The following is a 70,335-nucleotide window of genomic DNA, read 5'->3' on the forward strand; positions in this document are numbered from 1 at the left end:
AGGTTTGCATCTGGTCTGGCCTCTCACCCCGCTCTTGTGTCTGATTCTCTGATCTGTCCTTTAAGTAAGTGTCCCTCCAGCCGGCCGTCCTCCGCTCCCACCCGCCCAGAACTGTTGCGTAGAAACATTGGGATCGTCCGTCTGATTGGAAGGATTAATAAAGAGTTAGATTTCCACCTTTCCCCTGTATGTTGTCCTAAGGAGGATAAATGGGATATGAGACCCGGACCCCAGACACAGCATTCAGAATTGGGGACAGAAGAATAGAGTGATTCTCAGACCCTATTTGCGCGCTCAGGCCAACCCTTCTCAGGCTCCCGGGCTCAGGCAGCTCGCACGCAGCCCAGAGCCAACGGTGCGAGCGCGCACCGCTGTCTCCCCCCAGCGGCCGCGCGTGTGTCGCCGCAGGAACCCGGCGGCGGGGGTGGCACGGCGCAGTCAAGCCCGCGGCTCCGCCCCGCGCACCCCCCCCCCTCCCGGCCGGCAGTGCCGCCCCCTCCGCGCCGCGCTCGGCTCAGACGGAGCAGCCGCCTCTGCAATGTCAGCAGCCGCAGCGGCGGCGGCGACGAGAGCGGCAGTGGCCCGGGCCCCGCGGTAGCCGCCAGCGCCGCACGGCCCGGCAAGCGCACGGCGCGACTCCGCGGCCACCTCGCTGCCTCCGGGGCGCCGCGGGCCGCTCTGCGCACCTTGGTGCTGCTCTCGGACTCCGGGCCAGGCGGTCTGCGGCCGCGCACAAAGGACCACGGACACCGGGGTCCGGGGACTGCGCCCTGGGACCGGCCAGGGACATCAGCGGCGCCGCGTCTCCACGCCTCCCCTACCCGGGCGGCCGGGAGCCCTCGCCGGAGCAGACCCGTCATATGACAGCGGCGACACAGCGGCCAGAGAGCGCCGGTGCTATCAGCTCCGCTGCGCCACGGCCACCGACTCCTGGGGTGGCCCTCGCCGCGCCCCGCTGAGCGGTCGCCTGCCTCCGCCCCAAGCCCCGCGCCTCCCAGCTATCGGGCTCCGGGATCAGGAGCCCCGGAGAGACCCCCGCCAGAACCGAGCCTAAGATGGCCACGCTGCTCCGTAAAATCGGGCTCATTCGCCTGCACAACCGGGACACGGAGGACCCTAAGCACCACCACAACCACCGTGGCGGAGGCGGCGGCCAACAGAGCGCGTCGCTGCGCGGCAAAGGCGGCGGCAAGAGCGGCGGCCACAAGCTGCAACAGCAGCAGCAGCAGCAGCAGCAGCACCCCGGGGGCGCGGGCGACGCTAGCCCGGGGCCCGGCAAGGGCAAGAGCAAGCGCGCGGCGGAGCTGGCCGCCCGCGACAAGCAGCCGCAGCCGGCCGCAGGGGCGGCGGGGGCGGCGGGCGCCGGGGGGCCCCGGGAGCGGGCGGCGGGCGCCAGGGCGGGGCCGGGCCCCGCGGTGGCCGCGGCGGCGGCGGGCTGTAGCCTGGTGCCCGCGGCTCGCCAGCAGCACTGCACACAGGTGCGCAGCCGGCGGCTCATGAAGGAGCTGCAGGACATCGCGCGCCTCAGCGACCGCTTCATCTCGGTGGAGCTGGTGAACGAGAGCCTCTTCGACTGGAACGTGAAGCTGCACCAGGTGGACAAGGACTCGGTGCTGTGGCAGGACATGAAGGAGACCAACACGGAGTTCATCCTGCTCAACCTCACCTTCCCCGATAACTTCCCCTTCTCGCCGCCCTTCATGCGGGTGCTCAGCCCACGACTGGAGAACGGCTACGTGCTGGACGGCGGCGCCATCTGCATGGAGCTGCTCACGCCGCGCGGCTGGTCCAGCGCCTACACCGTGGAGGCTGTCATGCGCCAGTTCGCTGCCAGCCTGGTCAAGGGCCAGGTAAGGCTGCGGAGCCAGGGGCCGGGGGTTGGGGTGGGTGGGAGTTCGAGGGTAGGCCAGAGATGGGAAGTGATGTCTGACCCCTCTAGGGGCAAGTGAGCTCTGATCCAGCTCATTGCCTGGGGACACTTCGTCCCACGGCCTCTGCTTCTTTTCCCTAAGGGATTTCTTCCCGTCTGTTTTTGCGTCCCAGCCCTCTGGTCTCCAGCGCTGGTCCTACTAGAACCGCTGGGCTGTTTGGCTTGTCGGTTCCCTTGCTTTCTGCTTTCTGCTCACGGTCTTGTTCCAGGATCCTCCCTGTTTTTCGCTACTTCTTCTCTGCTGGCTACACTTCACTCTCTCTTCCTCTTTCCCCGGCGATGGTCCTTCCCCCCTCCTCCTTCCTTTCCCACAAATCCCTTTCCCGTTTTCCACCGTGAGTTTCCCATACTCTCCTGACCTTCTCCGTTTCTCCTCCTCTCCACTGCCTGTTTAACTGGTCTCTGGTCAGCATGATTACCGCGAAGGTACGAACTTTTCCTGAAGCTTAGGATGTAACTATCCAGCCCAGCACATCATACACAGGCACATGCGCGCGCACGCCCACGCGCGCGAGGGGGCGCGCACGCGCGCGCGCACACACACACACACAAACAAGTACACATATACACGCACATACATAAAAGCACACATATACACACACTCGCACACACGTGCATACACACACACACACACACACACACACACACACACACACACACACGTTTCTTCAAATCTCCCAGGTGGACTTTATAAAGACCAGGCCAGCTGCCTCCTGTGAAGCTCTGTCTCCTTCTCCTCCCTCCCAGCAGCCACCCTTGTAAAGGCACAGGTCCTCCTGGAAGGCTCTCTCCAGGCAGAAGTGTGATTGAGTCTTTCCTAGTGTTAGCAGGCCGGACTCCATTCAGGGAAAGCTGCCCTGACCATCTCAGCCTGGTACTTGGCCCTTGGAGAACGCCTCTGGAGTACAGGCTGGGCCTTGGTCTCTTTCAGACCCTGTTTCTTCTCTTTCTTTACCTGTGCCCCCCCCCCATGGGTTTCAACGCTAAAGATTCGACCAAGCACAGAAAGGAATGCTAAGCAGGTCACCTGAGCCTTCTCACCTATGGCATCACGGGGCTACTTTACAGAGAGACAGCCCCCAAACGGATAGGACATCAGTGCGTTTTCCAAGATACGCCTCCCACCCCGCTGCAGAGAAGGGCATGGTGGTTTGTTTTCTCAGGGTCTATGTTCTTGGCCACATTCAAATCGATGGTGGGCATTTCCCAACATTGTTTTGTCAAATCACATTTCTATCTGGCATGGACATCTTCAATATTTACAGAGAATTCTTATTTTCTTTAAAAGCCCCCAATGACCTCCATGTGGTCTTTGCACAGCCAGCTCATCAGGAACGATCATTTCTTCCCCAGTGCCTGTGGCGGCCCCTTTCACTGCAGGTACACGCACTAACCAAACACACTAATCAAATGGAGCTTTTTCTGCCCTTTTCCCTCAAGGCTGAATGCCTGAGATTTAAAAAAAAAAGAAAAAAAAAGGCATCCCAGTGCCAGCAAAAAGGTCACTGCATCCTGAGCCATCCTACCAGTCCACCTTTTCCTGGAGTCCCATTTCCGGTAGGCTGAGCACAAGGGCTCCAGAGCAAGGCTGTAACAGAGTAGGTCAAGGCTTTGACAACGAGTTATCCCACAGTGAGACACTGGCTGGAATACAGTGTGCATGTGGCTGAGTGCATGCACTGGGAGACGGGGGAGCTAGCTCTGTTTCCCAGTGAGGCTTATAGGAATGCAATGGGAAGATGGTCCTCAGAATGCCATGGTCATTTGCTTCTCAGTCACTTCTTGAGGAAGATGATTTGGAGGGTCAGAGAAGAGGAATGTAATTTGCCCCACAGACTCGAATCTGTGGCATGATGGACTCGGGAGGTATTTAAGGCCCCAGCCTGCATTCTGAGACTCGAGGAAATAATGATTTTGAATGAGGAAGTGGGATTGGTAAACAGAAATGTCTTGATAAATAGTTTTACAATTTTCACTTAGTGCTGGGAACAACAGCTCCCTTGGTGTCCTTCTCCGTCTACGTCTTGGAGTTTGTGTTCCATTTCTTTATAAAAGAAACTGAGAGTCACTGCAGTTGAGAGCATTACTCATGGAAAACAGAGTTAACAGCACTTTCTTCCTGAATTTGATAAGCAATTAGACCCTGTTCCTTCCACCTAGCAGGTTGCATTGGATCATCTGATGAGACACGGTACTTTTTAAATGATGGTCAAGACTTGGTACTTTTTTAAACGGCTGTTTACTTCCTCTGTATTTCCTATCCCCTGGTTTCAACATTCCCAGTTTTCCAAAAGAGGGTGATATGTGGTACACATGAAATATTCAAGTGCCATGAAAGAGTTGAAGAGATGAGCAGTCATTAAAGTTTCAAGGGCCTGGGTACGGCAGGGCAGCGGCAGCAGCATCTCTGGTAACCGAAGGGCTGTGATGCCTTCATCCCTTTGCAGATCCATGACCAAGGGCTGTTCACTGCACATGTGCTAGCTACCAAACTATTTCCACAGTTAGAGGTAATGTACTTTGAACCCATCCAAGCACCTGATAAGCTATTCAAAGGAAGTAGGACTACTACTCACCTATAATCACTTAAGGTGCTGTTACACTCTAGTGGCGGTCCGGTCCCTGTCTGTTTGCATTTCTCTTTTAGGGTTTGTTTTTTTTTTTTTCTTCTTAAGCTGCAGTTAGAAAAACCTTGTTTGTCTTTTTCATAGAGGAAAACACTCACTTAAACTTCTGAATTGAGTCTTCAGAAAAACCTTCCAGGGTCTTCAGAAAAACCTCAAGACAGCTTTAAGAGTTTAAGGTGTAACATTCAAAAGTATCTGGTTAATAGGGTTGTTCACAAAGTTGGAAGCTCAGGTTTGTCCTCTGTGTGAAGAATTCAGGAACTTCATGAGACTTTGCCTGGGCTGAATGTATATCTTGTGTTTCCAAAGTGGCTTTCACATTGCATTGTGGATTATTCTGAATTAAATAGACACATTTGTCTCTTATGTGCTACATTCTGTGTATAAAGAGACATAAGCCTCTTACTTGTTTATGACTAAATCAAGGGATTCTAAATAGGGACATTTTTTTTTGTTGTTTTTAAGATGATACTGGAACTCAAGGCAATCCTCTTTTATCAACCTCCTAAACGTTGGGGTGACAGGTGTGACCTTTCACACTCACCAAGAGAGGTTTGGGGTAATGCATAGTTCTCTACAGTTGGGTGAACAATTTCTGGGCCTTTGAAATAATCCAGTGCAAATGATAAAAGCTTTTAGCGTAGCATTTGCCTCCTCGGTCACGCACAGAGCCCTAAGAACACAATGCGTAGCTCCACTGTGATGCCATTGGCATTGAAAAGCTTTCAGAGTTTTGTCCTGAAGCTGAAGGAAGCTGCAATGCCAGCATAGAGCTCACACTAGCAGGCTTCACAAGCAGTGAAACTCCATGTTCTGAGATTGCTGAGAACAGAACCTGCAAGCCTAGGCCGTCTGGCTCTAAGACTAAAAGGAGAGCCTGGTCACAGAGTGCCTCCAAGCTCAGGAGCATCTATCTCCAAGGGCACATTTGAAGGCTGCATGAGTGCCAGACAGCCCTCCCACTGCTGCAGATAACAGGCACTTGATTATGCCCTAACTCAGGGTTCTCTTCAGACGCTTGCACACCTCCTGAGTGTCCCCATTTTAATTAATTTGCTCTGTCGTCAGAGAACCAGATGGCCCCTGAATGACAGTTCCTCTCCCTTCTCCTGTCCCTTCAGAACTGAGTATCTGCATTACAAACGGCAGTGACAGCAGCAGCTAACATTTCCTGTTTTCAATGCCACAGTCTGGCCAAGCTGAGCACAGCAGCCACTAAACTTTCCCCAGGGTGGATTCCTCCCATGACTACCATACAGGTGTGGAAACCACAGCTGTTTGAAGTCAGGATGACTTAACTCTCCACTCTCATCATAACGTCTCATGAGAGGCCAGACTCCCGAGTCAAAGGTGTGAGAAAGGACAGCAATTCATGCTGGGCTACCTGGGTACCTTTGCTGCTTCCAGGTGGCCATCCATTAATTGCCACCTACCTGGTCATCGCTGTCACCCACGGAGAAGCAGCGGTAGCCAGCTACCTGCAAAAGGTTCTCAGGTCCTCAGGACCAAATCATCCTTGAGTCTTAGTGTTTGGATAAAAGCTGGTCAGCAACTGAAAGAGTGCCACACTTCTGAGATTTTATTGATGAGGGAACCCAGCAGGAATCGCCGCGTGTCTGAGTGGCGCCAGAGTGAGGGCTGTGCAGCCCAGCGGACTCAACTGCAGTCCAGGAAGGTGGTACAGCCCAGGAGTCACTTCAGAGCTTGCGGTCTGCAGCCACACCTGTGCAACCTTCTTAAAAATATGTGTGATATTTTATTAACTTTTTGAGAATTTTATACATGCACACAATATATTTGGATCACATTCACCCCTCACTTCTCTCCCTAACTCCTTCCAGATCCACACCCTGTGTTGATATTTTGTGTATGCTCTAACAAATAAAGCTCACCTGAAGATCAGAGGACAGATCCAGCCACTGATTAGCCATAGAGGTCAGGCAGTGGTGGCACACACCTTTAATCCCAGCACTTGGGATCTCATGCCTTTGCTCCCAGTACTCTGGAGGCACACACGCCTTTAATCCCAGCACTAGGGAGGTGGAGACAGGAAGTGATATGGCTGGGCAGAGAAAGGAGTATAAGGCAGGAGGAGAAAGGAGCTCAGTCTTTCAGGCTGAGGATTCGGTAGAGGTAAGGAGTCTTTCTAGTGGCTGGCTGCTCTGCTTCTCTGATCTTTCAGCAAGCTTTATTTGTTAGATCATACATGAAATATCACCACACACACTCCCATCTCTCCCGACTTGGTATGACCCGCTGTCTGATTTATGTCACTCATACTCAGGGACGTGGGCCCATCAGTGGTTCCTGGGTGACTTACCAGAGACTCTCCCTCCCGCAGAAGCCATCAGCAGCCAATAGCTTCTCAGCTAGATGTGGGAGCTCACGAAAAACCCACCCCCACCCCCGTTGCCGGACTGTTTACTGGCTAGATCTGATACAGGTCTTGCAAAGACAACCAAAGCTGCTGTGAGTTTATGAGATCAGGAACCCTGTCATGTTGAAAAGACACTGCTTTGATCCAGTCTTCCCTGACCTCTGGCTCTTCACACAGACACACACACACACACACACACACACACACACACACACACACACACACAGAGAGAGAGAGAGAGAGAGAGAGAGAGAGAGAGAGAGAGAGAGAGAGAGAGGGAGGGAGGGAGGGAGGGAAGGAGGGAGGGAGGGAGGGAGACCCTCTTGATGATCTCTGAGGGTGGGGACCTCCTACCTTGTTGGTAGAAAGGGGACACAGATGTCCCAGTCATAGCTGAGCCCTCGACAGTTACTTACTCTCTACCTTTTGACCAGTTGTGAGTTTCCATTCAGTCCAACCTTTTGACATTGTAATACCATGTGGTTATCTGCAATACTCACACTCAAGAATGGCGCAATCAATCAAGTGACAGCTGTCCTGGAACATGTGTGGCCTGTGGCCTTCAGGTTGGGCGTGTGGCCCTATGGCAGAGAGTATAGGTTCAGGTGCACGTACAGTCAGAAGTAAAGGGGAGATTACTCTGCTTTAGACATCCCTTCCTTGGACCTCACTCCAGAGCCTCGGACCAAGCAACAGCATTCATTTGTGACTGCACAAATACACACGGTCACGAAGAGTGACACAGACCATCGCCGGTGAGCTCCTCAAACCTATGGCTTCTGACCTGCTGTAACAGACACTGTGTGTCCAGAGCTTTGTTAATTCGCAAGAGCTGTCTCCTGGAGGTCCCGTGGCCTGGTGGCTCCCGTGACAGACCTTCGTTCTCCCACAGCTCTGAAAGCTAGACATCAAAAATCAAGGTGCAATAGATCGAGCCCGCTTCTCCTGAGGCCTCTGTCCTTGACTTGTAGATGGCATCTTCCCCCTTGGTCCCCTTCACGTCATTCTTTCTCCATGTGTGCCTCTGTCTGGCTTCTTATGATAATGTCGTCCTAGTGATTTGGGCCTATCTTGAGGACCTCATCTTAACCTGATAACCTCTAAAAGACCCTATCTGTAGATAAGGTCATGTTCCTAGGTTCTGAGGGCTGTGGGTTCAACGTTTATACTGGGATGAGGGAGACATACCCATAACCAACTCATATAGAGATTTACTAACTAGTTCAACATATTGGTTCCAAAGAGCCTGCTACTGGCTGGTAAAACATGAGTGAAGCCATGCTGTGAAGGCACAGGATGGTGAATCTTGCCTGTAGTGCCAAGCCAAGAAATGCCAGTGCACTCCAAGGGAAGCCAGGGATCCTACACCCCGAATAGTGTCAACTAGGGTTGGGGTAGCAGGTATGTCTGATTCACCCCAAGAGACAAGGCTTTTATTAAGAGTCACAGTGTCATTTTGTCCTATGCTGCATGGAAGGGGCAGAGATAATTACCAATGATGATGACTCTGCAGCTAGAAGTATCGATACGCCTGACTATTTGGAGAAAAAAATAGCTCCTTGTTCTCCTATCAAGTAGGGCAGGCAGGAGGACACCGACAGGACTCTGCATCCTAAAAATAGCCCCACACCAGCCCCAGTGCTCCGTTGAGAGCTCCCGCCCCCAGTACCTAGCCCAGTTAATAATAGGAGCTACTGACTCTCCCGCCTTGCGAGTCCAGGAAATCGGAGTTGGCTAGAGCAGGATGCCCGTGTGTGCTTGCTTACCTTTGTGATTTAACTGATGGGGGAGATTGCTCTGCTTGAAGAGACGACAAGCAGTTACTACTGTGTGGTGGGATACTAAGCTGAAATTCTGACAGTAGCACAGCCCTAAGACTCCAGCGTCTCCTCTGCATCTCTTCTTTATACCCAGGAATGATTCTTCTGGATCCAAGTTTAGAGGTAGAACAGCCACCCTAGTACCCCAACCATGTTGGGAACAGATAAGGAACCAGCCATAGTGGCGCTCATGTGAAAATAATAAAGTAATTAATAATGATAATAATAATAATAAATAATAGAATAAATAAGCCACTTATACGGGTCCTCTGTGCCACATTTCAACTATCCCCATTGTGGATTTTGCTGCTTGGTTAATAAGGAAAGAGAGGGGAGGTAATCACATGGCTGTCCTTTCCTCTCTGCCAGTGGTTCTCACATGTAGGGATACATTATGTACCTGACGATTTAACTCTCCCAGTACTAAGGCCCAGCCCTCAGAGCTTGACATCATGGTCTAGCTTCAGACCCTGTCAGAGGCTGCAGATAAAGCCTCTGTGTGGCCACTGTGAAAGCAAGTCTTTCCTTCCCTCTGACCATTTGCACAGCCCAAGGAGGAGAAGGCTGGAGAGAGACAGTGGTCAGGTCAATCCACTCAGCATCCCCAGGTCCAGCTGGGCAGAGCTGGAGCCAGGGAGGGGGACACCATCTGCGCATAAATCCACTAGTTAGAGCATTCTCAGGGGTGAGCACACGGAGGCCTGGGGCTTCCAGGTTCTATGGCTGGAGAAGCCTGTGGAGGACCTGCCTCGGAGAGCCCACCATCAGTTAGAATAGTGCACAGCCCATTTGTGGCAGCGTTTGCTTTTTTTTTTTTTTTTTTTTTTTTTGGTAATTTTTTTGAGGACATGCATATTCATAGAATGTCCACAGCCCTGGCAATGGACCACGGCCTGGATGTGTACCAGGGACTTGCATGTGAAGAGTCTCCAGTTGCTCTAAGTGACGTTCTCAAAGATAGCATCCAGCTTAAGGAAGCCAAGCCTTGACGGGGAGCTTGCCTGTTCTTCCGGTGTGTTTTGTTGCTAAAAGACAGAGAGATGGATATTTCCAACAACCAACCAAGAGCTCACTGCAACAGCAGCGGGACTTCCAGCAGGGGCCATGCGTTCCCGCCTGCTGGTGGGTGCGGTGGCTCAGACGACCTGCTCCTTCCTCATTACCAGCTGGCGAGTGGCTGAGGCTTCATTGATGAACTATTTCCTCCTTGCCCCCCACATCGGTCGGTCAGCATTCACTTGCTGAGGGTCTCTCGTGATTTGTCATCACATCAGTCTTAACACTCCTGTGCTATCTTTTCTCTACTCTGTGCATTGTCCTAGGCCCTCCTCGTGGCTTGTTAATCCCATGAGACTCAGAGGAAATCCTGTGAGCAGGGCCACCGAGGATACCAGACTGGGGAAGCCAGATGGGGAAGCAGATGTGGGACCATCCAGAAGGAAAGGCTGGCAAGTGAGGATGGGTGTGGCTGTGAGAGCAGGGAAGGAGCTAGTGAGGTGTGCCCTTCCCCCAAGCAGCAAGGCCGCTGTATTCAGAAGACACAGTCACGGAGGGATCCTCATGTGTGCTCCCCCAGCCTCCAGTCTCCCTATAGCTTCCACCCTCCCCCACCACTTGCATGGCGTCTCGAAAACGCAGACCTCTTTTGTTGTTCAGACTATGCATTATGAACCTTCTAGAACACAGCCGTAGTCCGCCAGTACTGCTCACCACAGTGGCAATCTTTCATTCTCCATGGCCCCCACTGGGGGGTCCCACCAGCCCTTCCTGCTGGAATGCCTTATGACCTTATTCACTAGAAAGAGCCCCTGTCCACCCTTCAGAACTCTGCCAACATGCCCCGGCTCCTCCGGTTACAGCAGTGGCTTTCTCCCCTTAACCCATCTGCACCGATAGCAAAACACTCCTGTCCTGCATGTCCCACTAGGTGCTATGGGTGGACAATTGTAAAAACGTTCCTGTCCTGCGTGTCCCACTAGGTGCTATGGGTGGACAATTGTAAAAAACGTTCCTGTCCTGCGTGTCCCACTAGGTGCTATGTGTTGACAGTTGTATTTTTTTTCCTCTTCACGGTGTCCATCTGTTTGAGCAGATGTCCCACACCCTTCACTTCCCCCTTTCTGCAGTATAACCTAAAAATTCGAATATGCATCAGGTGTTTCTGCTGTCAGTGAAGGAGGATTGTGGGTAGGCAAAAAGAAACTCAGCGTGGGCAATCCTGGGCCTTTGCCGTTCTGAGGGTCCGGAGGCTTACAGCCCCAATCCCTGAGAGTTGAGGGCCTATTGCTCCAAGCTTTAGAACCCAGAGACTCAGTGGCTCTCACCTCTCAAATTAGAGGCTCTCACGCTTTAACTCCCCGTTTCCTGGGACTGGCAGCCATCATGAGCCCCAGCCTCCAGCAGCAGTGAGCGGTGACAGCAGACAGTGGCAAGCAGCAGCTGAGGGAGCTTCCTGGTATCCTAGCACAGTGTGGACCTCAGATGCTGGGACCCTCGGTGCTATGGTGACAAGTGTCACAGCTTCGAGATCCCGGGTGTCAGGACGCTCAGTCCTTGACAGTGAGTAGTACTGCAGCTCAAAGGCCTCAGGTGCCTGAGACCTTTGGTCCTTGGACAGCTTCACGGAATTCTTCCAGAAGCCAGGTCTCATCTTCACCTCTCCGCAGGCCTCTGCTCTTTCTGCTGCCCATATTCCCGCCCCCAGAAAAATCACTCAGATGTGTCCGCTGTTTCCTCACGACCACCACTGCTGTGGCCAGTCGGCTGCCCCCTTTCCTTTCTTCCAGTTACCAGCTCAGCCCACCGAAGTAACCATAAAGACCAAATGTAGGCCAGGGGAGGCTGCTGATAAACGCCTTTCCTTGTCCAGACGTTGCAACAACCTGCCGATGATCACGGTCCTGGATGCAAATGAAAGATGACTTTACACCAGTCACTCTGGTCTCTCATGAAAATCAGTGACCATTTGTACCAGCGACCAGCCTCCTGCTGGGCCATGGGGGACGCGCTTCACCTCTCACCCAAGCAAAAATAGACCGGCAGGCTCATCTAGGGCTCCCCACGGCTTGTGATAACAAGAGGTCTGGTGCAAGCTGTTTGGAAACAGTCTCTGGCAGCAAGCAGCTGTGATTGCTATGCAGCTTCCTCAAGGCATCGTGGAGTGTTCAAAGCAGCCACTGCTGGTATGAGGAGAGTCCAGCTGGCTGTTTGGCTGATAATCCTTGACTTCGGGCATCTGCATCTGGGGCACAGCTGTCAGTTGGGGAGTGAAACTGTCCCTGCAGTTTAGTTTATTTAAAGGATAAATAAATATTAGGAGGAGTGCTTACAGTAACGGCTTCTCATTAACGTAACGGTGTTTTGAGAGTGTTTAACGGTGCTCTGACAATGCCTAGTGCCTGCACAATTACCCCAGGGAGAGTGGGGTCCCTCTAATTGGTCCCCCTTCCTGTGAGCCAGCTGCTTACACATGGTTCCATGGATCATTTCATTAAATCCTGGCAGCAGCCTGTGAGGTGATGCTGTTTTGATTTTCACTTCACAGAGGAGGAAACAGAGCACGTTTGGGGGAGGACTCATGTGCCAGAAGCAAAGAGAGAGAAAGGAACAGGGCTGAGGCACCATCAGATGCTCCAGGACCAGAGCCATTCATTCCAGCATCTACCTAGTGAGCGGCCACCACCCAAGTGCCATACAATGCCCATCTGTTCACCATGGGTGACTGTCGATGGCATAATGGCCTCCACACCCAGAGTGCCCACATGGCCTCAGCTCTCAGGACTGAACCAGGGGAGGGTCCATGTGTCCATCAAATTTAGGCCATGGCTCTGAAGTATCAGCAAAGCCCAAACTCCACAGAAGCTTGTTGAGTCCATTGTGAGAACCATAAGCATGCTTTAGTTCTTTGAAACTGTAAGAGAAAGATAATTATCACCATTTTATTTCTTCTCTATACAAAAGAGAAAGGAATTTTAAAGATTCTGAAAATAACTCAAGAATGAAGTGCTTTTTAGAGATAATTATCACATTGGCAAAATCAGTAAGATTGAAGAAATTACTACTTTAAATATAATTTCTGTAAAATAAATACCAATTCCCCGTCACAATATTTGGCAAGCATTTTCCTTTACCCCCAGAAAAATTGTTAGATTTTTTGATGAGGGAAATAAGGAAATGCTATCTCTATATTGATAAGATCACACCTCAAGTTAAAATGTGCTCCGCCCATCAGGAATTGCAGAGAAAATCTCCAGATAAATGCCATTAAGGGTATTTTCCGTTTTTAAGCTTGAAAATAAGACTTCTCCAAAATCCAGAATATGGAGTTAGAGATTTTCCTTTATCATGGCAGTGGTAAATAACAGCTTTGGGGGTGGTGTTTGGACCTGGTGGGAGCACGGCTGTTAAAACTGTGCTGCCACACTTCCCACGGCCACACTTCCCACGGCCACTGTGACTCCTGAGAGTCAGGAGCAGGGCGATGTGACTTCACCAGAAAAGTTAGCTGGGATTGGATGTGATCGTATCAAAACCATAGCGATTGCCGCCAGCATCCATCTGTGCAGGGACCCTTGGAGGTTAATGGCACACCGGATGCAATGTGCCTTCCTGGCCAGGGGACGTAGAGATACTATAGAGGAAACTTACCAAGAATGGAGTTTGCTACAAATGTAATGAATTGTAGGTGGCTGGGCATTACAAGACTCTGTATGAGACACAGCTTTTTAAGAGTCATCAGAATATCTCTTCATAACACTACATTCTATTTCCCCTTCCTTGGAAGATGCGCAGAATAGTATATGAATCATCGTTTTGTTATCGTTGGTTTTTTGTTTTTGTTTTGTGGGGGGGCATGCATTAGACACGAAGGCACACCCCATCTCCTTACAGGGGGAGAGACAGAGGACCAATCTCAGGTTTCATCCTCCACTGTCCAAACAAAACAAAACAAAATCAATCTCTCTTCACCATCTAGAACACACAAAAGAGTCACCAAATAGGCTAGACTGTCTGGCAAATGAGGCCCAGGGTACTGCCTGTCTCTTGCTGGGGTCCAAGGCTCCAACTCAGGTGCTCAGGGTCGTAAGGCAAGGGTGGAACCCAGCTCCTCTACCTTCTCAGCCTCTCATGGTCGGAAGTCCTTCCCGAGGTTCATGCCTGCAGGTGTCTGAGGACTTGTCATAGAGTGAGTGTCTGCCACCCCTTCTTTTTGTCTTTGTTCCCTTCTTTCCAGGTTGTTCTGAAGAAGAGGGAGGGCAAAGGGAAGGTTTCTCACCTACAGTAGCAAGGCCGTGTTCTCCAGGGACAGCACCTGCATTCCACGTACAGGCAGGCAAGCAGGACACTAAGGGTTTCAGACCCAGCTCTGTGTTCAGTGTCCTTTGACTGGCTTTATGATGGGTGTTATAAAGCATGACAATCTGAGAGAACTCGGATAAGAACTTTTTTTTCTGTATCAACCCATAAAATTACATAAAACTTTAAGGACATTATCTTAATTCATAAATAAGACTAACCTGATAAAAAGTGAGCTTGAACTCTACTGAATTGGATTAGGGTGATGATTTTATTAGTAATTTTGTTTTAAAAGGATCCTGGCATCTGCCTTTTCATTAACAGGAGTGATGGAGGTCTTGTGGTTGTTCCTGAGGATCAGGCAAGGAGAAATAGAGATTCCCGGAGCCTCTCCCCCAAGCATGTGGCCCTGCAAGGTCACCTCCACAGAATAATGCCTTTAGAAGCACAAAATAAAATGCATTAGAAAACTGTCATGGTTGGCTACAGTTGCTACATTTGTGATATGATGAGCTTGGCTATGAGGTTAAATGACACTCTGCTAACACAGGATCAGGACCAAGAGCACAGCCAGAAGTCCCGACAGCCGTGAGCCTCTGCGATGTTTACAGATGTGGACAGCTAGGATGTGACTGTTTTCAAATGTGGAATTCCTTTTTTTGTTTCTTCTATTGTTTGGGTCAGGGTCTCACTCTCAGCCCAAACTAGCCTGCAACTCACTGTGTAACCCAGGCTGACATGAAGCTCATGGCAATCCTCCTGCCTCAGCCTGACAAGTGCAGCGATTACTACTCATGACAAAGTCGTGGTGTTGTTATTGTGATTTAGTTCAGAGCAAGTAAGTGAAGAGAAAGAGACTTTCCCATTCAGAGTCACAGCCCCTGGGAGCCCTTGGGTCACAGACCCTGGGAGCACTTAGGGCAGGTGAAAAGCCTCAGGTGGCATCTGCTTTGAATGATGGCAGTCTTGGGGATGCTCTTAAAGCTTACTCTACAGCTCATAGCAGAACCTTTGGGAAAGGTTCTGTCTTGGTTCTGCCTTGTTACTGTTGGGTGGGGTTAAGATAAAATTCTGGATCTAGAGGTAGACGAAGGTTCCAGTCTCATTGTTCCTCCTGACCACGCTGAGGGCTTAAGGTGCCTCCCCTAAAGATGAAAAGCACTCACTCCACCACACAGGGGAACCCCACACTGGGGAAATGATGAACATGGTGATTCCTAGAGAGGACGTGATGAGTAGATGACCCTTCTTTGAAGGACTAGAACTTGCTAAAAATACAATAAAACTATAGCCACCGGCCCAGCCGTGAGTTTGCACGAAACACCCACTGTGGAGAGTGATCTGCTGTTGTATCCGTGTTAGCTCAAATTTCCAGCACTAAGCCCCAACTCAATCCGAAGAAGCACAAGGTAACCCCCTTTTTGTTTTCTCTCAGGATGAGCCCTTGCCATGGCTCTGTGGGCTTCATTTCAGCCCTCATCAAAGCATTTCACGTCATCAGACACTGACATCTGACAGTGCCCTACCCAAGCCCGGCAGCTGAGGCAGGCGGTACTCTAGTTACAGCCCAGCTCCCGCCCCTTGTACTGTAGTAACTAAACTGTGCTTTTTATTGGAAGTTGGGAGTTTTCACCTGTGTAACTCTGCTCAATTCTGGTCTCCTAAGAATCCCATTCTATGGCTGGGAGATGGCCTAGTGACTGAGAGGGCTCGTTGAACAAGCGTGAACCTAAATTCAGATCCAAATACCCAAGTCAAAAGCCAGGCATGGCCACACATGCTGTAGTGTCAGTGGGCAGGGGAAGGAGGAGCTGCAGGGTGCAGAGACAGAAGGATGGCTGGCGTTTGCTGGCCTCCAGGCTAGCTCCAGGGAAGGATTTCATTCTTCCATAGTGGAGTCTACAGGGATAACGTAACCAATCTGGGGCCTGGGTGTGTTGCCATGACTACCGAGGTAGGCATGACACGGTTTTGAGCATCATGGTCGGCGAATAGAAAGACTTCTGCCCAGCAGCTCAGACTGCTTCCTTGTGTTTATTTTTCACGTTTATTCATGTTTAGTATCTCTTTCACTGAATCTAATCTCACCTGAAAGCTTTTCGGTCATCCTATCCTACATGAAATCTTGAGAGTCTTCCATTTCCAGCTTTGCCCCACTCATGTCTGCAGCTATGAGAACATGCTCAAGTCATCCTGGGCTTTCCCAGCATCATCAATGTCCCTGAAAATCAGCCAGAGCCCTCCCCAGTCCTAGGGATCCACACTTAGTTGGAAGGGCAAACCCAGCAGGTTCTGCAGTAGCTTTTAGTCAGTGATGGTATTCTGTGTCCCTGGTGGGAGCCAGTGGCTTGATGGCCATAAGCAAGGGTAGCTGTGAAGTGACCTTCTCAGGACTGTTGAATGACCCTTGCCATCTCCGTGATCAGAAGAAGTGCAAAGACTTCAGAATGAACTGCTTATTGCTGTAGCAGTTTGAATGAGAATGGCCCCCATAGGCCGGTATATTTGAATGTTTGGTCCTTAGTTTGTAGACTCTCTCTCTCTCTCTCTCTCTCTCTCTCTCTCTCTCTCTCTCTCTCTCTCTCTCTCTCTCTCTGTGTGTGTGTGTGTGTGTGTGTGTGTGTGTGTGTGTGTGTGTGTGTGCCCTCCCACTTGGGGGTAAGATACAAGGTCTCAGCTGATGCTCCAGTCCCATGCCTGCCTGCTGCCATGCTAGCCCAAATGTGAGAGGAATTGCATGAAGGATGCCTAACAAGCCACCCTCAGAGGTGTCAGAAAAGGAGTGGGGGCTTGACCCCCAGGTGCTGGGATCTGTAATTGAGGTGCTGAAGACCAAGCCTCTGATTTGTACTCAGCTTTAGAATAAACAGAGCATCTGACAGTTTCTGGAAGGGATTTTGGTATAAGAAACAAGGAGTCAGCAGTCTTGTGCAGCAAGACAAGTTCACAGATTTCATGGACTCCTAAGGGTAACATGAAAGAACCATGATATACCAGACTCTGAATGATCACCAGGAGCCCTGGATCACTCTCCTTTCTATGGAGCATAAATATCAAGGGCATCTTTTTCCCTCCATATGGTCTCTTGTTGGAACATCTTCATATAGGACTTGCCAAGGGTCCAAGACTGACAGACCTCTAATTAGAGAAATGTCTACCCAGCCTGCAGACTGAAGAAGTGAGCCCATCAGAGGATTCAGGAATTACAAGACCACCCAACCCTCACTCTGCTGCACCCAAGGCAGAACAAATCCCTCCACAATTGTGGGACCATTGATCTGAATCTTATGGGAATCCTAGGATTCCCAGCAAGGCTAAGGGAAATGTTAAAGTCGCTGCTGTGGGGACATGACTGACATTTCCAGCTATGAAATATACTATGAAAGACTGTTTTGTCAAAATGGGGTCTCAATAAAAATAACACACTGGTATCAAGTGACCCTGTAAGTCAACCCCAGTGGAATGGTACAAAGAAGGACACATAAATCATCTTGTCCCCCAGAAGCATATGTCTGTACATCAGGCAATGTTTGCCATTTGACTTTTCCTCTGCATGCCATTCTTTCTACACAATTATAATGAAAATTGGTACCCACTCTTAATTTTCTTCACCTCCCTTCGGTTTCTTTTATTTTTCTGTCTCCTGCTGTTCTTTTGAATCAGTAAGTCATGACATTCAGATGAATAATGTTTTAGAAAATATTATAGAATATTCAAGAAGGTTTTACTTTGAATTGAGTGAGTAAATCCCTTATACCTAACTTTTGCACACCACATCTTAAATGTGGCATATATGTAGGGGAAGATTATGAGTTGGGGAGCAGAAACTACAGGAAGAAAATGAGTCACATGAGTAGATATAGGGGTTCATAATGTGTGCTCAGAACAGACGTGGGGGGAGGGCATGTGACAGGTGACACCCCACACACACACACACTTCTTCTGGTTCGTAGTACAGTGGTGCAGATTTGTGATAGGATTTTATAGCAGAGTCTCATTCTAGAATATTCTTAGGGCTTTTCAAAACAAATGCCTTAAGTCTCACACTAAGAAAAGTTAGAAAAGTAGGCCTAGTGAGCAAGGTCACATGCAAACCAAGAGCCCAGGGATTTGTGCAGAGCTGAGATGAGTTTAACACCATCTTCTTACTCTATGAAGATTCTTGCCTTGTGCCATATTGAGTTTTGTATATGAATTACAAATCCCACCTTGGACAAAATTCCAAATACGAGGTGATGAGATGCTGTCTCTAGACAGAAGAGAACTGAGAAGCAATACATGTCACTTCCTTCAGACTACCACAGACACCTCCTGGGTGTTCCTCCGCTTGTCTGTTTAATGTTCCAAGGCCTCATCCGAAGTGACTGCTTCGCTGACGTGACGGAGGGTACTCGCTCACTCCTTGCCCAGCTAGAGAAGGACTTGGACAACACATGGCAGTCACCAAGAGGACAAGATAACTCCTGGGTCTGAGCTGCCAAAAGCTGGCAGCAGGAGACTGGACTCTGGAAGGCATGGCAGGAGAGGCGACCTTGGCCCCAGAGACTTTATTGTTTATACCGCAACTGTCCCAGGAAACCCCAGGGCAAAGCTAAACACAGTAATGGCCTTTTGAGAATGGATCCACTCTAACTCAGAGGGCAGATCTTTTTCCCTCCAGGTGTTCTAACCCTTCAGAGATGAGCATTCAGGACTCTTAAGAGCCAGTGTCCTGCTGCCCAGAGAGAAGCTAGAGCTTGGAGGAATAACGAATATCATCCTTATGTAGGACCTTTGAAGCCTCCTCACAAGAATCAGGACACTTCTTAAATGTAACTACCAATTTTTATTTTGTAGACTTTCCAAATTTCAGACCTGAGGGGAGTGTCTGGTAATCATGGGCTGGTGTCTCTCGGTAAGAGTAAACACTGTAATTTCATAACAGGAAGTCAGGAGGGAGGTTGTCACCATGTCGCCTGTGCCGGGTTCCTGTGTTTCTCAAGTTTGGTTAGCACCTTCTGCTCCCTAGGGATCTCTGTGCCATATTAGGACAGGCTCTGTGCCAGCACGCCCTTTTTGGCTTTCCTACCCGGATAATGTTTCCGGAGACCCAGTTTCAAACAACACACACAGGTGGCTTGGTGTCAGGTCTTAGTGAATCTTCACCTTCCTGTTTCCTCTTTCAAAAATCAGAGCAAGCGAGCGTCTACCTCCAGCCTTCTTTAGGACCCAGTGACCTGTGATGGGCAGTGTTTGGCTTGTTGCTAAGTGTGTATGAATAGGTCACAATCTGCTTTCAGCATCCTGAAGTCAAAGCTCCCTGCTGTGTTCTACTCATCCACCCAGGCTACCTCCCCATTCTCCATGAAGCCTTGTCCCTTCTCTCCTTCCAGGCTCCCGTTAAGTGGGCGCTTTCCTTCCATCCCCAGAGCATTTCCTTGCAGCTTCCTTGAAGAGCCAAGCCATGTGTCCCCGCTCCCAGGAGAAAACAAGCCCTTAACACAACACGTCTGCGTGGTACCCACAAGCCATTGCAAGATGTGTCTGTGAAAGCACTGTTGCTCAGCCATCTGTGTTTGGGTTCCATTCTCATTCGTCAAATGTAGAGAAACTCGTGAAAATATCCCCCAGGGGGGGAAAAAAGACTGGCAGGACTGTGGAACTCCTTGGACAAGCCCAGACCTTGCACCTCGAGGACACTCAGTGGATGTCACCAAATGAAGCAGCGCAGGTGCCCTTGGGGTACAGCAAGATTATGAATCATTAGAGAAAGCTGGAGGGTGCTGAGTGCCTGGTAATTGCGGTGTCGGAAGAGTGGACATTTTTAGCAACAAAGCCACACTCCATGCAAGGACATTCTGCGGTTGACAGCAAGGACAGAGCAGCCTCAACTCCCAGCATCATGAGCATTCCGTGCAATCTGAAGTTTCTGCTCTTCTCTCAGCATCACGTTTAACCGGTCAGGGTGTTTTTGTGGATGTGAATTGGCTCTGTGGGGTTTTGTTTGTGACTGGTAGCTTTTGAAGTGTTGTTTTGCTGTTTGCCTGGAAATCAGCAGATGGACACTGGAGAAGTGAATGAATTGCTCCCTGTCCTGAGCCAGGCAGCATGTTCAGTGTGAAATATAGTCGTGTTTGAAGATCTCTCTACTCCTCTTTGATTTTTCTCCTTTGAATGATAGGATATTTCTTGCCTGGTTATAGTCACATCCAAGAACAATTCGGAATTGGTAGTTTTAACAGTCTGGTTGAGGCAAACACTGAACAACCCTGAGTGAGACCCCAGACTGCTGCAAGGCACAGCAGGGAGAACTGTGGGCGGCCATTTCTTCCCCACCCACCAATTCCAAGTAACCACACAGAGGCTTATATTAATTACAAATGCTTGGCCAATAGCTCTGGCTTATTACTAACTAGCTCTTACATTTTAAGTTAACCCATATTCCTTATTCATGCTCTGCCATGTGGTGGTACCTTTATTAGCATGACATATTTATCTTCTGTTCCCTCTGCATCTGGCTGACGACTCCTCTGACTTGGCCCTTCTTCTTCCCAGCATCCTCTGTGTCTGGCTGTCCTGCCTATACTTCCTGCCTGGCTACTGGCCTGTCAGCTTTTTATTAACCAATGAGAGCAATACATATTCACAGTATACAGAAGGATTATTCCAGAGCATAGAATATCTTGTTTATTAGTGTGCACCTTGCATCTGTTCTTACTTTATTCAAAAGTAGAGACATTTGTTAGAATATCCCCAAACATCACCGCCAGTCTGCCACCAAGGCCCAAGAACAGACTACCATCACCCTTTTGGCTCCCAGCAGAAACTGATAGAGTCTGTGCCTCCAGTCACTCCACATTTTCATCTGTGTTCTTCTCATTTGAATTCTCCAAGGATAAGGTAGGCTTGGTTTCGTGCACTGAAGTCCACAGAGGGTAGCAAAGCTGCCAGAGGCCTAGCTACATCTCCTGGGTCCAGCTGCTCAACTGCTTAGATGGTCCTAGGCATGTTTCCACACTTGGCTGCCAAGGCTGGCCAGTCCCAGATGTTCAGGAGAGTCTCCATAAACCTGCTGAGTCATACATAGCCTGTCAAGATAGCTAAGGCTTAAACATAGGCGGAGCTTGGGGAATCCTGCAGAAGAGGGCCAGGAAGGATTGTAAGAACCAGAAGGATCAAGGACACCACAAGAAAATGGTCCACAAAATCAAGTAGGGCCTAAAGGGGCTCACAGAGACTGAAGCAACTATCATGGACCCTATAGGGTCTGACCTAGGCCCTTTGCATATATGGTATGGTTGTATAGCTTGTGTTCTTTTGGGACTCCTAACAATGGGAGCACAGATGGTCACGGACTTTTTTGCCTACTTATGGGACCCTTTTCCTCCTACTGAGTTACCTCATCCAGTCTTAATATGATGGGATGTGCCTATTCTTATTGCAACTTAATATGTCATGTTTGGTTGATATCCCTGGGAGGCAAGAAGCAGGGGTAGCTAAGGCTTGACTCTCTGTATGTGCATCCGAACATATGTGTATGCAAGTGTGTGTGAATATAGGCATATGTATATGTGTATCTGGGATGTTTATAAAGTTAAAATGGATATTTAAAAATACTTATATAAATTTTTATTCAAATAGAATGCATGTAGCTATTTACATCTTAACTTCAGGGAGATATCCCCAATATTTACAATATGACAATTAAAATGATCTTTAATTTTTTGTCTTCCCCTTAATGTACTTAACCCTAAAAGGCAATTAAATGACCAAAGGCATAAATGGATTTTGTCTATAGCTGCTGACTTTGGTCATCTGCCCTAAGGATGGTAACTGTTTAATGGAGAAATAGATGGTTCCCCAATTCCATCCTCCAGTGATGCTTTATGATAAAGCTGGAGTGAGACCTTGCCGAGAGAGAGAGAGAGAGAGAGAGAGAGAGAGAGAGAGAGAGAGAGAGAGAGAAGAGCGAGCGCTGACTTTGAGGGAACTGTGGTAAAAAGCTGTGCTGCCATTCTGGTTCATTGGGTGAACTAGCAATGAACACAGGATTTCTCTCTCCAAAGACACAGAAGTACCCAGAAGACAGAACATAGCATTTTATAGATGACCTATCAGAAGGCATGTCCTCCCCAGGAGTCATCTCTGTCCCTCCATTGGCCCACAGCTGTCTGGGTACCAACAAGTCCACTCTAGTTTGGTATGGTGGTCAGTATTACTCTATGATTCTCTCTGTCACTATCAAAGGTTTGTCTCCTCCTGAAAGGGCCACGAAGATCCCAGACAGGATGACAGTGTGTGAGATTGTGGTGACGTGTTGGTTGTCTAACACCTATAGCTCTGACTAGAGAACATCCTAGATTTTTATATGGGGTGTATGCAGCAGCCCAGCTGTACTCATGTGACCCACACACACTTACACAGAAACACAGGGCCGCTCCTGCACAGAGGTCTGAAACTCACACATATTTCTGCCTATATCCACCAGCCTTCTTTCTGGTCTGTTACCTCTTTAAAGACTGCTAGCCCCAGCACACCCCACTGAAAGAAGAGAAGTGCCTTGGATGACTGAGCAGACAGCCAGGGTCCTGTAGCCCTTCCCTGCCATCAACGGTGTGCATAGTTCATAGACTACACTTCAGATTTCTTCCTGTGCCTCCATTACCATAAATGAAACCTCACAAGTGGGGCGCTGCTTCAAAGGGTGGGGTCAGGCTGCTTACTGATTGGATGCATATCAGCAAGTTGCCTCAGGAGAAGTTATCATGAACGAGCCCGTGACCTCTTCACACACACCCTCAAACACTGAACTGCCTACTCTCACTGGTAAAACATGGCTCATTTTTAAACTTACATTTTCTTATGCTAGTGAGACTTGGCATCTGTGCATTAAGTTTCATGGTTGCATGGGTTGTGTTACCGGTTTCTTAGAGTTCCTTCATTTCCAAATCTCTTCCCTGTGAGTTTCAGATGTTCCCAGTATTTCCTACATTTTCTCTGTTCTCCTCCTCTAGGGTTTTAATGGAAAATCAAACTCTGGGTGGGAAGTAGTTGCATACATCCATCTTTGGTGGTAGATGCTGCATGTAGAGCACCTCTCTCCAAGCTCTCACAGAATGTACTCTGTCTTCACCAACAGCCTTCGATTTCCCTTCACCTGGAGCCTCTCTCCATCACGTGGGCAGAGATCAGCCTCACTTCTCTGCACACCGTGAATGGTTTTCTTGTCCAGGCTTTTTGTAGCTAATGAAAAAATTTCGATTATTTGCCAAGAATTTTACTCATCGCAGAAAACTCTGGTCCCAAGAGGTGAACAGGCCTGGCCAATGACCTGCACTTGAGAGCCAAGTCTGATGCAGGTATGGCTCCTGCGTCAGGTCCCCACCCTGACCCGAAGTGTGTGGGCATCGGGTCCGCAGCCCCTTCCTAGCTGTACCCATAAGGGACTCACATTGCTTGGCTTACATTCCCTGTGGGAAGGGCCCATGTAGTCCAGTTGTCAAGGAGATAGAAATATAAGAATCACACAGCAGTTTGGGGGTCCCAATGTTCTTTATCATATCACATTCTTCAAAAGTAGCCCGGCCCTTACCACTTCTGCATACTCAATTCCGCCATCTTTAAATAGCAAAGTAAGTCTAGTATTGCGTCTTGGTGATAAAAAAAAAAACCCTCGATAATACATGCACAAGTGAAACAAAGCCAGAGGGAAACTGACTGGGTTACTTCAAAGACTGAATAAAGTTGGTGTTTGTGAGCCTTTAAATCATAAAGCAAGCCAAAGTCAGTAGCACAATAACAGAGCAGAGGGGAATTAACTTATTCTGCCAGTGTACAAAATACACCTGGATGAACTTTCCCATTGTGAGGAAAGGGGGAGTTTTGGTGGCTTTCTCCTTAACTCCTTTTGACGTCCCCTAATGTTCTCCCTGTAGCTCCTCCGTGGTGTCACCGGCAAACAGCCACGGCACTGCCCACTTTCAGCAACATTGGTAGATGTCTACTGTGAAACCCTAAGTGTTCCGAAATTGCTTACCTTGTGAAGGATATTCACAGAGACCTGTGATCAGAACTTGAGTGTGGTTGAAGGTCCAACTCTGTGGGGTTAAAATGGCATGCGTGTGAGATCTAAGAGTACATGAGGCTAACGTAACGATGATCGGTGAGGCCATGTTGGTTACCTGGCCAGCGAGGAGCCTGGGCTCTCAGGGTGGCAGCAGTGATGGTAACGTGTGTGGCATGGTGAGAGCCGGCTGTTCTGTAGCTCAGTGAGGCTGCTTGTCCTGGCTCATTGAAGCGGCATTGAAGGATTCCAGGGGTCCACAAGGGGCTGACATTTCTGGTAAATGTGCAGGCATTGTGGGGTCCAGCCCTGATTCCGGAACTAGAGAAAGATTTATGGTGCTGCCCCTCTACCATGGAGAAATTATCTGCCCCCAAGGCTCCAATCATTCATTTGCAAAAGTACAACTTACTTAAAACTAGCCCAGCTGTCACGTGTGAAACACCATGTGGGGCACATTGAGAAGTGGCGATGTGTACACCAGCCTTCCAACCGTGGTATAAGGGCTGCACTCCCTGTTATAGGGGAGAATTCTACAACAGTCCTTGTGTGTTGCTCCATGAACTTGCCTGAGCACTCACCGGATGCCGGACACAGAGAGCTGTGCAGGGCTTGTGGAACTCAGTACCTGAGCAATGAGTGCAGATGTGGTCAGGCTCACTTGGAGTGAGAAGTGAACGCAATCATAAACTCTACAACCCAACGTTGCACAGTCTACAGCTGGCTGTGTGACTTCGTGCTCCTTAAACTGTGCCTCAGTTTCCTCTCACCAGGAGAGATTATGGAATTCTCACCTGGATGAAGACTGGGAAGTTTATACACATGCTCAGAGCAAGGTCTGGCACAAGCTTTCCAAAACCATGCCAGAGTATACAGTAGGCATTGTTCGAAGGTTTCCAGGGATGCTCATAAAATCAGGTGGAATTCTTTTCACTAATGTAATTCTTGCTCAAAAAGCAAAGGCTGTATTACCACATACTCATACAAATTAAGGAACAGTCAGAACATAACCCCAGAAATGACTTGGAAGTACTAGCAGCCATCCCAGTTATTTATGGAGAATGTCTTTTCTATTTTATTAGGACAGAGGAAAAAAATCAGTTCCTCTGTTTTCTAAGCTTTTCAAAAGAGACTAGAGCCAGGCAGTGGTCCTAGTAGCACTTGGGAGGCAGAGCCAGGTGATCTCTGTGAGTTTGAGGCCAGCCTGGTCTACAGAGTGAGATCCAGGACAGGCACCAAAACTACACAGAAAAATCCTGTATCAAAAACAAGAGAGAGAGAGAGAGAGAGAGAGAGAGAGAGAGAGAGAGAGAGAGAGAGAGAGAGAGAGACTAGAAACTGGAATTTAGAATCAGCTTCTTCGTTTGATTGCAATCTTAAGTCTATTTTATGATAATAGAACACTGTGTTTTAGACTGAGGTCTCCGACTTGTTTTGGCAACACTCACTAAGCTGTTTCGGGCCGTATCTCTGCCCTGTTTCATTGGCAACATAAAAAAGTGTTGGGTCTCATTTACTCTGGAGCCACCCCAGTTGCTTAGAACACCTGTGTAACGCCGCCAGCAGATTAGACAGACTTCTGAAAGACACAGTGCAGCCCTCAAGTCCTACCTTTCTTCCCCTCCAGCTGGCTGCAGCACACCGTGTGGTCGGTATTTTCTTTGTACTCGGGGCTCGGAATTGCGCAAGACACGGTGTTAGTCAGTTAGACAGTGGGGAGTAGGAAGGCGATGTGGGTGGTGAAGGAGTGACTGGAGGAGGCTGGGGTGGGATGGAGGGAGCTTTGTGCTCGGGCTGCAAAATAGAATATTCCCGTCATTGCTGGCTAGGGCCAGGAATCCACAGCGGTACAGGACATGCGTGCCCTGAAGGCGTGGGGAGAGCAGGCAGAATAACCCAGAAGCACCGAGGTTCCCACAGGAAGGTGTGCGGGCCTCCAGGGCTTAGCCTCTGTTGGTGGTTGCTGGATTTCACAGCCAGGCCTGCCATGGAGCAGGCTTTTGGAAATAGAGTGATTCTGTAAAGTGTATGGAGATGACTCGTGTTAAGTGCATCACACCCACTTAAATGACTCAAAATGAGCCCTTTGGGGCCTTTGAACAGTGTGCTGAAGCAGCTAGGATCCTAGGGATTGGGACTCCAGGGGCTCCCCCTCTTCCTTGCAGCCTGAGTCCTGGCAGGGAGGGGAGCCTTCACTCCTGTGGAGTGGATGCTTGCTTCTGCACCTACAGCCTGCCACCTCATTAGCGCCTCATTAGCAGACACTGCACAAAACAATCCAGAGGGTGCTCTGGGGGCAAATGTATCCAATGCTTAAGGCTTCTTGTAGGGAGTTTGGTCATTAAAAGTTTCTCAGGGCCTAAAGGTCCAATTTTCCACAGGGGGAGGCATCAGCTTTAAGACGGGGTTTGGAGCTTGCCCGCTGGGTCACAGAGTGGCTGAATTCCTGCTGCCTCAGATAGGACACTGCTGTGCTTGCTCATTAGGGAAATGGGCTGGTGAGCAGTGTAGTCTAGGTGCGGGGTTCAAGGCCAAGGGCAGAGGCCTCCGACAAGTGTGCTCCTTAGCTCAGCTTGTTTGGGAGAAAGGGCTGCAGGGGACAGAAGTACCTGTGAACCAAAACATGTTTGTGACAACACTCTTCTGTCCCTTTAGGGGATGGGATTGCCTTCAGCCCACTTGCTAATGACAGTTTTCGCAGCAGGAAAACATAGTTGGCCTTTGTGATCCTCACCTCACTTGTCCTTGTTAGACACTCCCCGCTATCAATAAGTAAACCAGTGATCCCCGCCAACCCCAAGAATTACAAACCCCACCCCCACCAGAGTCTACCTAAGGTAGCCACACATCTAAGCCCTTAGAGCAGTGGTCAGCGTTGATGCTGAAGTTTCTAGATCTTTGACAATTTAGGCTCTTCTGGGGCATCAAGGGCATCAAGGTGGATCCACCTCTCATGCCCACACCCACGCAGTCACCCACATCCCTCCAAAGAGGCAGTAATAACCACAATGTTGCCTCAGACTGTCCACCTTCACATACCTACTCAGACTCCCTGAACTCCACCACCTGAGCTCAGCCCTGGCCATGATTTCCTCTGGGTCCTGCTGATGTAGACACAGACACTGCAAGGACACTGTGAATTCAGCCATGGTAAAAATTCTCCACAGTCGCCCTGAAGCCCAGCCCTCCATGCTAAAGTAGACCTGTAGCAACTTGTTGTCATTGTGAGGGACAGAAGGGAATGCCTACAGAAGCCACCCTGTGTCCCTCACCCAGAATAGCTATGGCTGCACCGGCCATGCACTCTTGCCCAGAAGATGGAGTACTCCACCAGGCGCAGGGTGACATTGCAGACTTTACAGAAACAGCTCCATGGAAGTTGCTGCAGCTTCTTTTACCGTGAAGCATTAAAAGGAGACACTTTGGGAAGAAAGTTGATCGTTTGGATCTTAAAAGATGTCCACTCTGAGACAAGGAGAGTGACCTGGTGACATGTCTGGATGGAGTGGCATTTGGATAAGTGGTGGAGACTGAAGCTGTAAATGTCACGTCCCTAAACACGGTGGTAAACTAAGGACCAAGTGGACTGTTGATAGAGTGTGGGGCGGCTCTATAGAGACTTCCCAACATTCACTGTTCTTCCCTGAGGCTCAACTCTTCCCCGCAACATGCGTTCAGTCTTCACCTGATGCTGTCTGAAAAAGCCACACCTGGGACACCATGCTCTGTCCCTACAAACTGTGTCACAATACCTGGTGGGCTTCTGCCCAACAAGTGTGTGGATATGTGTAATGGCTGAAATTCAACTTCCTGTCCTCAGGGACACATTTGGTAAAAATACATGAAATAAATGTCCATATAGTCTCATTGTTGTGTTTGTATGCCAAGATCAAATTATTCTAAAAGAGAAGTGTGTATTTTATCTGGTGTGTGCCCAAATCATAACATTTTCTCATTTGAATTTTCCAGAAAACATACCCCAAGTGAGTTTTATTTGTTTAATGCCACAACTCTTTCCCCATCTGCAAACGCGGGTGCTGTGATATGCAATGTGAACTTTCTCTGTCGTTACAAGTCCTGTTGCTGACAGAACAGACTACAGCCGTGAAATGCCACAGCAAGTGCAAAGGGAGACCCGCGCCTCAAGGTTAAAAACCATCTGCGGAGTGAATTCCAGGCTGCCCTGCTGCCTGAGAAATCCCGTTCTCCTTCTTAGTGCATTTTTTTCTAGAACAAACAATTTTCCTCCAAATCACGACGTTCTGCGAGCAGGGGCAGACATCAGAGCGTGGTTGCCCTCTCTTCGCGCACACCAATCCTCTGGCACTCTGCTATCACATTATCTAGTACCATCTTGGTCCCCCTCGTTTGGGAGGGGTTTCTCTTCAAAGGCATTGCCTATCGTCTGTGCTGAGGAAACCCAATAGCAGGAGCTGTGAAATAAGGAAGTGTTCCAATGGCTTGATGGTGGAGAGTGATCAAGTCAACAAGAGTCTGGGGTCACAGACAAGCATAGTCCTACGTGGGGAAGAGTGAGCCTTGTCAGTGTCCGGCTTTCTGTAGGGAAAGGGCAGAAGGCAGGAAGTGTGAAGGGTGAGTAACTTTGATCACATGTGTCTCTCTGGAAACCATCTGCTCAGCTGTGTATATCCCACGGGGATATGTCCTCCCTGGAGACAGAGATGGTATAACCTCTTCCTCAGTGTGGCTAGCCGTGGGTCCATCCATTTTTATGTGACACCCTAGGAAAGCCCCTGGGTGGGACAAGGACTGCAAGAACAGATGGAGACATTCATGACATTGTGGGCTTGCCGCGGGTGGGTGGCCCCAGACTGGAATGAGCAAAGTTGTCCCCAGCCCCAACAGAAGAGGAGTAAGAACGGATGGGTGCAGACCTCTGTGGTGCTGGCGGATGGACGCTTGATTCTATTTTCTAAATGTGTCCCAAGGAGATGGAGAACGGAGACGTAAAATCTGCAGGTAGGGAAGAAAGCGGGCCAGGGTCTGAAGCGAGAGGCCAAATTGGCTGGGGAAGCATCTTTGTTCCTTGAAAGTCACCATCAGACAGAGTCATCTTAGACTAGGGGACCAGAAGCGTTGCTGAGAGCAGTGATAACGTGGATACACTCTCATGGGGCGAAGACCTGGCATGAGATGTTTAGTGCAGAACACCAATGTAGCACAGTCTGTAGGTCTACCCATGAAATGAGGTGGGCATATGAGGATATTTTCATAACTGCCCATACAGAACAGAGAACTGTAAAAGAAAAGACACAGGGTTGGCTGTGTATCCCAGGGTGGCCCATGTAACGCAGTATCTAAAAGAAATGAAGAGGGCTGGGAATCTTGCTCAGCTGGTAGAGTGCTTGCCTGTCACACACAAGGCCTGGGTTCTCACCTCCAGAATCCATAAGCCGAATGTGGCAGTGCATGCCTGTAGTCCCAGCACTAGGGAGGTGGAGGCAGGAAGATCAGTCAGGGTCATTCCTTACTTCATTTGAGTTTGGGGGCTAGACTGAGATACATGCAGCTCAATCTGCCCATGGACAGGAACATAGCTCAACTGTAGAGTGCTTGCCCAGCATGTATGAGGCCCTAGGTTCAATTCCTAGCACAGCACAAAAATAATGATTCAGAACAGTGCCAATTGCTCCTTATCTTGGAATAGGACTGCCCTCATACTGTGTTAACTACCACTCAGTGCAGCCTAGAGTCACCTGAAAAGTCTCCACTGAGGAACTATCTCTACCAGGCTGGTCTGTGGAGACACATTTTGACTGTGAATTAATGCAGCAGAGTACTGCCCACTGTGGCATCGTCATTTCCTGGGCAAGCAGTCCTGGCCCCTATAAAAGAGCTGGCTATGCATGAGCCCGAGAACAAGCTAGTCAGCAGTGTTCCCCCTCGTGGTTTCTGCTTCAAGTTCTTGCTTGTGTTCATGCCCTGACTCCCCTCAGCGACGGAGTATGACCTGGAAGTGTGAGCCAAATAAACCATTTCCTCCCCTAGGTTGCTTTTGAACAGTGTTTTATCGTAGTAACAGGAAGGAAGCTAGAGCAGGTAACGTGAACAGATCAAATCTCTGGGAAGACGGGGAAGGCCAGAAGTGTCCATCAAGGCAGGGTGATCGCCGTGGCAAACTGGAGGTTTATGCATAGTGGCAATAATGAGGCACAGGCCTGGAGTTCTAGACTCAAAGGGGGGTTATCAATAGCAGGAGAGAGCTCCCTGGGGAGAGAGTCACAGAGAAGCCAAGACAGGAAATTTGTGGGGAATGGGGGGGTCACTGCCTTGCTTGTCCTCTGTTTATGGGTCACCCTAACTTCACAGCCAAAGATTCCTTTGTGAGAATCTGGCTGGGGTGTTCCAAGTTTTGTGACTTTAAGTGCCTCAATGATCTTTCTGTGTCTCGGTTACTTCACATGTATAGAAGGTCACTGAGCCCAACTGCTAGGGTGTCCTGGCATATCTCATGTGAGGACTGCTCCAGCCTGAGAACCGTGTCTGGCACACGGTGGGTCATGTCTCCCTTCACTCAAGTCTTGCTGTCTCTCCACTGTGGTAGGATAAACTCTACTGGACCCCACCCCGAGGACCTGAACGCTCAAGCAGAAATGTGCTAGTGAGTCTCAAAACAGCAACTTTAAAATGATCATCTGATATCATGCACATTTTTAGCAGAAATGTTGCTTTTTCTGTGCTTGATTCTTCCAACAAAATACCATCTGTTTCAATGCAGACTCAACAATTGCTAGAACTTTCTTTAGGCTGGAGAGGAAAATGATGTTCTGTGTTTGTGAGAATCTGTGAAGTATGCCTTTGGCATTGCCAGCGGCTGGGGGATTTTTATGGCATTGTTAATTAAAGTGCCTTCACTTTAAAAGCTTCTCGGTCAACACCATCAAAATGTACACAAAACCAACGATAGTTTCTCCATCCAAGAGGCTTCACAAAATTAACAGTGTACCTGAATCCATAAACGGCTTAAGAATTGGGAAAATATTTGGGACTGGGTTAAACAATCTGTTGTTCTGTATGATTTCTCTGTGAGGAAACATTTCCTCTTGAGTGGAGTGGCCTGCATTGAGATCTTCTTCTCCTACCTTGAACCGAAGAGTCAGATTCTTACAAAAATGGTCTATTATCCTCCCATCACGGGGATCTTAATCTGCCCATTGCATTCATTCACTCATTTGTTCATTATTTCCTATACTTACTATTTCAGCTGGAGGCTCCCTTCACCAGGCTTGCCACCTGAGGAGTAGAAGCCCCATGCATTTGCCTTCCCAATGTCTCTAGCAGCCACTGGAGACTCTTCAGACTCCAGTTACTTGACCGGTTCCTGGGGACTTTTGGACTGCTCGCTTAGGATTCCTTTATGGATAAGCTGCTCTTTCTGTTAAAGAAACATATTTCTTCCTCAAAGCAGCAACTACTAAAACATAAAAGTAAGAGAGTTCTCAAGTAGCCGTCTGCATTGGTTAAACTTTTCTCGTCTCTCTGATCAGATACCTGACATCAGAAGCCACTTGGGGGTGTAAGGATTGATTCTGGCTCTCAGATGGAGGTGATGAAGTCCATCATGGTGGAAAAGACAGGCAGAGCAGCTCCGTGGAGGAGGGAGCATCTCAGCAGAAACAGACCTTGATCCAGAACAGCCTTAGGGCTTGCCCCCAACCATCTACTTCCTCCAGCTCAACCCACTTCCTACCTATTCCACAGCCTCTTGAAACAGCACCCCAGTCTAGGGACAAGTGTCCAAATGCATGGGCTTGTAGGGGACATTTCACATCCAAACACCTTCACACATTTAAGACTCCTTAAGAGCTGGCGCTGTGGGTGATTTGGGGCCACACGTGTGTCCTCACTTGCTCTCTCCGTGGACCACAGAAGTTCATCCCTATCGTGGTTATTGACACACAGGACAAGGAGAGCACTGGGGCCAGGCAAGAGTGACTTCTGAGAGGCTTATGGTCCACGAGAGAGTGGAGGCAGGCCCCATCCCTCCCTCCCATCTGTCCTGTGCACCCTCTTCACAATTGTTTAGATTCCTTGATGAGAGAGCCAAGCCCACCATCCCTACCCCTTCAGCCTGGAGTTCTGATGTCCATCCCAAACCCAGCCAGCACAGACTTAGCACCTCGTCCTGGAAACCTGCTTTCTCCTTAAGCTACTCTGGTAGCCTGTCCTCACTGATCTCTCCCCCAAGTCCTGCCCACATATGTCTTGTTGGACGGACACAGTGTTGCCGCTGCCAGACCTTCACCCTCCTTCTCTGCACCGTGACCGTAGCTAAGCTGACCTAAGCCCCAAGCCCACTGAACCACCTCCCCGGAAACTCATGCGCAAGACAGCCTGACCCAGTGTTCTGTCTAACCTTGTGCTCCTCCGGGCCTGACACACTGCATCCCACTGGGATTAGATGCTACTGGGACATGGAGGGAGGTCACTCTCTACCCACTGCCCCCTTTTGTGTGCAGAGTTACATCCTCTGAAAACATGTGACTATTCTTACCCAAAATGCTTTGGATATCAACTGCTTCAGATTTCAAATGGTCTGGAGCATCCATGCCAGAGAGAGGTTTAAATGAATCTGTTACAGGGTGTCTATGAAAGGAATCCTGAGCCACACTTGGCAGAAACTTTTTGATGAAACCCCATCTGAGAACACAGAAACCTGAAGCCCAGGTGCTGGGGATTGGAACTGAGCAGATGGGCTGACAGGAATCACCAGTAACAGGGTCACTGGAATGCTCCGGGTCCCCATCATGCTCAGTAAGTCTTCCTCCAGCCTTTCCAGGAAGCCCTCCTCCCTGACGTGTCCTGGGCCCCTCCAGAGGCCCTGACCATGATGCTCTTCCCTGGGTCTTGTCAAGGTCTCCTAGGGTACAGGGCCCCCAGTCTCAGCAGACCAGGCGCTTCTGTAACCTTTAGAAATCGAGGAATAGAATATCTGGCTCCATACAAGTCCTGAGGATCTGATGAAATGGCCCATGTGAAAACAGCCAGAAAGCAGCTGTTCACCAGTAACTGGGGGTCTGAGACCGTCCTCCAGAGACGTGAGGGGAGGCAGCAATCCGGGATTTTCACTTCAGACAACCCCCACTGGCATTCCAAAGCAGTACGTTTGCACCAAGCGCATGCGCCCACCATCTCAGGCCCCTCGGTCTCTGTCCTCCTGACCCTCAGTGTTGATTGCAGCTGGAAAGGGTGACTAAGCCTGGGCCTGGACACAGAACTGACTGACCTCCAGACTGATCCATGCAGCCTGGGGCTCCCTCTGTTCAGCAAGAAGCTGGCCTTGAAGTCACTGGTGGGCTCTAAGCAGTGGTCATATCCCTTCAGGGAACTTATTTGTCCCCACAGTTTGGAAGCCACCACTACAGTGTTCCACTTGCACAGACTCGCCTATGATAAGCTATGTGCCTGTGCACATTGACACACACACGTGTGCATTTACAGATACTCATGTGTATGAGTGACATACATGCACTCACACATGCATGCACACATACTCAGGTCATGCTAACAGCTGCATGTGCTCCAAGCCCTTCCATCTGATGCCTCAGTTTACCCCATCCAGAACGGTCTCTTTCCTGTGGTTTAAGTGTCCTTTGCTGTGACTGAGCAGCTGGTTTCTTGGACACTGTCTTATCTGTGTTGTATCTTGCCTGCCCCTTTGGAAACTTACAAATGGGTTTTGCTGAGGATTTGCTTTGAATTTCCAACCTTAAAAGAAAGTCTGCCTGCGGTAGACCTCCTTTCAAGTTTCTAAGCACTGGGTGTCCCGTTTTCCTTCAAGCCAGGAGCCGGTGAGGTTTATGCATCTCCCCAGGGAGTCATGTGACAGAGAGGAAGCCTGGGGAAGAGCTACCCAGGCTTGGAAACTGTGCTGAAGCACATGGTTCCTGGATGCCAGAAACCAGCAATTACACTTCTAAAGGGTTTGAAAGGAAGGCTCAGCTCTGGAATTAGGGTTCAGAAAAAAATGCTCAGGAGCCCGGAAATTCTACAGAAGGAATCTGGAAACATTAATGTGCACTCAAAACCCACAGACAAAGGGAGCACAAATACCAAACAGGGTTATTTATAGATAAAAACCTATGGAAGTGAGCAATACAGAACTGAGGTGTTCACATCAAATAGTTACAATAGACACGAAAAGTCTGAGAAATTAGATAACATAATGCAAACAAATAACCTAAGTCATAATTTCCACTTTAAAAGACAGAGTTTCTATGACTGTTTCGAAAGGAGGCAAACTGACGTGACCTTAAAGGACGTGGACGGCACGGCGACTTGACAGTGAAAACCCATCCCCCACTTTGCACTTGAATCTTTTTGGAAACCCGGTGTCTTCTGATAATGATGTGATGCTTCTTTTACAGACAACAAAACCGAGAGCTGCTAACTTGTCCTGGCGTGCATGTGTGGAGGGAGGGCTGGGATAAGGACTTACCAGCAAATCGGCTGATTCTACTCCTCCCCCACTCGGTGTGCGTACGCATGCGTAAGCATACACATGTGTGCGTGCGTGCGTGCGTGCGTGCGTGCACCACGCAGCCTAAAAATTCCATATGTAAGCCCACAGAGCATCTGCCCGTGGCTCCCAGAGTACAGCAGTCTATTTCAAGCCTTTACTTAGGGCTGCATTTCAAAGCTAATTCCAGCACCACCAACAAAAATCTCTGGGGACACAGGCATCGTCACACCTTTTCTCTTATATTTTTGGTTATGAGCCTAGCCTTGAACGGCTGAGCCATCTCTCCAGCCCCACACCTTTTCTCGGTGCTCTCTCCTTCCTTTCTTCTTTCCTGAGCTGGGCTGGAAGACGTTTAGAATCTGGCTCAGTCCAGCGGCCAGCATTGCTCCCAGTCCAGAAACATGGCTACATGTAGCTGATGAACAGTAAGGATGGGCCCAGGCCCCTTTTCTTGTCCCTAAGCCACATATCAGTTGGTAGTGAACGTTCTTCCAGGACATCTGACATTGTCTGGTTAAGAACACTGTCGTACGGAGCACCTAGTGGGATGAGGCCAGGTTGATGCTTACACCTACTCTGTACAGAATAACTCACAGCAGATTCATCCAGCCCCAGTGTCGCAGCGCCAACGAAGCCACAACACACCTCCACCCTCATCGTGTCCAGATGACGGTCCCAAAGCTCCTAAAGGTGGCATCACTTTCTTCTTTAACCCAGTGCCCAACACACTGAATGAATGAGGCCACAAGGCAGCTGAGGGTAACCCTGGCAACTGAGGGTCAGTGTGTAGGTGGGTACAGTGGGAACTGTGCAGAGTTAGAGAACCTGTCTTTGGACCCACCTATTAGCCTGTTGACTGCGTGGGAATGTCTTCGTGTTTCATCACATGGCTGCCCTCCCACCTCCAAAAGCCAGAGCCTGGTAGGTGAAGTGTTGGATGTGTGAGCCTAAGACCCTGAGCCTGACATCCAGAAGCCATGTAGAAAAAGCATGGTGGAGTATGCTTATAATCCTAGTACTGGGGAAGCAAAGACGGGAAGATGGCTCGGACTCACCAGCCAGCTCAGCCTCATCAGCCAGTTCCAGATAAAGTGAGAAATCATATATCAACATGTGAGGTGGGTGGTACCTGAGAAATGACACCCGAGTTTGACCTCTGGCTTCTGCACAGGCACGTGTACACACACACACACACACACACACACACACACACACACACTCACACACTCACACACTTTTTTTTTCCCGAGACAGGGTTTCTCTGGATAGTTTTTGGTGCCTGTCCTAGATCTCACTCTGTAGACCAGGCTGGCCTCGAACTCACAGAGATCAGCCTGGTTCTGTCTCCCGGGTGCTGGGATTAGAGGGGTGCACCACTGCCACCGCCCCGCTCACATCTATATTTTTTAAAGCCTCCAGCAAAGCAAGATCAAACCAAAGGCACACCTAGCGGTTTTGTTTCTCGGGTGCAGGTCCCGCTCCTGTGTTCTCATTAACCTTTTTTTCATCACTGTCTGCCTGAGCCCCTAAAGGCTGAGGAGGCAAACACTGTGTTTCCCTGGCACCACCTTAACAACCTGCAGCTCCGGAGAGAGAAGGAACACCACGAATGTTGTCATAGACTCTGGAGGATGTCACCAAACTCTCCTAGTGAAGGGCCAAGAGTGTCTCATCCAAGTCTTCCCTCGTGAAATGCAAGTAAAGATAGTTGAGAAGAAATGAGAGTTATTCAAAAGAAATATCTGTTATATGGAAACAGACTGGGGAGATGGATGCCCTGAGGATAAGGCAGACAGTCCTTTATTGTATCTCCTTCACAATCCTCAGTGTTTCCTGTTCCTTTTCTTGTCTCGGTGAATCTGTAACAAGTGCTTGGTTAACTGTTCTTGCTGCCGCTACCAAAGTTCTGGCGAACAGAACTTAAGGAAAGGCGGGTTTGTCTGGGCTGGCAGATCCAGGGTACAGTCTGTCACCACAGGGAAGTCGTCACACCAGCGGGAGTGTGAGGCGGCATCCCATCCTGCACTCTGTGAAGAAGCAGGGAAAGTTGAGTGCTGGATGCTTGGTTGGCTTTCTCCTCTCACTGTCAGGGACCCCAGTTCCTGGAATGTTGCCAACCACATTCAGGGTTGAGTCTTACCACTCACTCAGCTAATGCAATCTGGAAACTCCCTTACAGACTCAGCTGTGGCCACAGGACGTGTGGGAGAGGGGGTCTCCTCTCCCTGTCTCATGGCACTGCAGGGCACACCAGTGAAAACCACTCAGCCACGGGCAGAACCGGGAAAAGAAATGTTGTGTTTGAAATCTAATGTTGACCTGTGTAACACTGAAGCGGCCAGCAATCTGAAGCGGGCAGACCGTGTGTGCTCACTGCAGGGCTGGGAGCCCCTCACTGGCAGCTTAGTGGAGAGCAGGCCCTGAGCGGCAGGCTTCTGGCAGCCTCTCTCCGGCCGCCGTCAAATTGACTTCGCACTGGACTCTTCTGTGTGCACGATCCTCCCGGGAAGAGAAAAAGGCAACAAAGGGCCACTTGTTCCACTGGGGGTTTGTTGGTTGTGTCTTGTAACAGTTAGGACTTTCACAAAGAATAGGCCAAGTTTATGTTCGTGACAAAGCCACTGAATATTCCAAGACTGCTGCAAGCCTGTTTGTCTGGGTCCTTGTATTCAGAATTCTCAGTCAGATCATCAGCCATCAGTACCGTACAAAGGAATAAAAGAGATGGTTAAAATACTCACATTATCTCAAATTGTCTGCCGTCGTGGATGTATGAACCAACTTTCCTGCACAAACACTTTCCCCCATGTCTGATGCCAAAGCTTCGGACTTTGACCGCAGCCACGCTGTGCAAGTTCTAGATCTTGGTGGCCCCTTGTTACAGGGTATAACTACCCTTCAGAAAAGTGTCAAAGTATATAATTAAGCATGGAGCTCATACCCTGGTGAGACTTAGGGACATCATTACAGTCACCCAGCAGCTGCCCCCTCCCCTCCCCTCCCCTCAGGTCCTCTTGTTCCCTCTGAAAGCTCACTTGGTCTGACTGGAAGCCTTTATAAAGGGCGTCAGGTGTCCTGGATAGTAGGGAGAGAAAAGTTAGGCCAGAGCACCACTGGAAATGGGGCCACTGGACGTGGAGAGCACCCCTGCCTGGATTTCTGCCTTGTGACTAGGAAGGCCCCGTCGGAGTACAAGTGTAAGCTCTGAACTCACACGTACAGGCTGCTTCTCCCACTCTCGGGGTTTCCAGGATCTGCACCCCTGGCCAGTCCAGTGCCTCTCACTAGGGTTGCAGCAAGCTTCCCGCCTCTGGCCCCACAGCCTGGGCGGAGGCCACCTCAGTGCATGGGTGGTGCAGCAGGGCTGTGGTGTAGTATGGAGACCTGACTCCAGTTCAGGGCCCAGTACACACACACAGTCACACTGTGACATCAGTGTAGCACCCCAGGAATACACAGAACCTGTTCGATTACCAAGAAGTAATGGGCAACCGGAGGCAGGTGGCCGGCTGATGGAAGGCAGTTGTGTCTTTTTGGGGTGTTCAGGCCCCATCTGTGTATAACATGTGCATGGTTGCTCAAAGAGAAAACTAAACCCCAGGAAAGCTTGACCCTGGTTAGGAGTGAGCATGTCCACAAGGCCGAAGGCGACAACTCAGGTGAGCAGTCACTTAAGAGGCTGGATGACTAAGAGCACAGCAGGCTGTCCAATAAGGGCCCACTGCCATCCCAACTTCTGGTGACAAACCACAGGCTCTCAGATATATGTTCGTTTCAATTCTGACACCTCTTTTCTCATTTCTCATGGCCTAGCCGGCATGTCTACCCCTCTGCCTTCAGGCTGCATGCGGCTGAGGATAGCTATGAATTTGACCCAACATGAAAGCATAAACTTACTGAAAACATTATGAGACTTTTTCGCATCCTTTTTGTTACTCAGTTATATAGTTTTCAAAGAGTAAACTTTGTAGATGAGAACATGTTGTCACCTATCAAATGGTTGGACACACCCAGCTTCTTCTCTGAGTCTTCTCAGACACTTTAAGCTGGAACAGGTTCTCTGGCCCACTGTATGACCCAGTCTGCAGTCTTTCAGAACACACACAGTCTTTTTGAGGAGATGGTTCTGACCTCTGACCCCCACCTGCCTCCCAAGCTGTATAATGCTTGAAATGACAGGAATTCAGTAATTGCTTCCAAGCTTAGATTTAAAATTTTAGTTTTTAATTGCATTGTGAACACATAATATACTCATCTATATATAAATGTATTTATTTCCATGGCTATCAAAGAAAACCCAGAAGTTACACTTGAAGCGTTCCAGTGAGAAGGCTTCCGACTGAAGTGATGCTCTTCTCCTAAGGGATCCTTCAACTGTGTCTCAGAGATGCAGGGAGGCTGCCTTCCAGCCTCACAGATGGAACCAGTTTGGATAAAGCTGAGGCTATGGTTTTGGGGAAAAAAAAGTGTCTGCACCCCCAAAAGGTTTAGAGTCTCTGGCTCTCCCTTGTGCTCTCTCTCAAAGAAAGCTGTATCCCCCCACCTGTTCCGTGAGAGTGTCCCCATCGTCCTTGCTGGTGGTCAACACATCGCCTCTGTTCTGGCATCAGAAATGCCCACCACCGTATATACCTTCGACAAACCTATCAGGAGACAAGTCCACTGCTGAGCCTCTAACCTGGTGTCCCTTTCCTTCTCACACAGGGTCGGATCTGCAGAAAAGCCGGCAAGTCAAAAAAGTCCTTCAGCCGCAAGGAAGCCGAAGCAACTTTTAAGAGTTTGGTGAAGACGCACGAGAAGTACGGCTGGGTCACCCCGCCGGTGTCTGACGGCTGATGCCCGCACGCACCCTCGACGCTTGAGCAGCCGGTCCACACTCCACCCTGCCATCTCCTCCCACCGCTGCGCATCTTCCACCCTTTTCTACTCCAGCCAGAACTGTGTCCCGAACTCAAAGGACACACTTAAGTTATTTATGAACTGATGTGTTTACGGAGAGAAAGAGCGAACTGTTCAGGATTGTGTTTCCATAATAAATGACCGTCTCTAAGTCACTTTAGAACAAACGTGGAGATGATGATGTTTCCCAGCCCCCGGCCCCTCCGCCCACCTGTCCCATTGCCCTTAGCTTCTTTCCATGACAGCAGCCCAGAGCAGCTGGCGGGCATCTCAGTGCCCCGCCCACTTCATTTCCATGTGCAAGGCCTTGTTCCCCAGTCAGGAGCACCGCGCACCACCGGCCCGCTGGCCCCTGTTCCGCTGTGCTCTGTATCTCTTTCTCTTCCTGGCAGGTCGACATAACTTGAAGACATATCTTTCTTTCTGTGGCCTGTGGTCCGCTGTGATGACATTTAGACCTCATTCATGCTATGACCTTTGGCTCATGAAAACACAAACCTTAACATTGCCGGGTTCTAGTGCTGACTTAAAACTACAACTGCCCACCTGATTAAAATGTGTTCCCTTGCTTATCTTGTGCTGTGCTGCTGTTCACAGGTCAACCAGTGCCATTGGATGAAAGGCAGGGGGTGCTGCGGTCACCAGGGGGGTTCAGGACCTAAGGTGTACGCCCCTGGGGCTCAGAGCAGCAGACGGGCCAGAGGGAACATTCTCTTCAGACATTAGGGAATGCTCCAACCACAATGCGTCTGTGTCCATCTCCTCTCAGCCACCAAAAGACAATTGCCCGTTCGCTGAGGTTATCGGACTCACTTTGTCTTCCGTGCTAGCAACAGGAGACACCAGAACTGCCAAAGGACACCAAGTGACACACGGAGGACTTGCATGACCCGGTCTGTTACTTCACCCACCAGTCACTCGTGTGTCCCTGAGGTTGAGGTGAGAGCACCCTCACTGCGGTGTAAACTTCCTGTTATTTAATCTCACCACACTTTCATTTTGCTCTTCTGTTAAATTACCTAGACCTTTCTAAGGAACTCCGTGAAATGAGGAGATAATGTTTATGATAACATGCGGAAAAAGGTAAAATGTTCATTCCAAGTGGAAAATCTTATTGGACACATTTTAAATAAAATCATGCATACCTGACACCTGGCCTCCAGGATCAATTATTGTGAGCTAGCCTTCTACTGGAAGCCAGTCTCCCTCCCTCCCTCCCTCCCTCCCTCCCTCCTTCCCTCCCTTCCTCCCTCCCTTCCTCCCTCCCTCCCTTTTTTCCTCCCTCCCTTTTTTCCTCCCTCCCTTCCTCCCTCCCTCCCTCCCTCCCTCCCTTCCTCCCTCCCTTCCTCCCTCCCTCCCTCCCTCCCTCCCTCCCTTTTTTCCTCCCTCCCTTCCTCCCTCCCTCCCTCCCTCCCTCCCTTCCTCCCTTCCTTCTTCCCTCCCTTCCTCTCTCCCTCCCTCCCCTTCCCTCCTTTCCTTCCCTCCTCCCTCCCTTCCTTCCTTCCTCTCTCCCTCCTTCCCTCCCTTCCTCCTTCCTTCCTTCCTTTCTCCTTTCCTCCCTTCCTTCCTTTCTCTGTCTGTCTATCTGCCTTTTTTAATATATATAGATGTTTTGCCTGTATGTATATATGTATGTGCACCACATGCATGCCTGGTGCCTTCAGAAACCACTAGAGGGCATCCAGTCCTTTGGAACTTGACTCACAGACTGTGGTGAGCCACCATGTGGGTGCTGAGAATCAAACTCAGTTCCTCTGGAAGAGCAGTCAGTGCTCTTAACCACTGAGCCACCTCTCCAGCCCCACTGGAAGTTTTTCATCTGCATTTAAAGTATTATTATTATTATTATTATTATTATTATTATTATTTCACACACTTCCAATCCCAAAACACATGTCAGGGCAACATTTTACAGGACGGAAGCATATCTTAGGAAGCCAGTCTTGCAAACATCTGGTTGACTCAAATGTTTCCAGGGAGCTGACTGGAACCTACCAGAAAGCATGGCTGTAGGACTGGCTGTGCTCAAATGGTGCCACTTTGGTTTTCCAACTGTGAAGAGAGAGCCAGCTTCTTGGCTACTTGGACAATGTGGGCTTCTCATTGTCAAATGTGCTTAGAGACCCAGAAAAACTCATCTCAAAGGCCAGAGACTGGCTCTTCTCGGTGTGCCTGGGAGCCAACCAAATATACCCAGTATCGTCACTTTGCTTCTTATCACTTTTTCTTTTTTTTTAAATTAAGGAATGTTTTATTCATTTTACATACCAATCACAGATTCCCCCTCTCTTCCCTCCTCCCACCCCTCCAGCCTTTCCCCTCCAATTCCCTCACCCCAAGAAAGTAAGGCCTCCCATGTGGAGTCAGCAGAGCCTGGTACATCCAGTAGAGGTAGGTCCAAGCCCCTCCCCCTGCCTCAAGGCTGTGCAAGGTGTCCCACCATAGGTAATGGGCTCCAAAAAGCCAGCTCATGTACCAGGGATGGACCCTGATCCCACTGCCAGGAGGCCCCCTTAAGCAGACCAAGCTGCACAACTATCTCACTTATGCAGAGGGCCTAGTTTAATCCCATGGAGGCTCCACAGCTGTTGCTCTAAAGTTCATGAGTTCCCACTAGTTTGGTTTGGTTGTCTCTGTAGGTGTCCCCATCATGATCTTGATGCTCCTTGCTCATAGAATCCCTCTCCTCTCTCTTCGACTGGACTGCTGGAGCTTGGGCTGGAGCTTGGCTGTGGATCTCTGCATCTGCCTCCATCAGTTACTGGATGATGGCTCTATGATGACAGTTAGGGTAGTCACCAATCTGATTACTGTGGTAAGCCAGTTCAGGCACCCTCTCCACTATTGCTAGTAGTCTAACCTGGGGTCACCCTTGTGGATTCCTGGGAACTTCCCTAGCACCCGGTTTCTCCCCATCCCCATGATGTCTCCCTCTATCATGGTATCTCTTTCATTGCTTTCCACTCTGTCCCAGTTCCAGCTTGACCACCCCATTCCTTTATGTTCTCATCCCCTATCCCCTGCACTCCATTGCCCACCCCTCATCCCCAGTTTGCTCATGGAGATCTCATCTATTTCCCCTTCCCATGGCAATCTATGCGTCCCTCTTAGGGTCCTCCTTGTTAGCTAGCTTCTCTGGAGCTATGGGTTATAGTTTGGTTATCCTTTGCTTTACATCTAGTACCCACTTATGAGTAAGTACGTACTATGTTTGTCTTCCTGAGTCTGGGTTATCTCACTCATGATGATATTTTTTAGTTCCATCCATTAGCCTGCAAATTTCATGATGTCATTGTTTTTCACTGCTGAATAGTACTCCATTGTGTATGTGTACCACATTTTCTTTATCCATTCTTCGGTTGAGGGGCATCTAGGTTGTTTCCAAGTTCTGGCTATTATGAATAATGCTGCTATGAACATACTTGAGCATGTGTCCTTGAGGTATGATTGAATATTCCTTGGATATATGCCCAAGAGTGGTATAGCTGGGTCTTGAGGTAGATTGATCCTCAATTTTCTGAGAAACTGCCATACTAATTTCCAAAGTGCCTGTGCAAGTCTGTACTCCCACCAACAGTGGAGGAGTGTTCCCCTGCTCTACATCCTCTCCAACATGAGCTGTCATCAGTGTTTTTTTATCTTAGCCATTCTGACAGGTGTAAGATGGTATCCAGAGTCATTTGATTTGCATTTTTCTGATGACTAAGGATGTTGAGCAGTTCCTTAAATGTCTTTTGGTCATTTGAGATTCTCCTGTTGAGAATTCTGTTTAGCTCTGTAGCCCATTTTTTAATTGGATTGTTCAGTATTTTGATGTCTAATTTCTTGAATTCTTTATATATTCTGTATATCAGCCCTCTGTCAGATGTGGGGTTGGTGAACATCTTTTCGAATTCTGTAGGTTGTTGTTTTGTCTTATTGACTGTGTCCTTTGCCTTACAGAAGCTTCTCAGTTTCAGGTGGTCCCATTTATTAATTGTTGCTCTCAGTATCTGTGCTACTGGCATTATATTTAGTAAGTGGTCTCCTGGGCCAATGGCAAGTCTACTTCCTACTTTCTCTTCTATCAGGTTCAGAGTGACTGGATTTATGTTGAGGTCTTTGATCCGCTTGGACTTGAGTTTTGTGCATGGCGACAGATACGGGCTTATTTACAATCTTCTACTTGTTGACATCCAGTTATACCAGCACCATTTGTTGAAGATACTTTCTTTTTTCCCCATTGTACAGTTTTGGCTTCTTTGTCAAAAATAAGGTGTTCATAGGTGTGTGGATTAATGTCAGAGTCTTCCATTCGATTTCATTGGTCCACATGTTGGTTTTTACATCAATACCAAGCTGTTTTTATTGCTATAGCTCTATAGTAGAGTTTGAGGTCAGGGATTGTGATGCCTCCAGAGGTTGCTTTATTGTACAGGATTGTTTTGACTATTCTGGTTTTTTTTTTTTTTTCATATGAAGTCGAGTGTTTTTCTTTACAGGTCTGTGAAGAATTGTGTTGGGATTTTGATGGGGATTGCATTGAATCTGTAGATTGCTTTTGGTAAGATTGTCACTTTTATTATGTTAATCCTACCTATCCATGAGCATGGGACATCTTTCCATTTTCTGATATCTTCTTCAATTTCTTTCTTCAGAGACTTAAAATTCTTGTTGTACAGGTCTTTCACTTGCTTAGTTAGAGTTACTCCAAAGATATTTTATATTATTTGTGGCTATTGTAAAGGGTAATGTTTCTCTGACTTCTTTCTCAGCCCTCTTATCATTTGTATATGGGAGAGCTACTGATTTTTTTTTAGTTAATCCTATATCCTGCCACATTACTGAAGGTGTTTATTAGCTTTAGGAGTTCCCTGGTAGAAGTTTTGGGGTCACTTACATATACTATCATATCATCTGCAAATAGCGAAAGTTTGACTTCTTCCTTTCCAATTTTTATCCCCTTGATCTCCTTTTGTTGTCTTATTGCTCTAGCTATGACTTTGAGTACTATATTGAATGAATATGGGGAGATTGGACAGCCTTGACTTGTTTTGGAATCGCTTTGAGTTTCTCTCCATTTAATTTGATGTTGGCTGTTGGCTTGCTGTAAATTGTCTTTATTATGTTTAGGTGTGTTCCTTGTATTCCTGATCCCTCCAAGACATTTATCATGAAGAGGTGTTAGATTTTGTCAAAAGCTAATGGGATGATCATGTGGTGTTTTTTTTTTCCTTCAGTTTGTTTATATGGTGTATTACATTGACAGATTTTTGTATGTTGAACCATCCTTGCATCACTGGAATGAATCCTACTTGGTCATGGTGGATAATTTTTTGATGTGTGCTTGGATTCAGTTTGCCAGTATTTTATTGAGTATTTTTGCATCAATGTTCGTGAGGGAGATTGGTCTCTAATTCTCTTTCTTTGTTGCATGTTTGTGTGGTTGGCGTATCAGGGTAACTAACCACATAAAAAGAGTTGGCAATGTTCCTTCTGTTTCTATTGTGTGGAACAATTTGAAGAGTATTGGTATTAGCTCTTCTTTGAAATTCTGGTAGAATTCTGCACTGAAACCATCCGGTCCTAGGCTTTTTTTGTTGTTGTTGTTGTTGGGAGACTTAATGACTGATTCTATTTCCTTAGGTGTTATAAGTCTATTTAAATTGTTTATCTTGCCTTGAGTTAATTTCATTATGTGATACCTATCCAGAAAATCACCCATTTCTTTTTGATTTTCCAATTTTGTGGAGTACAGGTTTTTGAAGTATGACCTGATGATTCTCTGGATTTTCTCAGCCATCTCTTGTTATGTCCCCCTTTTCATTTCTGATTTTGTTAATTTTGATGCTCTCTCTCTGCCTTTTGGTTAGTCTGGATAAGGGCTTGTCTATCCTGTTGATTTTCTCAAAGAACCAACTCTTTGTTTCATTGATTCTTTGTATTATTCTCACTGTTTCTATTTTATTGATTTCAGCCCTCAATTTGATTATTTCCTGCCATCTATTCCTCCTGGTTGAGTTTTTTTCTTCTTGTTCTAGAGCTTTTAGGTGTGCTGTTAAGTTGCTAGTGTGAGATTTCTCCAACTTCTTTATGTGGACATTTAGTGCTATGACTTTTCCTCTTAGCACTGCTTTCATAGTGTCCCATAAGTTTGGGTATGTTCTATATTCATTTTCATTAAATTCTAGAAAGTCTTTAATTTCTTTCTTTATTTCTTCCTTGACTTATTGGTGATTCAGTTGAGCATTATTCAGTTTCCATGAGATTGTAGGCTTTCTGTAATTTTTATTGTTGTTGAAATCTAACTTTAAGCCATGGTGGTCCAATAAAATACAGGAAGTTATTCCAATTTTTTGTATCTGTTGAGATTTGCTTTGTGACCAAGTATGTGGTTGATTTTAGAGAAGGTCCCATGGGGTGCTGAGAATAAGGTATACTTGTTTGTGTTAGGGTGGAATGTTCTGTAGGTATCTATTAAGTCCATTTCTGTCATAACATCTGTTAGATCCTTTATTTCTTTGTTAAATTTCTGTCTGGCAGATCTGTCCATTGATAACACTGGAGTGTTGAAGTCTCCTACTACCAGTGTGTGGGTTTTGATGTGTGATTTAAGCTTTAGTATTGTTTCTTTTACATATGTTGGTTGGTGCCCTTGTATTTGGGGCCTAAATATTCAGAATTGAGACTTCATCTTGGTAGATTTTTCCTGTGATGGATATATAATGTCCTTCCCAATCTCATTTGATTGATTTTAGTTTGAAGTCTATTTTATTAGATATTAGGATAGCTACTCCAGTTTGCTTCTTAAGTCCGTTTGATTGGAAAGTCTTTTCCCAGCCTTTTACTCTGAGGTAGTGTCTGTCTTTGTAGTTGATGTGTGTTTCTTGTATGCAGCAGAAGGATGGGTCCTGTTTTTGTACCCATTCTGTTAGCCTGTATCTTTTTATAAGCAAATTGAATCCATTGATATTAAGGGATATTAATGACCAGTAATTGCTGATTCCTATTATCTTTTGGTGGTAGTAGACATTTGTATTTCCCTTCTTTGGGATTTGCTGCTGTGGGGCTATCTACTGCCTTTGTTTTCATGGGTTCATCTAACTTCCTTAGGTTGGAGTTTTCCTTCTAGTGCTTTCTGTAGGACTGGATTTGTGAATAGGTATTGTTTAAATCTGGTTTTGTCTTGGAATGTCTTATGCACTCTGTCTATGGTGATTGAAAGTTTTGCTGGGTATAGTAGTCTGGTGCATCCGTGGTCTCTTAGTGTCTGCATTACATCTGTCCAGGACCTTCTGGCTTTCAGAGTCTCTATTGAGAAGTCGGGTGTTATTTTGATGGGTCTGCCTTAAAAGTCATTTGGCCATTTTCCTTTACTGCTCTTAATAATATTCTTTCTTTATTCTGTATGTTTAGTGGTTTAATTATTATGTGGCAATGGGACTTTTTGGGGGGTCTAGTCCATTTGGTGTTCTATAAGCTTTTTGTATCTTCATAGGCATTTCCTTCTTTAAACTGGGAACATTTTCTTCTATGATTTTGTTGAATATATTTTCTGTGCCTTTGAGTTGATATTCTTCTACTTCTACTATCCTATTATTCTTAAGTTTTGCCTTTTCATGGTGTCTCAGATTTCCTGGACGTTTTGTGTTATGACTTCTTTTGGCTTTGGTGTTTTCTTTGACTGACTGATGAATCTATTTCCTCTATTGTATCCTCCATGCCAGAGATTCTCTCTTCCATCCCTTGTGTTCTGTTGGTTATGCTTGCATCTATAGTTCCTGTTTGTTTGCTCAGATTTTCTATTTCCAGCATTCCTTTGGTTTGTGTCTTCTAGATTATTTCTATTTCACTTTTACGTCTTGAACTGTTTCCTTTACATGTTTAATTGCTTTTTCTTGGGTTTTCTTGACTTTCTTTAAGGGATTTATTGATTTCTTCCAATTTTAGTTTGTCTTTTCCTCAATTTCTTTAAGGGAATTTTTCGTTTCCTCTTTAAAAGTCTCTATCATCTTCATAAAGTTATTTTTATGGTCACTTTCTTCTGCTTCTTCTACGTTGTGATGTTCAGATCTTGCTGTTGTAGAACTGCTAGGTTCTGGTGGTGCCATATTGCTCTTTATGCTGATGTATTTTTTCACTGGCATCTACCCATCTCTTCCTCCAATAGGTGCAAGAGGTCCCTGTGTCTGAGCAAGCTGCTCTTGGTCCAATCTGTGCTTGCTGTGTCTGTGTCTCAGGGGGCCACTCTTTCTCCAATCAGAACTGGCAGATTCTGTGTCTCAGGAAGCCACTGAGGCTGCAGGGGGATGGGTGGGTTTGGGGTAGGGAGTAATTCTTGTAGATTGCAGGGTCTGATGGGGGTATTGATGGGGAAGCCTGCCTGCAGGGTTCTTCCCTGCTGGCCAGCAACTGGGGCAGTAATGGGTGGGGGTTCCTGGGCACAGGCTGTGCCCCCAGGCCTAGATCCTAGAGGCAAGACTCTCTCAATGGGAGAAGAGTCATTCACCTCTTGGTCCAATCCCACTTTTTCTCTTGAGACAGGGTCTCATGTATTCTTGCTGGCCTCAGTCTCGATATATAGGTGAGACTAGCCTTGAACTCCTAATCTTCATGCCTCCAACTCCCAAGTGCTAGAATTACAGACATGCGTCCCCTTGCTCAGTGTGTTCAGAGGCGGGGCTTGGACACAGCTGCATGGACACTAGGCAAGCACTCTACCAACTCAGCTACATCCGGCCTTCTTAACGCTTTCTTACTCTCCCCAAATACACAAAGCAGTTGCTGAGCTAAAAGGACAAGATATTAAGAGTAGCTTACCTATTCAAGTTCCTCCAAAGCAGCCATGATTAGTAGAAACCAGGTGGCAATAAGCTGTGGGCTTCTCCTGTGGCTGTCAGTTGTTACAGCGTTTCTTCAGCTGTGGATCTTGAAGACTCAGGAAACAAACTGTTCTTCAGATACCAAGGGAGACAATCTCTAGACAAGTTCCTCTTCCCACCAGTGCTTTCAGGAGAAAAAGATGGGCATGCAAAGCTGGGTCACTGAGTTTTGTTTATTGGCTGAATGAAAAACTGTCCCTTCCTTGTTCCAGGGTGGGCTATTCCAGAAGTGCAGCCAGGAGACTTGGTATCACCCCAATGGCCCTGTGACTTCCAGCCATGGTGTGGGAAAGCATCACATTCAACTTTATTTTTTCTGGCACTTGGAGTTTAATTTATTTTGCATGGCCTTTGTGTCATTTTTGTATAAATCTATGGCATCAATCGTTTGCTTTTTTTAAATGCCATTTCCAGAGAGGGACATGGTTCAGTGAGTGAGGCGCCTGCTGTGCAAGCTTAAAGAACTGCATTCAGATCCTCAGAGCTCATGTTAAAAGCCATGCACAGTAGCATGTGCCTATAACTATGGCCTAGGAGGGAGTGTCCCAACTGTGTAAGTGCAATCATTGCATCTCTTTGATGCACTCTACAGACAAAGAGTCAAGGCCAGGCAATTGGTGGCTTGACCAAAATCAACTGAGACCAAGCCAAGATCATCCTGCTGTGGCTTTCTGCCACTTCACAGTGCTTCTCAGGAGACCACTAGACAGTTCACATGGGCACACATGAGCACATATTTTCTCCTAACATTAGATCAACGCAGCCACCAGTCTTCCATGGTGTAGCTAGAGTTTTCCTGCCTGGCCCACGGTCAGGGCAAATCTCTCTCACCCGCCAGTCCCACAGCCACTTAGACCCAACCAAGTAAACACAGAGACTTATATTGGTTACAAACTGTATGGCCGTGGCAGGCTTCTTGCTAACTGTTCTTTCTTACAGCTTAAATTAATCCATTTCTACTAATCTATACCTTGCCACATGGCTCGTGGCTTACCGGCATCTTCACATGCGGCTTGTCATGGTGGCGGCTGGCAGTGTCTCCCTCACCCAGCTTCCTGTTCTCTCAATTCTCCTCTCTGTTAGTCCCGCCTATACTTCCTGCCTGGCCACTGACCAATCAGTGATTTATTTATTGACCAATCAGCAACACATTTGACATACAGACCATCCCACAGCACCATGGTGTCTGGGAAACATCTGGGGTAATATGCTCCATGTTAAAGTGGTGGGTACATGGGTAGAGTTTCCACTACTGCAGCTTTGGGAAGCTGCAGTGAGGGGCTTGTAATCACAGTCCTGCATTTGTTTATTTATTTATTTATTTAGTTAGTTAGTTAGTTAGTTAGTTAGTTAGTTTTATTATGGTCTGCCTCACTACGTTTTACAGTCTGTGGCTCTCACGGTATTGAGTATCATTAAACCTTAGGACCATAGAACTCACAGCATGTAGCCAATGAACTAGAAAAGCCAGAAAGTGTTGACACTTGGGAAAGTAATGAGTAAGGTTAGCTTACTTCTTGAGCAAACAGGGGAGCTAAGTGTGCTGGCCAAAGAGACGAAATCAGAGCTTTCAAAGAGAGTGCAGATCCAAGAGGAAGCAAGAGTACAGTCAAGACTGTAGTACTCTAGATAAAAGCAAAATGGACTGAGGAGTTGTGCTGGAGAGTTTTATGTTAGCTTGACACAAGCTAAAGTCATCTGAGAGGAGGGAGCCTCAATTTAAAAAAAAATAGTTTCCGTAAGACCTGGCTGCAGATCTACAGATTCAATGCAATCCCTATCAAAATTCCAACACGATTCTTCACAAACCTTAAAAGAACAATGCTCAACATCATATGGGAAAAAAACAGGATAGCTGAAACAATCCTGTACAATAAAGGAACTTCCAGAGGCATCACCATTCCTGATTTCAAGCTCTACTATAGAACTATAGTAATAGAAACAGCTCAGAATTGGCATAAAAACAGATACGTGGATCAATGGAATTGAGTTGAAGACCCTGACATTAATCCACATACCTATGAACACCTGATTTTTGACAAAGAAGCAAAAATTGTACAGTGGAAAAAAGAAAGCATCTTCAAACAGTGCTGGTATAACTGGATGTTCACAAGTAGAAGAATGCAAATAAATCCATATCTATTGCCATGCACAAAACTCAAATCCAAGGATCAAAGATCTCAACATAAATCCAATTATACTGAACCTGATAGAAGAAAAAGTAGGAAGTAGCCTTGAACACATTGGCATAAGAGACCACTTCCTAAATATAACACCAGAAGCACAGATACTGAGAGCAACAATTAATAAATTGTTGGGACTTCCCAAAACTGAAAAGCTTCTGTAAGGCAAAAGACACAGTAAATAGGACAAAATGACAGCCTACAGAATGGGAAAAGATCTTCACCAATCCCACATCTGACAGAGGGCTGACCTCCAAAATATATAAAGAATTCAAGAAACTAGATATCAAAATACCAAATAATCCAATTAAAAATGGGCTACAGAGCTAAACAGAGAATTCTCAACAGAAGAATCTCAAATAACTGAAAAACATTTAAGGAATTGCTCAACATCCTTAGCCATCAGGGAAGTGCAAATCAAAACAACTCTGAGATACCATCTTACAACTGTCAGAATGGCTATGGTCAAAATCACTGATGACAGCCTATGTTGGAGAGGTTGTGGAGCAAGGGGAACACTCCTCCACTGTTGGTGTGAGTGCAAACTTGTACAGCCACTTTGGAAGTCAATGTGGTGATTTTTCAGAAAATTGGGAATCAATCTACCTCAAGACCCAGCAATACTATTTTTAGGTATATACCAAAAGGATGCTCAATCATACCACAAGAGCACTTGCTCAAGTATGTTCATAGCATCATTATTCATAATAGCCAGAACCTGGAAACAACCTAGATGCCCCTCAACCGAAGAATGGATAAAGCAAATGTGGTACACATACACAATGGAGTACTACTCAGCAGTAAATGACAATGACATCATGAAATTTGCAGGCAAATGAACGGAACTAGAAAACATCATCCTGAGTGAGATAACCCAGACTCAGAAAGACAAACATGGTATGTTCTCACTCATAAGTGAATAGTAGATGTAAAGCAAATGATAACCCGGCTGCAATCCACAGCCCCAGAGAAGCTAGGTAACAAGGAGGACCCTAAGAGGGATGCATGGATGACCCTAGGAAGCGGAAATAGATGAGATCTTCTGGGTAAACTGGGGGCATTGGGTAGAGGGAGGTCTAAAGGGGAGGGGATAGAAGATGGGAACATGAGGGATTGGGATGGCTGAGTTGAGAGATGGCTGGAGAGGGAGAGCAATGAAAGAGATATCCTGATAGAGGGGCCATTACAGGATTAGGGAGAAACCTGGTGCCAGGGAAACTCTCAGGAATCCACAAGGAAGACCTCAGCTAAGATGTCCAGCAATAGTGGAAAGGGTGCCTGAACTGTCCTTCTCCTATAATCAAATTGGTGACTACTCTAATTGTCATCACAGAACCTTCATCCAGTAACTGATGGGAGCAGATGCAGAGATCCACAGCCAAGCACTGGGCTGAACTCCGGGAGTCCAGTTGAAGAGATGGAGGAGGGATTATATATGCAAGGAGGTGGGTCAAGATCATGAGGGGGAAACCCATAGAGACAGCTGACCCGAGCTCATGGGAGCGCATGCACTCTAGACCTACAGGTTGGAAGCCTGCATGGGAACGACCTAGACCTTCTGCATAAGGTGACAGTTGTATAGCTTGGTCTGTTTGTGGGGCCCCTAGCAGTGGGACCAGTGTCTGTCCCTGATGCATGAGCTAAGTTTTTGGAACCTAATCTCTTTGATGGGATGCCTTGCTCAGCCTTGATGCAGGGGAAAGGAGCTTGGTCCTGCCTCAACTTGATATCCTGTGCTTTGTTAACTCCCATGGGAGGCCTGTCCCTTTCTGAGGAGTGGATGGAGGGGGTAAGAAAAGAGATGGTGGAAGGAACTGGAGGAGAGGAGAGAGGGTAAACTGTGGTTGGTATGTAAAATAAAGAAGTTAATATAAAATCTGGCTGCAGGTAAGCCTTTCTTAATTAGTAAAGGATGGAGGAGGGTCATGTCCATTGTGGGTGATGCCATGCCTGGGCTGGTGGTCTTGGGTTCCATAACAAAGCCACGGGGACCAAGCCAGTAAGCAGCACTCTTTCATGGCCTCAGCATCATCTGGCCTCCAGGTTCCTGCTCTGTTTGAGTTCCTGTACTGACGTCCTTCAGTGATGGACAGTGATATAGAAGCATAAGCTGAATAAACCCTTTGCTCCCCAACTTGCTTTTTGGTCATGGCGTTTCATCACACCCACAGTCACCCTAACTAGGACAGGGGCCAAGCATAATGTCTCTGGGTCTCTGAGGCATGCACAGTGAGAGGGAGAGCCCTTTGCCACTTCCCCTGCAGAGGTGGGATGGCCCGGCTTGGTAGACCTGCAGCCACTCTGTGTCACTAGATCTTGGGCAATGGCTGGTGGTGACATGAGATTGGCTGGGATCAGAGCTGCCCTAATCTTGCTGCTTGGTTTGAAACTGTGTGACTGGAGTTGCCATCATGACAATGGCAGAATGGGGTGCTGGCTAAATGTCATGGGTTCCTGTGAACTTTTAAACCAGTCCCATAATTCACCCTGACATTTTTAGTGATTACTCTTTTCAAACATATTCTGCAGTCCTCAGAAGACAAAATGCATGCAACTCTAAAATGCAGATGAAGGACATGTTTGTCCCCAGGAAATGGCAGGTGTATGAGTGTATAAAACTACCCCACCCTCCTGGGGAAAATAACGATTTTTGGAAAGCAAGCCTTTGAAATCAATAAATGAAATGTCTTTGCCTGGAACATCTGCTGCGCCCCTGGTGTTCTGTGCCTGGCAGTCGTTGGGATTTCTTCGGGTTTCCCTGTGTGTCAGCCTCTGAGATGTGAGGGGCGGCTTTCTGCTGTGTCATGCCCTAGGGTTTCCAGGCTTTGACTTCCTTGTGATTTGCTAAATGGAAACTCTGAACATGCCTGGGTCTGCTCCCTACAAATCGATGAAATATAACTGAACCGAATCTAATCGCGCATCTAATCGTGAGGTGGGAGGTTTTTTGATTTGTTTTTTTTTTTTTTCTTCCAACCACACTCTCATTGTAAAGATGTGCAGACATGTTTTCTAAAGAGCTTGGTATGGTTTCTCAACATAACTAAAATATTGTGCTCGGCATAAGACATAGCCTGTAACAGCCCTGAATTACAGAGACCCTGCCTCGAAGAGTTAGGGAGCAGCGACTCTGGAAGGGGCAGTTCTAAAATATCTTAAGTATGACTTATTTTAAAAAGGCACTTCAGCTCACTTTTACGTTAGTATATAAGTCAAGTCAGGTTTTATTTTAAACTCCTTAACGGAAGGGTTTCTCAATCCTTGACAAAATTCATAGTAGGCTGGTTTGTTTTTTTTTTTTTTTTCCTCCTAGTAATGAGCTTTTTTTTTTTTTTTTTTTCTTTAAAGCTCTGGAAGCGTGGTTTTAGGATCTGCTGGGCGTGCACCGTGGAGTCACACAGTCTGCATTTCCCTGTTACCCCTCTGCACAGATGCTGGGGAATGGAGCCCCTGACACTCAGGTTCACGCTTTCCAAACTGAAAACTTGGTGTGAGCATCTATTCTTGATGACTGCACTCAGTGTGAAGCAGGAGCTCGTCCTGGTACGTGACTCGGATGACTTTACAGTGAAATGGACTTAGTGCAGCCAAGGGGTGCCTGGGGGGGCTGTCGGAACCAGGCTGCGCTTTCCTCCAGGTTTCAGTCCTTATCTGAGGCACCGACAGTGACCCCTAGTGAGTGGAGGGGTGGGCAGAAGCTGAGCATGCACTACCATACACACCAGAGTCAAGCCAGCCACACCGTATCTGAGAGGTGGCAGGTGGTATTCGGCAACCCCGTGTGTTTTCCAGGGGACGTTGTTTTCTTAAGGTAAAAGGATGGACTCTGGATCCTCACAGCAATTTCAAGTGAGTTCAGTGTCATTTTGGTGCAGCAAAATGGTAACAGACAAATGTTCTAGACGCTTCCTTGAGTGTCCCTGATGTACTGTGTAAAAGAAGTCTGCTTCCCTGTCAGAGTACACGACCATGTCTTATGAGTAGCAGGAAAAAAATAGAAGGATTGAGGCAGGTTCTACACAGAAACTGTTCGCCAAGCGCAGGTAAAGTGTCTGGCTCTTTGTTTGGGGAACAGGTTATACATGTGACGTGCAGCGACAGCATGGGCAGAGGTCACAGGGAGGCGACCTGGACAGTTCTGAAACATTGTCTGGTCTTGAGACAAGCCTCAGTGCGCATCTCCGATAGCCTGACTGCAGCCCAGGCTGGCCTTCACCTTGCTGCCTCCTGTAAAGAACAACTTTGAAAACCTGTTTCTGGTCACTTACAAATGGCTTTTCAGATTATTGCTTCCTGTAATTTTGAGTGTCGAACTCAAGTATTCTAAGCACCGTGTGTGGATGTTCCCATGATAAGCATTTGTTTTTGTTTACTTTCCCTGTGTTTGCTACGACCCACCGTTTCTCAGTTCTGCACACAGCTCAGTGGGGGAGATGTGGTCACAGGAGCACACAGCCTTACAGGAACGGACGCTAAGTGTAATTGATTTTCCTAATCTGATTTTACTTAAACGTGGTCAATTACTTTCCCTTGTCACTAAAATGTTACATTGTGTCAATACAAAAGCCAGGTTTGAATCTAACTTGAGGGGACAGGTCAAGCTAAAACATTCCAAAGCTATACTCCCTTTCAAAAGGCATTAGCAATTCGCCACAAGTACTTCTTACTTTGGCCAAATCTGATGCCATACACAGGTGCACACATGGCTTCCATGTTTTTCGATAGTATTTCCAGTTGGCAGACAGAACAGCGGGTTCATTGTGGTATTTTCATAATGTGTGTCCCTGCATGTTGTTCCTCTGGCTCGTTCCCATTCCAGAACCTTCCTTTCGGCTTTAGCTCCCGCACTTCAGCTTTTCCAGAAAGCATGGCTTTCCAACATAGCACAGACTTCCTGTCCCTCTTCCCCCTCTTCTGTGACAGAGAATCTTCCGGAAACCTTGGAACTCACCTGCTGGGGGTCTTGTGTCCTCTGCCACTTGTCTCCGGAGCCCTGGACGTTTTGGCATCCACGAACCAGACATCTCCACATCCAGATGTCAGGAATAGAGACTGGGTTTATCAAAGTTTATTCTATCACAGGAAACAAAGAAAGTGTTGATATTAAATGAAAGCACTTGGAAGAGCCTCAAAGGTCGCTGGGAATGGACCTGGTCATTATTATTGATCATTTCATCTGTTCCCGGCTAAGGCCTCCACTCCCAGCTAACTTACACTCATTTCATTTCTGGATCAGAGAGGCTTTCAATTTCTTTTTTGTTTGTTTGTTTGTTTTTCACATTATTTTTTATTTATTTTTCTCTCATATATTACATCCTGTAGCATGAATCTTAGATCTTATTAATAAAAACAAACCTGGAGCCAGGTATTGGGGTGAATGCTGAAAGATCAGAGAAGCAGAACAAGCCACAGCTACCTTACCTTGCCAATTCCTCAGCTGATCCTGTTTCCTCAGACTGGAAGCCTCTGAGTCCTCATCGGAATGAATCTCAGCTGAACTGCTGCTTGAAAGCCTAAAAGCTTAACCAGCCAAATGCTTCTAGTTTCTGGTCTTCACACTTTATATACCTTTCTGCTCCCTGCCATCACTTCCTGGGATTAAAGGATTGTGTCACCATGCCTGGCTGGTTCCAGTGTGGCTTTGAACTCACAGAGATCTGGATGAATCTCTGCCTCCAAAATGCTAGGATTAAAGGTGTATGTGCTGCCGGGCAGTGGTGGTGCACGCCTTTAATCCCAGCACTCGGGAGGCAGAGGCAGGCAGATCTCTGTGAGTTCGAGGCCAGCCTTTGGAGGCCAGCTTCTCCAAAGCAAGTTCCAGGAAAGGCACAAAGCTACACAGAGAAACCTGTCTCGAAAAACAAAAAAAAAAGAAAAGAAAAGAAAGAAAGAAAGAAAGAAAGAAAGAAAGAAAGAAAGAAAGAAAGAAAGAAAAGAAGAGCAGTCACATCCCCTCAGTAGGAGGGAAAGGGTTTCAAAAGCAGGCAAAAGAGTCAGAGACACCCCCCACTCCCACTGTTTGGCGTACCACAAGAACACCAAGCTACTCAACCATGGCATACAACAGAAGACCCGGGTCAGACCCATACAGGCTTTCAAAGAAGCAGAATCTGACAGCTTCTTCTGGGGAAAGGAGACAAGGGGAGTAAATCCCAGGAGCCCAGGGTTCAGAAGTATTTATAACACAGGAAGTTCAATTCAGACTCTAGTCTGTGGTGATAATTTGTTTGTGTTCTGAAAAATAAAGCTTGCCTGGAGGTCAGAGGACAGATCCAGCCACTAGTTAACCATAGAGGCCAGGCAGTGGTGGCACACACCTTTAATCCCAGCACTTGGGATGAGGAAGCAGGAAGATCAGGAGTTCAAGACCACCCTGGACTACATGAAATTGATTCAGTCTAAAACAGAAACAGAGCTAGACAGTGGTGGTTCACGCCTTTAATTCCAGCACTAGGGAGGTGGAGACAGGAAGTGAAATGGATGGGCAGAGAGAGGAATATAAGGTGGGAGGAGACAGGAGCTCGGCTTCATTTTGGTCTGAGGATTCAGTAGAGGTAAGAACTCTAGTGGCTGGCTGCTCTGTTTCTCTGATCTTTCAGCTTTCACCCTGATATTTTACTCCAGGTTTTTACTGTGAAGACCGATTAGAATTCACACTGCAATGGTCCTCACTAAAGCTGGGAGCAGAAATGGAGCCTGTTGGTTCTGGTCATGCCATCTTAGAATATGAAAATATCCATGCTAATACATACATGGGATGCAGCTAAAAGGTAGGTGTGATCTTAGAACATGAAGGAAATTCATATGTATAATAGAGCATGCATAATTACATGTGTGATGTGTAGGTTGTACATGTGTATATGTGGAAAATCTATATAGGCTAAACAGTGGTCCCTGGGGAGATATATTCAAGTCCTAACTCTCACAACATGTAAATTAATATCTGATTCACCATTACAGACACATTAAGTAATTTGAGATGAGATCGTGCTCAGTGTATGCTAGTTCCACAGTCTAGCGGCTGGTATCTTTCCAAGAGCAAGTTAAGGTGAGGTTTGAAAAGTGGACACACAGAGAAGCCAGCAGACATTGAAAAGTTGAGTCCACAAGCCCGGGACTGCAAAGATGACTGAGCCACTGGAGGCTGGTAAAGAGGCGCCAATGACCACTCCCTTGGTACATCCAGGAGGGACTGGCTCTGATGGTCCCTCAACTTTAGCATTGAGAATACAGGGAACTAATGTTGATTATTTTAAACCAGGAAGTCCATATTAGTGTGTGACTGTAGTCCTTACAAGGTGAAAAGTGCTTCTTCCCTCAGTGAGAAAGGAGAGAAGAGGGAAGGAAGGGGAGGGACAAGAGGAGAAGGAAAAGAAAGAGAATTTCTTCTGTCCTGGAGGAATTCCATCTGAATCTTACTGCACTGCTACCAGGATCTTGTCGGATAATGTCAGCCCCCATAGCAGGCCTAGGTGCTAACCTCCAGAGGGCACCAAGGGACCCACTTCACCAAGAAGCAATGACAGCAATGGGGAAATATGGGTCCTTGTCCCATCCCTTGGTCATAGTTACCGCTGTGGCCTGGGTGTCGCACTAGTTTGCTGAGGATGCCCTAACGAATGCCACTGAGTGAACGCCAACAACAGACACTGGCTTGGAACATGGATCAGTAGGGCAAACTCTGCCTAGCACAGACGAGACCTGAACTGAATCCTCAACATGCCCCTTACCCCTCTTAACAAAAACAAACAACAACAACAAGAACCCAGACATTTAAGGGCTGGGGAGGTGGCATGGTAGGTAATGTGTCTGCTGCCATAGGATAAAGACACCCGTTCGGATCCCCAGCACCATGTAAAAGGCCAGCTGTGCCAATACACCTGAAACTCCACCGCTGGAATGGAGGAGGGACGAGGAGGATTCTGAGGGCTCCCTGGCCAGCTAGTCCAATCAGAGGGGTGAGCTCCAGGTTTAAGTAGAGACCCTGTCTCAGAAAATAAGATGGGGATTGGTAGAAGTAGACACCCAGTGTTGAGGGGAATCCTATCAGGTTAGTCTGTGGGGGACTGTCTTGATTGTTAATTGATGTAGAAGACTCAGCCCACTGTGGGCAGCACCATTCCCTAAGCAGAGTCCTGAACAGTGTAAGAGAAGAGAAAGCAGGCTGAGAACGGGAGAGGACGCATTTGCTCCCTCTTTGCTCTCAGCTGAGGGTGTGACGTGACCAGCTGCTTGAGGACCTTCCTTAATTCCTGCAATGGTAGACTGTGACTTAGAACTAAAGGCAAATGTTTTCCTCCCTGTGTTGATGTCTGTCACAACAACAGAAGTGAAAGTGGAACACACTTGTGGCTGCATCACTTCCACACCTGCCGCGTCTTCACACGGCTTCCCCTCCCACCTTCCTGGGTCTGTCAGCCCATGCCAGGCATTGCTGTCAGCATGGAAATCTGCTCCTGTGCCCACATCCTGTCTCCACCTGCAGAGCAAAGCCCCTCCCTGCTTTGCGATGGGCAGATCACTATCTCATCAGAGTACTGTCCACTCTTAGTGCTCCACCAGCCAGCCTCTCACCTACACTCCAAGAGCCTATCAGGCTCCATCCTCCAAACAGGCCTGTGCTCGGAGAGGTAGGGTGTTGGAGGCTGTGGTGATATACTGTGTACCCCAATATATTCTGTACCCTAATAAACTTATCTGGGTATTTGAGGACAAAGTCAGACACTGTACTAAACATAGAGGTCAGGCAGTGGTAGCACACACCTTTAATCCTAGCATGTGGGAGGCAGAGATTCATCTGTAACTCTGTGAGTTCAAGGCCACACTGGGAACAGAGCTCATGCCTTTAATCCCAGCACTTGAGATCTCATGCCTTTGCTTGGAAAGCACACACATCTTTAATCCCAGGAAGTGACATGGCTGGGTGGAGAGCGGTATATAAGGCATGAGGAGACAGGAACTAAGTTCAACAGAGACCCTCAGATGTGAGGACTCAGAGGCTTTCAGTCTGAAGATTCGTGGGAACAGGATTGGCTGAGGAGTTGTCGAGGTGAGGTTGCCTGTGGCTTGCTCTGTTTCTCTGATCCTTCAGCGTTCACCCCAATATCTAGCTCTGGGGTTTTTGTAAGACCCTTTATGATTCATGTTATAAGAGGCAACCCCTTTGACAGCATCCGTGGCCAGTCCCCAGACATGGCAGTGCTGGGACCTGTTAGCCAGTCAGTTTCCCAAGAGTGAAGCCCAGCAACAGGATGTCTTGTTGATAGGAGGAAGAAGAGCAAGCAGGACCACTAGGATATCTGTTGGTCTGGGGCACTCCACACACATCCAACATTTCTCTAGGAAACCAGGGGACTCTTTGGGGAGTTGGTTCCCAGCTGCGAAAGAGCATTTTTCTCTGTCGATTGGTTTTTCCTCCATCTCGTTTGCTCTAAGTAATTAAATGTTTGCCAAGTCACCGGCAGATGACCTCAAGCCTGCCACTCAGTGCTGAAGATTCTCCTGAGCCCTGACTCCTCCACCTATTGGTGCCCAGTCCCCTCCTCACTGGGAGCATCATCTTGTTACAATTACAACATCGGAAGAAAAGGAACAAAAAATAAAACTAGTTGGGTCTTAAAAAGATCAATGTTCTTCATAAAGGAAATGATCACAGGAACGTGTACCCAAACCCTGAGGGGTGGTGCTGTGTTCAGAGGGCCATGCCTCCCTGTTGCTGCACCCTGGCTCTGGAACTTACACACTGACCCTCTGAAAGTCTGGGAGGAAGAAACTCCCCGCACAAATCACCACTGCCCAAGACACATACAGGGTTTGCCGCCGGAGGCTGAGCAGCTCTGGGTTCATTGTTTTCCCACCTACCTGCCGGAATCGAGCAGGCACACAGCTCTGCTGCATCTTTTGAATGATTGACTGGTTCAGTAAGGCTTGTTGAAGCGTTAGGCAGAAAGGCATGGGGACAATTTACCTGGAGGAAGCTGCCAACAGTCATCCAGGGAGCAGATCTGAGAAGCCCGACACCGCCCCCTTGTGGTCATCAGCCTCTGGCTGCCTAAGCATTCTTGGGGCTGTTGATGGACCACGGTAATTAGTCGGTTTCCTACAGGCCAAGGCAAAAGAGACACCAGGGTCAACTGTGAAATAATCAAACACTGCATTGCCTGTGATAGATGATCCCCAGCACTTCTGCTGGAGAACCCCTGCTTGGGGGTCCAGGCGAGGTGACATTTGGTTTGTCATTGGGTACCAAGGCTTCACCGCCAGACAAACCCGCCGGTGCCTTCCAGCCCTGGGCCCAAACGGAAGACCCAGGATGCTCAACCGCAAACAAAACTCACATTAACCACACAAGCAAGACCCGGGTAAAAATATCCATCTAGGGCCCACATCATGATTTATTTCCTTTCTTGTTTCTTTATGTCTTTCCAAGGTCCCTTTCTTTCTAGTCCTTGTGAACAGTGGGCTGAAATAGGGGATGCGTCAATAAAAGATGTTTGATCCCACTTTGGGGTCACTCGGTCTATATCTGCATTTCACGTGGGGCCCAGCAGGGACTTCAAAAATAAAGAAGCCCTGGCAGGGAGTGGGCTGTGTGGACCCAGAAATGAGTGACTTCATAATAAATGGGCCCAAATTGCCCACTTGAGAGCTCCCTAACCTCTTATTTGTGTGGGTTCTTTTTTTCCACTCCAGTAGGGGGGAGAGCAGCATATTCTCTGTAATTTTTTTTTTCTTAAAAAGAGAAGGGTGAAGGGACAAAGAGAAACAGAAATGAAGAGGAGAGAGGTGGTCGAGTGCCCCGGGGGCAGGGAGGCTTAAAATACCCGAGGAGCTGGTGCTTCCATAGAATGAAGAACTGGGGGATGGAATGACCTGCTTTCCCCAGGGCTGGTCTTGAATAAAGGATGGAAGCATGCACCTTCAGGATGGGCTGAGGGGCCCACAAGTGTGAGATGTGAGGTATGGAGGAATATGCTGGAGATCTCACATCAGTGACTCAGGGCCCGTTTGGGGACTGCCAGATAGGGGCTCTATTTACCCATGAGAGATTTTAGGAAGAGGTATCACTTCCAGATGACCAAGGACCAGATTACTCAGAGGTGGGGACCAATCCAAAAATATATCTTACAAACTCCACTTGAGACCAGGAGCAATGAACGGGCCAAATCTGTACACTGTCACATGTGGAGGTCAACGTGAAGGCCTGAAGACATAGATACCTGTCTGGTGTTCCTGAGGGTACCCTAATAGATGCCGTCCCACCTCGCTGATGAAGGAAGTTTATGGGTTTGATGAAATCTGGGACTTTGAGATAGTGCCTTATGCTGAACCCTTCTATTATCATCTCAGGGTCATAAGAAGATGGAGAGAGAATCAAGGAAGATGTGGAGACAGAGAAAAGCCAGAACCAATCGTGCAGGCAGCATGTGGGCAGGAACCAGCAGAGAACAGATGGGTTCCTGGAGCCTGTGGAAGGCTCTGTTCACCCTGGACCTCAGGATTGTGATCTCCAGCCCTATTGATGAAAAATGTGGGCTTCTGTATACTACCATGTTCATGTTCTATGTGTTGCTACAGAAAACCGACACATCTGCCCCTGAGTGAGTGGGTGAAGTCCACGTTCAGGTTCCTAGGACCACCTGTTGAAAGGCCTAGACAGTCACAAACACCCAGCTGCTCTCTGGTCCGGGCTGTGCCTGGGACCATCATGCATTGCTGCCATCCAGCAGGGCAGTCAGGAAATAGGTGACAGTTTAAAAAAACAAAAGATTTGACAAGATTTTGACGATGGCAATTCAGGGTCAGTGGTTCCCAAGAACACTCTGAGTCAGGAGGCTAAAGAATGATGTTCCCCCAAACCTACAGGTAGTGGAGAAGGCAATGAGCCTCATGTGAGTGTGCAAACTCCTGCTGATCTCTGCAGACACAATAAACAAAACCCCTATATGCCCACGGCTGGGTTGGCCTGATGGGAGCAGAGACCTCACAATGAGGGAGAGAGTTGGCAGATGAGGGTAGGGAGCGATGCAGGAAGGGAGACTCAGCTTCGATAATCAGCGTTCCCCAGCTTCAGAGTTGGCTCAGCAGGTGTGGAGGTATGGAAGGGCACCTCAGGGCTGAGAAGCACTTAGAAGAGAGACATCTGCCAGAGGGACAGAAGCATGGCCAGTCAGGGGTAGGCAGTGGCTGGTATCAGCCCAGAAGTATGGAAAGATAATCTCAAGGACGCACAAGGAGAGGTGAGCTATGATCTATCAACACATAGGGCCACTGCCACATCTGTAGCCGAGCAGAGGTGAATGGGGAACTGGAAACGGAGTTTCCAAGCAAATGTGAGCCCCAAAGTCCCCTCAGCCCTGTATATGCCCCTAATACCCAGAAGTCTTCCCTAAGCTTTATGATTCCTCTTACCTTCCCAGAAGAGTATACTAATGGCAGAGATGCCCAGAGATGAGGACTCCTAAAGAACACCCAAATTGGCTCAGAGTCACCCTTGAGAATTTTCCATAATTCAGAGCAACTGAGAAGCTGTACCAGAAAACGAGAAGTGGGGAGAGATTGACTCAATCTCCAAAGATAGATAAGTCCCAGAAATGGCAGCCCCATAATTCCAGAACAAGCTAAGAAGCCTGACTCTGATAATGTACAATAGGGTGCCAAAGACCAGTTCTGTGGCTGTCTAACAACAGGTCAAGGTAAAATAACCTCTCCTGTGATTGACAGGTGCATCCCATGGTAGGTCAGAGGCTGGCACAGTGCACCCTGGTTCCTGGGATACCACTCACCACCACTTCCTGGTGTCCGTGTGGGAGGATTGTGAGTTACAGACGAGGGCACAACACTACCCAGTGTGAATTCAAAAGCACGATAGCCAAATCCCAAAGATCGATCACTCATTTGAGCTCAGCCTCAAGTGTCCATGGGACTCAGAATCCTGTTCCCTTCACAGTGTTCTCTGTTTTCTTGAGACAGGATGAGCCTGGATGTGGAGGTGGGTAGGTGAGACTTATGTGCTTAGAATATTGTAAACATTGCATCAGGCAGTGCCTTGGCTGGTGGCCAGGGTGAAATCTAGATGGGCTCCTTGTGAGGATTTCAGTGTTTAGAGACAGTGATAACATGGCATGCGAAAGAAGAAAGGTTCAGGGTCCAAATTCAGGAGGCCACAACAAGCCAGCTGAGCCGAACCCCATGCACGTGAGTTCCTGAAGGTGACAGGACAAACGCTGGCTGCATGGCCCTTCCTGTCACTCATGGAAGATGCAGCCCTGATGGTCAGCAGTGGCATGCCCACCAAGCCTAGGCAGGTATCCACCATGATCATGCCCATGTGATCAATGCTGCAGGCCGCTGGCATCTGCTTCAACGACCACACAAAGAGAAGTGATTTCCATTCCAGGCTCCAAGGCCAGTTCCTTGATTGACAGCAACTGCAGAGGTCTGAAAACCCTTCCATTTCAAAACACCAACAGAGGCTGAAGAGGGCATCTACTGTCTCTAGGTGTGCAATTACATCATCAATGACTCACAAGCAAGTAAAGCAATCCTCATAAGAAAGAAGGAAGTATAGATCCTGACTCCAGAGAAGGCCACGAGAACAAAGGCTAGCTAGGACCTTAGGAGATCCTTTACCCTAGAGTTGCTCATGTGTAGAAAACCTGCAGGGACAGAATATATACTCTTGTAAAAAATTATTACATTCAGTGTGTGTGTGTGTGTGTGTGTGTGTGTGTGTGTGTGTGTGTGTGTGTGTGTGTGCGTGCGCGCACACTGTGTTCCACAGTGCATGTGTGGAGGCCAGAGTAGAACTTTCATGAGTCAGTCATCTTCCTCCACTATGAAGTCCTGAGGATGGAACTCAGATCAAGCTTGGAAGCAAGTGCCCTAACTCATAGAGTTACCTCACAGTCCCATACCTCACTTACAGTGGGTACACTCAAAGGACCCAACCTCAGTTGCAGAAGAATGAGGGTAAACATGCTCAGATGGATGTAGATGTCACAGGCATCCTTGAAGCAGTATTTGGATCTGCAAGTGACCATAGACAGGAGCAGAGAGATTGCATCAGCCTTGGATGACACCAAACCATGACAGCCATGCTGAGCAGCTGGGGGCATCTCTGGCATCCGGAGCAAGCGCAGATACAGGAGTTCTGGGGAGTAACAAATTCCAGTCCTTGACTGGCAAGAACCAGGGTACCCACTCAACAGTCAGCAGGAGGAGGTAGGGGTACAAGAAGAGCATACAATGGGAAGGGAGACAAAGAGTTAGTGTAATGATCACTTATCTCACTGCTCTGACAAAATCAAGTAAGAGAAGGGTGGTTTCAGAGCACATTTCATCATGGAAGGGAAGTTGTGGTAGCAGGAACTCAAGCAAGCCTATCACACACATCCAAAGATAGAGCAAACACTGATGAACATTTGTGCCCAGCTCGCTTCCTCCTTTCTGTTCAGTCTGGGACACCAGCCCAGAGGATGGTGCCACCTTCCGTTAACCGAAGTGAAACGCCCTCTTGGGAGTTCCCAGAGCTTTGTCTCCTAAGTGACGCCAGATCCTTTCAGGCTGACAGTATTAATCATGTATCTCCACCCCTTGTCAACGTAATACCTAAACATGTCACTTTAAGCCATACCTTTCACCCCTTCTCCCCCCACAGGTTCATGAACATCTCATTAGGCAAAAGGCATTCAATCTAACTTCAAACGTCCCCATAGACTTTAATATTTCAGCACCACTTCAAAGTCTAAAGTCTCTTCTGAGACTGAAGGCAATCTCTTAACCGTGAGCACCTGTACAATCAAAAAACAAGTTAAGTACTTTTAGCACAAGTGACACAGATTAAACATCCTCACTCCAAACAAAGAATGGATGACATAACAAGAAAAGAGGAGAGAGACCAAAGCAAGACCAAAACTCATCAGGGTAAACACCAAATCCTGAAGCTCCATGTTCAGAATCTATGACTTGTAAATGGGGGTTTCTCTGTCTCAACCAGTCCCACAGCTGCTTTTAAAAACAATCACACAAAGGCTTAATATTAGCTATAAACCATTTGGCCAATAACTCAGGCTTATTACTAACTAGCTCTTATAACTTAAATTAACCCATTTCTATTCATGTATGTATTGCCACATGGCCATGATGTTACCAGGATGCTGGCATCTTGCTCCTTGGGTGACTGGTTGGCCTCTCCCAGACTCCACCTTTCTTCTCCTGTATCTTTGCTTTGATTTCCTGCCTGTCTCTATCCTGCCTTGCCATAGGCCAAAGCAGCTTTATTTATCAACCAACAAGAGCAACACGTATTCACAACATACAGAAAGATGATCCCACAACAATGACTCATAATGGTTTCATCTGGGCTCCATAGAGAAGGTAGGCCCTTCTCTTCCCATGCAGGTGGAGGTCTCAGGTTGCTAAGCAATCTGCTGGAAAAGGAGTGTATAGCTCAAGCTGAGTAAGGTCCTCAGGTAGCTGAATTCTGAGGTCTTCCTGCCTTGGTGAGAGGAGGTGAGTTTCCATCAATGTGGATGACTTGCTAGGAAGAAAAAAGGCTGTTAACATTCCTCACCTTGATGCTCCAGTCTTCCGAGAGTGATCCTTTCTACGCTGGCTGCTGTGCCAACCTGGCTGTGTCCTGACACCTTCTTCACTCTGCATCTTCATTCCCAAGCTCCCTACCCCAGCCTGCCAACGCCAGCTCCATGATGAGAAGTCTTGTTTTTCCCTTTGCCCAGGTCCACCCTTTGTGTATCTGATGTTCTTATTCCGATGTATCTATGGCTTCCTGTCTTGGGTCTCCATCCTGGGTTATGCTGACCATTTATAGACATCCTAAGAAGACAGGAGAGATGTCCTGAGGAGGCCAAAGAGCCCAACAGAGGCAGCAAGAGGGCGTGATACAGACGTAGAGTGATCAGCAGCGTGTTCTCTTTCACCGCTTCGTACCTGTGGTGTGCTTCACCAATAGGCTAATCCAGACTGTTGGTTAGCAATCCTAAATGATCATAAACGTCCCTGTCTTGCCCAGTTTACAGAAGAGAATTCTTACATCTCACTTCTATTGGTGAAATTATTAAGGCCACTCCACGTAGTAAAAAGGGAGGTTTATTTTGTGGGGAAACTTACAAGTGAAGGGATAGGAAACAGGGTTTGGGAAAGGTGCAGTCCAGCGGTGTTCTCTGGAGAACTCTGCTTGGTCTACCTTCAGTGTCCAGGGTCCAGGAACCAAGAGAGCCCAAGCATCTGGATCTCAGGTCTTCTCTTAGCCCCGCCTTGTAGGCGTGACCATTACCGAAGCCTCAGTGGGGGTTGGAACTTCCAGGTCAAAGCTGGAATGGCTACCCACTACACACTTCTGTCTTTATGGACACTTATCACATTGGGAGATGGTCCCCAGGAAGGCTGGGGCATACATCACCTGCCTAACCTCAAAGGAGCCCATCTCCTGTTCCTAGGGAGTCAGCTTTGCTGTTTTCCAGGCTCTCTGGGCACCATGGGGTGTGGGTACACCTATTGATTACTACCTCAACATAAAAGGTGTGGGAGAGAAGGCAGCTCAGATCTGAAGCAGGCTCAGCTTTGCCAGAAGGAAAGATGTTCATGGGACTGACAGCCCCTCACTACCGCAGGAGCACTTGTGAACTAGGAAACACCAGGGGGAAGTCCCTGCCTGCTCCCTCAAGTGTCCTCTTTACGGATTTGTTTTTCTGTTAACACTTTCTTCTGCTGTAAGTGTCTCACCAGGAAGGAGCCTCTGTGACCTTGGCCATTTCATCAGCAGTTAGCATTTTTGAAAGGCTTGACAGGCATGCCAGATTTACAGTAAAATTTGTTGTTCCTGCTTCCTTAGACAAATGTTTCTAAGGAAAACCTACACTGCCGGTGACCTGTGATGTGCTGTGCGAACACCGAGCAAAGGCAGAGTAGCTGTCCCGAGGTGGGCACACTGGGCTGAGCTGTACCCTTTGGCTCGTCATTGTGCTACTGCTTTCAAAGTCTGAACCTGCCCAGATGCCCAGAGCTGGACCACGTCCCCCAGAACTCAGGAGAAGGCACTGGGTGAGAAGGAAATCTGCTCCAATCAACCCCCTTTCAAATGAAGCACAGATGCCCCTCCCATCTGCTTCCCTGGGCTGTGGTGTCCTCAGGCCGGTCCTCCTGCTGTGCCCCTTCTGGAGCTGAACCATGGGCTCCTGCACCCATAACCTGCAGCCACAATCCAGCAGCTTGCTCCTCCATTTTCTGTCTCCCACACCCAGGCTTATGCTTTTGAAATAGCCTTTCTCAAACAGCTCTGAGCTGTTAATTCTCAAGCACACACTCTGCCCTTCGGAAGTATATGATTCTGTAGTTATTTTTTAAAAAATATGTTCAGATAATATGCTGCCACAGATAGTTTTAGAAAACTTCACTGCTTACAAAAGGAAACCCCATGCCTTCAGCCAACTCCCTCATGTCCCTCAGTCCATAAACAACACTCCCTACCCCAGGTATTCTAGAATCTACTTTCATTTCTCTCTTTGGAGATTCATTCTCTGTAAATGAATCACAGTACCCACCCCTTGTGAGTGGATTTTCTAGGGAGCATCACTGTTCTGGTTCACCTTCGCTGGGGCATGTATGAATGCGTCATTCCTTCCCATGTGTGTGCTCCGCCTGAGCGTACTTGAGTGTGCTCTGCCTGGGTGTGCTCTGCCTGGCCTTGCTGAGGGACCATCCTCATTACCATCAGGGTCATCTCTTCAAAGGGTTCCCTGAATCCCAGCTGGTCGCCACCCATGGGCCTGGCAGGCCCTCTTCCCCCAAGTTCTTATTTGGTCCTTTGTTTATTCTTTTAATCCCTCCACAATGTGACCCCTTCTCTCCACTTGCCAGACATCTGCCTTTCCCTTGTGAAAATAGCGAAGACATAAAAAAGTTTTTTTTCAAATACTCATGACCCCATCCTGGCTTTCGTGTTGGTCCCTGGCAACATCATCCAATCACACACTGAGAATTCTGGACTCTTCTCCAGCTCTGGAGCCGCAGTTTGGTCTGATGACAGCCAGCCTGACAGCCGCCTCCTTTACCTGACATGATGGCCTTGCTCCGGCACTCTGTCCCTGTTGTCCCAAGCCATCACAGCCTTGGACCTTACCCACTGCCCTCTGTGCTGGCAGCTTCTGTTCAGAAACTCGATCAGCCCTGCCACACAACCTGTCGCGAGGAGCTGGGCTCTGGTGCCCTTCCAACTCCACATTTACATGCTTCTCTGCGTTTTCCACCCAGAAAAATAAACACAATCTTATCAGGCAAGGGGAATGACCAAGACACTAATTTATTGCACAAATATTCCTGAACCAGGTGCTTTTTGCAGAGCCCTGTGCTGGGCACTGGGTGAGAAGATGCAGCTTGAGCCAATCCAGAGCCCTCGTGCCGGGCACAATGCCTGGCCTTCCTTGTGAGCCCCTTTAACTTCCCTGCCAGCCCTGATGAGGGAAGCCAGGACTTGTCATCACTTACCCAGAAACCACATCTCTACCAGCAAGACTCTGAGCTGGGGACAGTCCTGATTCATGAACAGCATAGAGGGCAGGAGGACTTCAGGAAAGGAGGCAGAATGGACATGGCAGCAGGAATGTCCCACAGTGACAAGATAGGCCCAGAGAGGGACAGATGCATGGCTCAGCAGTGGGGTGGTGGCTTGGAGGTGAATGAACAGTACAATGGAGAACACAGGGTACCACATGCACTGACTAGTTCTGTTATAAGAAGAACCTCACTCTGCCTCCCAATGCTGGTACACACAGGCACCAAGGATTCCTTCCTCGATAAGAATGCTACAGTTGCTGTTTCCCATGATGAGGGTGGTAGTGGTAGTGATGATGATGATGCAATATGATAATAATGAAGATGATGTGATGATGAAGATATTAGGATGATGAAGGTACTGGTGTTGCTCCTGATGATGATGATGATTACATAATGAAGATGATGATGAAAATGCTGCAGCTAATGATGCTGATGTCATATGATACAGCTGCTGCTGTTAACGATAATGCTGAATGCTGCAAGCCACAATAATATGAAGCAGGATTTCAGCCGATGACGACAAGCTAATACTTGGAAGAAGCCAAGGGCCTTCCAGACGTCAAGTTGAAGCTCAAGGTGTCTTGGCGATATTGGCTTTTGATTATTAGCCGTTTCCTACTATGAATTTCTCATGTGCTATTGTAGCTTTTCCATCATTTATTGGGCACCATTTCCCCTCTACTAATGGAATATTTAAATAACATTCTGTGCTGAGGGCTATGCACAGCCAGAACCCCAGTTCAAGCCTCCCTGTAATTATCATCATTGGCAGCATCTGGCAAGATCCATCCCCAGATGGAGGAAAAGTACCTTTTCAGAGATACCTCTGTATGCCATAAGAAGAGACTGAAGTGTCCAGACTACCTGTTTGAGAAGGCCTGGAGGATTTGCTAGTTAAGCTTAACTTTCTCCTTTCCAAAGTCTTATCTCTAGTTTTAAATCCACCCTTAACAATTTACTCAGAACTAAAGGGTTCCAACTTACAGATACATCCAGCTGTGATGGAAGTTGCCTAGCCAAGTTGCCTAGAGACTGAGCACATTCGCCAGAAATGGCAGGAGCAGAGATAGCTTGGAGAGATAAGGTCAAAGGGATAAAAAGACAGTTTTATTTTCAGAGAACGATGAGATGGAGAAGAGAAAAGAGATTGGAAGAGCTAGAAGAACTAGATGGGTAAGAACTGGAGAGAAATGTACTGAGATAGGGAAGATCTAGATTGAAGGGTGAGAAGAGAGTACAAGA

The 70,335-nt window shown here is 47.8% G+C and overlaps 1 protein-coding gene across 1 annotated transcript; it reads left to right on the forward strand.

Annotated features, from left to right (window-relative positions):
* Nucleotides 1–607: 607 nt before the first annotated feature.
* On the forward strand, nucleotides 608–40,612 carry Ube2ql1 (ubiquitin conjugating enzyme E2 Q family like 1). The gene is made up of 2 exons (XM_059276350.1): nucleotides 608–1,850; nucleotides 39,279–40,612. The coding sequence occupies exons 1-2, from the start codon at nucleotides 1,056–1,058 to the stop codon at nucleotides 39,408–39,410; spliced, it is 927 nt and encodes a 308-aa protein (XP_059132333.1). The 5' UTR covers nucleotides 608–1,055; the 3' UTR covers nucleotides 39,411–40,612.
* The last annotated feature ends 29,723 nt before the right edge of the window (nucleotides 40,613–70,335 follow it).

This window comes from Peromyscus eremicus, chromosome 11 (genome assembly GCF_949786415.1).
Source record: "Peromyscus eremicus chromosome 11, PerEre_H2_v1, whole genome shotgun sequence".
In the NCBI taxonomy this organism is placed as follows: Eukaryota; Metazoa; Chordata; class Mammalia; order Rodentia; family Cricetidae; genus Peromyscus; species Peromyscus eremicus.

Bases quoted from the DNA above. Each gene is read 5' to 3' on its own strand.
- Ube2ql1 (XM_059276350.1), top strand. From the start codon at position 1,056: ATGGCCACGCTGCTCCGTAAAATCGGGCTCATTCGCCTGCACAACCGG. The intron at 1,851-39,278 runs GTAAGGCTGCGG...CTTCTCACACAG, and splicing joins CCAGCCTGGTCAAGGGCCAG to GGTCGGATCTGCAGAAAAGC.